This window comes from Bidens hawaiensis, unplaced genomic scaffold (assembly GCF_021521415.1).
Source record: "Bidens hawaiensis isolate Kalapana, Puna unplaced genomic scaffold, B.hawaiensis_p1.1 tig00018766_1, whole genome shotgun sequence".
NCBI lineage: Eukaryota > Viridiplantae > Streptophyta > Magnoliopsida > Asterales > Asteraceae > Bidens > Bidens hawaiensis.
In genome coordinates this window covers 395,419-466,670 of record NW_027492850.1, presented here as the reverse complement: position 1 = coordinate 466,670, position 71,252 = coordinate 395,419, and the positions used below count along the sequence as shown (strand labels likewise).

General features: G+C 39.3%; 5 protein-coding genes, 1 long non-coding RNA gene and 1 pseudogene across 9 annotated transcripts; 2 read left to right on the top strand and 5 right to left on the bottom strand.

The window, feature by feature from the left end:
• Positions 1-11,450: 11,450 nt before the first annotated feature.
• LOC143557006 (FHA domain-containing protein FHA2-like) lies at positions 11,451-18,735 on the top strand. The gene is made up of 3 exons (XM_077046183.1): positions 11,451-12,058; positions 17,963-18,120; positions 18,376-18,735. Exons 1-3 carry the CDS (start codon positions 11,497-11,499, stop codon positions 18,583-18,585), a joined length of 930 nt encoding a protein of 309 aa, XP_076902298.1. The 5' UTR covers positions 11,451-11,496; the 3' UTR covers positions 18,586-18,735.
• A 621-nt stretch (positions 18,736-19,356) lies between these two features.
• On the bottom strand, positions 19,357-21,692 carry LOC143556990 (uncharacterized). Its single transcript, XM_077046168.1, has 3 exons — positions 21,618-21,692; positions 19,839-19,943; positions 19,357-19,739 (listed from the first exon to the last, which is right to left on the bottom strand). The coding sequence occupies exons 1-3, from the start codon at positions 21,664-21,666 to the stop codon at positions 19,480-19,482; spliced, it is 414 nt and encodes a 137-aa protein (XP_076902283.1). The 5' UTR covers positions 21,667-21,692; the 3' UTR covers positions 19,357-19,479.
• Positions 21,693-23,097: 1,405 nt separating this feature from the next.
• Positions 23,098-36,685, bottom strand: LOC143556989 (ethylene-responsive transcription factor-like protein At4g13040 pseudogene; annotated as a pseudogene). The gene is made up of 3 exons (XR_013139490.1): positions 36,627-36,685; positions 36,325-36,446; positions 23,098-23,575 (listed from the first exon to the last, which is right to left on the bottom strand). The product of XR_013139490.1 is annotated as an ethylene-responsive transcription factor-like protein At4g13040 pseudogene (transcript).
• Positions 36,686-36,711: 26 nt separating this feature from the next.
• On the bottom strand, positions 36,712-38,435 carry LOC143556988 (uncharacterized). Of its 2 annotated transcripts, none has more exons than XR_013139489.1 (4): positions 38,381-38,435; positions 37,535-37,598; positions 37,220-37,350; positions 36,712-36,905 (listed from the first exon to the last, which is right to left on the bottom strand). It is a non-coding gene; the product is annotated as an uncharacterized LOC143556988 (long non-coding RNA). The 2 variants fall into 2 exon arrangements; XR_013139488.1 differs by having other exon boundaries at positions 36,713-36,902.
• Positions 38,436-38,931: 496 nt separating this feature from the next.
• On the bottom strand, positions 38,932-50,941 carry LOC143556996 (THO complex subunit 6-like). Its single transcript, XM_077046173.1, has 12 exons — positions 50,788-50,941; positions 50,664-50,695; positions 40,878-40,976; positions 40,453-40,517; positions 40,277-40,322; positions 40,134-40,194; positions 39,986-40,039; positions 39,803-39,883; positions 39,666-39,705; positions 39,433-39,545; positions 39,220-39,330; positions 38,932-39,120 (listed from the first exon to the last, which is right to left on the bottom strand). The coding sequence occupies exons 4-12, from the start codon at positions 40,478-40,480 to the stop codon at positions 38,932-38,934; spliced, it is 723 nt and encodes a 240-aa protein (XP_076902288.1). The 5' UTR covers positions 40,481-40,517; positions 40,878-40,976; positions 50,664-50,695; positions 50,788-50,941.
• Positions 50,942-58,701: 7,760 nt separating this feature from the next.
• Positions 58,702-61,175, top strand: LOC143557005 (galacturonosyltransferase 8-like). The gene is made up of 3 exons (XM_077046182.1): positions 58,702-58,867; positions 59,040-60,296; positions 60,663-61,175. The coding sequence occupies exons 1-3, from the start codon at positions 58,721-58,723 to the stop codon at positions 60,936-60,938; spliced, it is 1,680 nt and encodes a 559-aa protein (XP_076902297.1). The 5' UTR covers positions 58,702-58,720; the 3' UTR covers positions 60,939-61,175.
• Positions 61,176-65,792: 4,617 nt separating this feature from the next.
• LOC143557004 (nuclear transport factor 2-like) lies at positions 65,793-70,278 on the bottom strand. Of its 2 annotated transcripts, XM_077046181.1 has the most exons (11): positions 70,208-70,278; positions 69,759-69,896; positions 68,820-69,111; positions 68,509-68,735; positions 67,700-67,880; positions 67,472-67,593; positions 67,335-67,394; positions 67,164-67,230; positions 66,753-67,072; positions 66,135-66,169; positions 65,793-66,100 (listed from the first exon to the last, which is right to left on the bottom strand). In XM_077046181.1, exons 1-9 carry the CDS (start codon positions 70,247-70,249, stop codon positions 66,807-66,809), a joined length of 1,395 nt encoding a protein of 464 aa, XP_076902296.1. In that variant the 5' UTR covers positions 70,250-70,278; the 3' UTR covers positions 65,793-66,100; positions 66,135-66,169; positions 66,753-66,806. The 2 variants fall into 2 exon arrangements, with proteins under 2 accessions (XP_076902296.1, XP_076902295.1); XM_077046180.1 differs by having other exon boundaries at positions 65,793-66,169.
• Positions 70,279-71,252: the final 974 nt, after the last annotated feature.

Sequence of the window (71,252 nt, the reverse complement as noted above, 5' to 3'; positions counted from 1 at the left end):
GACCAAAGCTTACGTTGTTAATTTTTGACCGAAGTAAGATTATCATAATCAAGGGTTTTTTCCCTCGTAATCACATCGTTGTGTTCAATATATTTATCATCAAGCACTTCACCTCATGCACTAATTTGATCAAAAGTTGCTTTGCTAATTTTTTACCGAAACAATTTGGCGCCCACCGTGGGGAAAACGGTGCTTTGATCATTATTCACTCTCAAACTAAACCCTACTCTCAATATCCACAACATGTCTTCCTAACCCAAGATTGTTTCCTCTTCTGCCGCAGCCTCGGATTCCTCAGCGAGGCCGCTTATGCCTCTCCCTCCTGCTGGTGGTATCCCGAAGAAACCTGACAATGTTCAGAAGAAACCTGCTACTCTTGTGTTCTCAGGTTCAAGGTCATCTCCCCAGGATCCTGTCGTGGTGTCCAACAACGACCTTCTATCTCTATACAGGCGGCTGCAGGAACAGATGGATCGCCTGAACAAGACCAACCAGATGCTTGTGAGGGAACTAGAAGATTTCAAGAAAGCCAAGAAGCCGGCGGAAGAATTCACACCACTAGTCCCGAGATCTCTGGATTTCATTTCTCCAGAATCTTGAGGATTGGTGCATCCAGAGCTGACCATGGCGTACAACTCTGGATCCTCATCTCTCTAGCATTTGGGGTCTGTGGGATTGCACTTAATAGGATCCCAAGGGTACCCGTATGCGTCCTCTGTTGGGCCTTTTCAACATGCAGGATTCTCAGGTTTGTCACATCCGGGAGGACCCTCCGGATTGTTCCAACAGTCTGGATCGTCATGATTGTTTCAACAGTCAGGATCCTCATGATTGTTTCATCAAGCGGGGTCCTCAGTTTCTTATCAACAAGCGGTATCCTCAGGATTACCGCAAGGGTCTGGATCCTCATGATTGTTCCATCAGGCTGGTCCTTATCAGCATGTGGCATCTTCGGGATTAGCTCAAGCTCAGCAGCCTTCAGGATCTCTGATGTGCACCAAGGAGACTTTATCCCGATGCAGGCTAACACTCCAACTGCTCCGTTTACTACCCCTGGAAATACTATGTTTGGGAATGCGAACTACAACACCCAGACTGTTCCTCAGAATGTTAATCAGGGTAACTCTTTCAATACAATTCCATTTAATGCTAACCAAGGATTTTTGCAGGATGCAGGTGTAAGTTCAAGTTTAGCCCGGGAATTACAGAAGCTTAAGGACATGATATCGAATGTCCCCGGCGTGATCCGTCCCATAGCTGAAGTTCCCACTGATAGTCACAGAATATCCCGATTTGTGCCATCAATTAGCGACGTACAGATCTCAAAACAGTTTCAAACCCCAAATATGAAACTATATGATGGCTCAACGGATCCTGAAGAACATGTCGCACAATATAGAGAACGTATGGAGATCAATCCAATCCCTATAGAAATCAAGGAAGCATGTCTTTGTAAAGGGTTTGGGTCTACCTTGACCGGAGCAGCCATGAAATGGCTACTGAGTATTTCTCCTAACACTATCACTTTTTTTTTCTCATTTAGTTAACATGTTTAATAACCAGTTTTCTTGCAGTAGAACTTTTGGGAAAATGACAGGTGATCTTTATAGGGTTACCCAGAATCCTGGGGAATCCTTGAGAGATTTTATTACCAGGTTTAGTAAGGAGTCGCTGGAAATTCCGAATCTAAACCCTGCTTCAGAAGTGGAAGCTCTCAAGTTGGGATTAGAAAATGGCTCCTCTTTCTATGATGATCTCGTTATGACTCCATGCAGGTTAGACGAAGCAAGAAGCAGAGCTCTGAGGTTTATCAGGCTAGAAGACGACAAAAAAAACTTTAAGGTCGATATCCCGAAGTATGATCAGACGAACAAGAAATCCGAATCCCCGGGAAAATCATATCGAGCAAAGCCTTACTACAAGGCTGATAACCCCAGGATTAATGCAGTAGATGATGAAAATGATGAAGAATGTCCTAAGATCTCTGAATATTGTTATTCTGTTGATATTGATGGATTAATGTGTGCCATGCAGGATTTAGGTGAAAAAGTCAGGTGGCCAAGGAAAATGGAAAGACAAGGAGCCTGGAAAGACAAATCAAAATGGTGTGCCTTCCACGAAGACTTTGGACACTTGACTGATGATTGCATAGCACTCAGAAGAGAGATCAGCTATCTTCTCAGCAAGGGACACTTGAAAGAATTACTTGGCAAGAAGAAGGGAATAGAGCGGGATCCCGAGAAAGTTCCTGAAAAGCCGACTCCTCCACAAACGGTGCAAAAACAATCATGTTCATATCCGGAAGATCCGACATCTGTGGAACCTCTTATTCTGCTGCGAAGAGAAATGATGACCAAAGAAAGTTAGAAGTGGCTGACAGGCCAACAAATACATCTGTTCTCACTCAAGAGAGGATTATATCCTTCGATGAAAGCGATAGAGTCGATGTTCAGGATCCTCATCATGATAGTTTGGTAATAACTTTATATGTGGCTAACCATTATGTACGCAAGTTCCTCATAGATGGCGGAAGCTCTGTCAACATTATTCAATTAGACGTGATAAAAAAGATGAATATTCCTGAGGATGAGATCGTCCCCAGTTCCTTAGTATTGGTTGGATTCATTGGAGAAACTAAGAAAAATATTGGAGAGATTAAGCTCCCAACATATGTCGAAGGGGTAAATAAAATGCAAAAATTTTGTGTTATTGACTGTTTATCTTGTTGCAATATTATATTAGGCAGGCCCTGTATACATGACATGAAAGCGGTACCCTCCACTTATCACCAATGTGTAAAATTCCCAAGTCCGTGGGGAGTTATCAAAATCATCAGTGACCAGCAAGACGCAAAGAATTGTTACACCTCTTCCATGAAGTGTACTGCCAAACCCCAGCAGGCGTAGCAATTACAGAAGCCAACACGAGACGTAATGAAGGCTAGGGAAAAAGAAATTAAAGAAGTACCTCTTTATCCCGAGGATCCTGAAGTCAAAGTGCTAATAGGAACGAGTATTCCTTAGGATATTGAGTCAAATCTGCTCAATTTCCTCAAGACAAGGTTGTCAACATTTGCATGGAAACATGAAGATATGTCAGGTATTTCCAAAGATATTATAACACATAAACTTGGAATTGATAATTCTTTCAGGCCAATCCATCAAAAGAGAAGAAAGTTTGCACCTGAGAGAAACATAATCATTCAAGAAGAGGTAGAAAGACTATTAAAGGCAAATATGATTAGGAAAGTTCAATATCCCCGATGGTTAGCAAATGTGGTGGTTGTACAGAAAAAAAATGGCAAATGGAGAGTTTGTGTGGATTTCACATACTTGAATAAGGCTTGTCCTAAAGATCCATTCCCTCTACCACACATTGATTCGATAGTGAATGCTACAGCCGGCCACGAGATGCTGACATTTATGGACGCATCCTCAGGATTTCAGCAAATCCAGATGGAGCCCTCAGATTAAGAAGATACGGCCTTCATGACCCCCACAGGTATTTATTGTTATATTGCTATGCCTTTGGACTTAGAAATGCAGATGCAACCTATCAGAGGTTAGTTAACATGATGTTCAAAGAGCAACTGAGGGACACGATGGAGGTCTATATTGATGATATGGTGGTGAAGTCCAAGAAAGCTGAAGATCACCTTCAAGATCTCAAGACAACATTTAATATCCTCGACAAATACAACATGAAGCTGAACCCTTCAAAATGTCATTTCGGAGTAAAAGCTGGCAAATTCTTGGGATACATGGTCACCAAAAGGGGTATAGAGGCGAGTTCGGAGCAGATACAAGCTATCCTGAATCTAAAATCCTCAGCATCAGTCAAGGATGTTCAAAGGCTAACCAGCAGGATAGCGGCACTCAATAGATTCATATCCAAATCCTCATAAAAGTGTAAACAATTTTATGATATCCTGAGGAAAAACAAAAGGTTCGAGTGGACCAGTAAGCATGAGGAAGCTTTAGCATCCTTAAAAGCTTATCTTTCTTCTGCTCCTCTACTGGTAAAACCCGAGGAAGGTGAATCTCTATCTCTATATCTAGCTGTATCAAATAATGTTGTAAGTGCAGTTTTGGCTAAGGATCTCGAAGGTCAACAACATCCCATCTACTATGTAAGTAAAAGTCTTTTGGATGTTGAAACCAGGTATTCTTATCTTGAGAAATTAATTTTAGCACTTATTATGGCATCTACTAAACTTAGACACTATTTTGAAACTCACCTATATGTGTTAAAACTAATTATCCTATTAAGTCTGTTTTGAGAAAATCAGAAATGTCAGGTAGAATGGAAAAATGGGCGATGAAGCTAAGTGCATATGATATAACATATGAACCTAGGACTGCCATCAAATCCCAGGCATTAGCAGACTTTGTGGCTGATTTCACCAGTGAACTTAAAGAAAAGGCAGACTTGGAAGTCCAACAACTTGAAGAAACCAAAGATAAATGGACTCTATACACTGATGGTGCTTCAAATGTTAGAGGAACATGTCTTGGGATTCTGCTGAAATCGCCACAGGGGGGACATTATACCTCAATCCATATCCTGCGGATTTCAAGCCACAAATAATGAGGCAGAATATGAAGCTTTGATAGCAGGATTACAACTAGCAATCGACATGAAAATCAGGTTTATTCAAGTACATGTTGATTCGTTATTATTAACTAATCATTTTAATGGTTCATATATTGTTAGAGGAGAAAAACTAATGAAATATCTAGAGCTAGTCAAAAAACTAGCAAAGTGTTTCGAAATGTTTGATATTTCACAGGTACCTAGAGAAGAGAATGTTGAAGCAGATGCCCTAGCATATTTAGCTTCATCCTTCAGGATACCGAAAGGTGTCAAGATTCCTATCATACATATCCTGAGCCCAGCAATAGGAGAACAAGGTGCCAATGAAATATCAGAAGATGATGAAGATTTGGGAGTCAAGAATCATGAGGATAATGAAAATTATTGGATTACCCCGATGAGGAGATATATTCAAGATGGAGTTATCCCCAAGGAAGAAACCCCAAGAGCTTTTCGCACAAAGGTAATCCCATATACTATAATGAATGATATATTATACAGAAAATCTCTTGCAGGACCATATCTTAGGTGCTTGGAGAAGGCAGAAGCTCAAGAAGTTCTTCAGGATATCCATGAAGGAGATTGTGGGAATCACACTGGGGGCAGAGCACTGTTCTCCAAAATCCTGAGGACGGAATACTTCTGGCCAACGATGAAGAGAGATGCTATGAATTATTCTCATAAATGTGATGCATGCCAGAGACATAGCAACATTTTGCACCAGCCAGCAGAACCATTATATCCTGTTATATCCCCTTGGCCTTTCATGAATTGGAGGATGGATATCGTGGGGAAACTACCAAGAGCTCCAGGAGGAAAAGTCTTTATGTTGGCTATGACAGATTATTTCTCGAAGTGGATCGAAGCGGAAGCCATTGTTCAAGTCAGAGAGAAAGAAGTTATCTCATTCATCAAGCGCAACATCCTGACAATATTTGGGATCCCGGCAGAGATAGTGTGTGGCAATGGCTCGCAATTCATCGGCAAGAGAACAAATAACTTATGTGCCAGTTGGGGAATCAAGATGATCACATCAACACCTGTCCACCCTCAGGCTAATGGACAGGCCGAATCAAGCAACAAATCATTATCAATAACCGGAAGATAAAGTTGGGGTCTAAGAAAGGAAAGTGGGTCGAGGAACTACCTTTTGTTCTTTGGGCAGATAGAACCACTTCGAAGAATGCTACTGGTGAGACTCCTTTCTCATTAGTATTTGGAGCTGAAGCAGTTATCCCCACAGAGATGGTTATCCCGACAGCCAGAGTCAGTCATCAAAATCCCGAAGATAATACTCGAAGTCTACTTGAAGATCTAGATGCGGTAGAAGAACTCCGGGATTTGGCAAAGATCAGAATGGCGTCCTATCAACAGAAGATAGCAAAGTCCTACAACAAGAATATCAGGGTGAAGATTTCAATAAGGGGATTTGGTTCTTCGAAAGGCTTTTCAGAATACTACCAATCCTACGGATGGAAAACTCGCACCAAAGTGGGAAGGCCCTTACTTGATCGATTCAGAAGCAGGAAAGGGGGCATGCTTGTCTACTTTGCATGGTGACTTGCTACCAAGGGCTTGGAATGCTATACATCTCAAAAAATATTTCATGTAAGATTTCTATCCTAAGGATAACTGTTATACTAAACAGTTAAGGTATGTATTCGAATTTATATTTTTGTTCATTTTCAATATTATTATTCTTCAATCAAGGTACTGACTTAAGCATCGGAGGGGTGTTAGCAAGGCTAACACCCACCCCTCACTTAGAGTTGATTGTTTTGTAGCCTGAAGATATGAGGAATTCTCATATGGACTACAGATAATTTGGGCCTTTGTCGCCAGTTAAGGTATTATACAATACCTTCTAAGGTTTAAGGGGTTTTCACCTCTTCTCAAGATCGCCTGTAGCGCACGGTTATTCGGCCTTAGTTCGAGAGGCGGGGCCAGCACATGAAATATAGTGACTTGTTACCTCGTTATCCTCGGCTATTGGTTTGAATCCCAAGGTTTAAGGGGTTTTCACCTCTTCTTATGGTCGCCTGTAGCGCATGTTTATTCAGCCTTAGTTCGAGAGGCGGGGCCAACACATGAAATATAGTGACTTGTTACCTCGTTATCCTCAGCTACTGGTTTGAATCTCAAGATTATGGTAGACGTACCATTTCTAAGGTTTAATGGATTTTCATCTCTTCTAAAGGGCCTTGTCGCCAGTTCATTTCTAAGGTTTAAGGGATTTTCATCTCTTCTAAAGGGCCTTGTCGCCAGTTCATTTCTAAGGTTTAAGGGATTTTCATCTCTTCTAAAGGGCCTTGCCACCAATTCATTCCTAAGGTTTAAGGGTTTTCACCTCTTCTAAGGGCCTTGTCGCCAGTTTATTTGGGCCTTGTCGCCAGATTGTTGAGGCCTTGTCGCCAGAATTTCTAAAATTATTTTCAAGATAATGCTGATATTACAATTTCATCGTTATATCCCCAGGATTAGAGGAGCATCCTAAACAATGGTCTTATTGCAAAAATAAGAGGATCTAGACATTATCCAGGTTAATTAATATACGGTTCTGGTATGATTTACTATTTGTAAATATTCTATCTTTCGTATTATTTACAAGATAAAGTTTATGACTTGGTATTGGTTTATTGAATAAAACTTAAGTTATTACTAATTTTTTTTTTCATTTCTAACAAACTTAAATTTTTCTCTGAGAACGGAAAAAGTGAAAGAATACCAATATAAGTCATAAAAAGTTGTACTAATGTTATAATGCAGGAAAAGATAATTCAGGTTTCACTCAAAACGGAGCCCATCCACCCGAACTACCATATTGTTCTAAAGCAGGAAATAAAAGGCGGTTTGGGCTTCGTCCTGAACCAGGATCCCTCCACCCAAATCATTATCCTAAGCATACTACATTATCCTTACATAACCAAAATAAAAATTGTCCAAACAACCATCAAAAGCCATAAAAACAACCTGGAAACCAGGTTCAAACCTTGTCACCTTCAACATTATCGCCCTCCTTCTTATCCGACTCTATCACCTCACCAGCCTTGGTCTCCTTCATCCCTTCACTAACATCAGCCTCCTTGATCACCTCAGAAGTACCTGCCGCCTCATCTTCTTCAACCTTCTCCCCCCTCAGCATCTTCAGTTTCTTCCTCCAAGCCACAGAGTTCCAGGAATCAATCACGTGACCTTTCGCTTGCGCTTCCTCTGCCATCTTGATCATCGACTCTAGGATACTAGCGGCTGCACACTTCTTGGTCTCCTCAAAGAACTCAGTCTTCTCCAACTCAAATGAGGCTTTGAGATCCAAAATCTCTTTGTCCTTCTTTTTGAGCAGCTTATCCTTTGTATCAACAGCATGCAGGAGATCGGCAACCTTGGCCCCAACCTCTCTCTTAGACAATTCAGCATCTTGGGATATCTGACGATAACCTTCAGTTTTCTGTTATCCCCAAATTAACATTAGTTTTCTGCAGATTACTATTTTCAGGATAAACAAAGGTACTTACTGTTCTGAGAAAGTTGGCAAGAGCTTGCAGCTTCTCTACAGCATCGGTAATGCTCATATCGGCGAAGGGCTCGGTCTCAGCCGAAGTAGTGGCTTTCCTCTTCTTCTGTACAACGCTTTTATGGCGAGTCGTTGGAACTCTTATTGACGGAGAAAGCGTCTTGGAATGTTCTTGTTTTACCACCGTCCTATCCTCAATGAGATCGTCCAGGTCGACTAAGCTAAAGGACTTTGGCTTCGGCATCCCTATATACTGATTTATCAAGTTATTTTCAAGAAGGCAAAATCCCGAGAAAATCATAAAATACCCAAAATACTTACCAGAAGTCATACTCTCAGCGGGTTTCGCAGCGGTCACACTTGTTTCTCCTGTTTTTTCTTCTAACCAAAACTCCCTATCCTCTGCTGGAACCTTTAACAACGCCTTAAGCCTTCTATTCGTATCCTTCCTAAACTTTATCAAATCCTCAAACACAACTGCCAAAAAAGAAACCGTATAAATCGTTTGCAAAAAGAAATTCTATCCTAAAGATTTCATACCCTTATGAACCCATTTAATAGGCAAGTTCATTCCATTGGGAATAGAGTCTCGACGGACGAAAAAGAATTGTTTCTTTCAATCGGGGTCGCTACTGGACGCCTTGGGAACCATATAAAGACGGTTGGATTTAGATTGAAGACAGTAGCGAAAAGATCCGTGAGTACGGAGGTTATAAGTTGCGGCTATCTCGGGCACGCCTATGGACAACCCATGGGTTTTGTTCAATCAATCTACTATGGCCAAGACCCTCCACACCATTAGCATGACTTGCGAGTACGAGAACCCGGTGACGTCAGAAAACTCCTTGATAAGCGGGGAAAATGGGTATGAAAGGCCGATTGAAAAAGGGTAATAGAAAAAGCACACCCAGGTTTTGGAAGAGAAGTCAGCCTTGGCTTTAGAATTGTAGGGTCTGATAATGGCTTCGGCAGGTAACAGGCCTGAATCTTTCAGAAATCTAATGTCAAGATCTCTAAAGAGACACTGATCTTCATCGGTGGCCGGAATGAGAGCCTGGTCAACAAAATCGTCCGAGGTTGCGAAGGAGAAAGGATTAGGCGCTCGAGGGGTTCTCTTCCTCATTATTGTTTGAATCGGAAGAAAAATTTCAAGAAATTAAGAAGACAAGAGATAAGAACTAACCTGATTATGAACCGGTGGAAGAGTATTATGATTTAGAAAGCGGGAATGGTTTAATTATAACCTAAAGAAACGGTTATAGAGTCTCCTTGATCCACGTGCACGTCCTTTCAAATCGCAGAGATATTATTGATTTTAAAATTCAAAATTTTTACAGCTGTCACGCGGTAAAAATTGAGGGCAATTGTTAGGTGCGAATTTTTATCCTCGAAATTGAGCCTAATTTAAGGATATCGACTTAAGCTGCTTGTCTGAGGAAGGTACGTTGACTAATTCAATTATCCTATATTATTCTTGTTTGTTTTGCAGATAAGAACACGTGGTAAATGTGATTATAAGAACGTGGATTGCAACGGATATTATCTGGACTTCGTCAATTCGAACGTGGGCAACTAACGGATTATGGAAGAATTAGTCTAGGGTTTCCGGTTATTTCGGGATAACAGTTGTAACCTTTTCTTATATAAACGAGCTGATAATATCGTTAGAACACACACCTTCACTTGCTTAGCTACTAGCATACATTGTAACACATAGTTTACGTTCACTTATCAGCTCCACCACTTGTAACCACCTTTTTTGTCGTTAATAAAGTTGATGGTGATAGTTTTCACCGTCCGGGGGTTTTTTATGCCGGAGATTATCATAATCACGTACTAATCCGACCAAAGATTACATCCTTAATCTTTGACCGAAGTAATTCGACCAAAGCTTACGTTGTTAATTTTTGACCGAAGTAAGATTATCATAATCAAGGGTTTTTTCCCTCGTAATCACATCGTGTTCAATCTATTTATCATCAAGCACTCCACCTCACGCACTAATTTGATCAAAAGTTGCTTTGCTAATTTTTTACCGAAACAATTTGACGCCCACCGTAAGGCAAACGGTGCTTTGATCATTATTCACTCTCAAACTAAACCCTACTCTCAATATCCTCAGATTCCTCAGCGAGCCTAAGCGTGGGGTGGCAACCAACCGTCCGACAACGGGGCTTAGAATACTTGTTTATATAAAATCTTAGCATTTCCCTTCCTTCTTTGTAACAAAGAGTTGTTATCCGATTCTTTAACGAATTACGGTTTTAAATATATACCGAGTTATGTTCTTTAGTTGATTTTAGGCCAAAGATACGAACCAAATAAAGGTGTGTGCAATGAGCATCAATCACGCAGAATGTTTTCACAATGCTCCCATCTTCCGTTCTAGATCCATCGACATCTTCCCTCAACCTCTCTAATCCCTCTCACATTCAACTTCATGAACATCCATTCTCATAGACAAAACTGGCTCTTTAATGAAACAAACGCCCCATGAACCATCCATTAATGGATGTTATAAAGGACCAAAAGTGTAAGAAGTTTTTTTTATTAGGACTTGGTTTTGGTACCCCACTTTGGATTCATACATCGACTGAGTTACGTTGTAGACCCTTGTTTACTTTTGTATAACCGATAATTCAAGGGTGTCTAGTGGTGTATAAAAACATAATTCTTTTTTTAACGGGCAACAAATTCTCTAAATAAGCTACTGACTAAATTTACCACATCACGAGACATTCGTCATTCGATATGGAGAAAACCCCCACCTAAGGCCAACACCCGTAAACACTTGCTCAAAGGCTCGACAATGCAGTAAGATAAAACCCGTCAGTTCATGATCCAACCAGTGAACGCCACCTACTTGTCTAGTATTTCATTATCACCTGGTGCCGCCAAAACTAAATATTGTGGACAAGAATCGAACTTCCACTCCATCACAATATATTTAAAATCACTTTTTTTTAATGACCAACCAACAGAGAATTGTTTAAATACTCCGTATGAGATGACTTAATGGCAAAATGTTACCGTCAGCTGTGGATCGCAAAGATGATGAAAAAACCATCCGTCCGAATGCCTACCAGTGATAAAACCCGAACACTATAAAAATCACAAATATCTAAATCTTCCTTTATTTATGCGCTAGCGCCCTTGACTGGCACTCAGAACCCGCCAACGCTCGTGAAAACCCGGGTCGGTCGGTCCTCCATTCATCCGACCGGAGGGCCAACCAAGTCTTCTCGAAATATTGTAAATGAAGATTAAAAGTGGGTATCAATTCCTGTACCACATTTTTTAGAAAATATATAAAATCAAATACATTTTTTCCTATTTTATAAACATCCCCATTTCACCATCATCAACCAAAGCAAACCCTAGAATTGACTTCGATGGGAAGCAGTAGCAGCGACGTAGAAGCCGGGTTCGCAAAGCTCCAAGGCGAAGACTTCGAATACTACATGCAGACCTACTCCATCATCCTCGGCCGCAACTCCAAGAAATCCACCGTCGACGTCGACTTATCCTCCCTCGGCGGCGGCATGAACATCTCCCGCCACCACGCCCGCATCTTCTACGACTTCCAACGCCGCCGCTTCAACCTCGACATCCTCGGCAAAAACGGCTGCTTCGTCGAAGGCGTCCACCACCTACCCGGCACCCCACCTGTCAAACTCGACTCACAGGATCTCTTACAAATCGGTGATAAAGAGTTTTATTTTCTCTTGCCGGTCAGGAGTATATTATCCGGTGGTCCGATTGCCCCGCCACGTCAGCAGGTTTATAACGCTAATGCGGTGGTTAGGGTTTCCGGGATGAAGAAGAGTGGGAGGAGTAGGGGTGAATTTGAGGATGAGTATGAAGAGGAGGGTATTGGTGGTGGTGGTAAGAAGATGAGAATTGGCGGTGGAGATTACGCGGCTGCGGCTGGTTCGGGTGGGAAATCACTTTCGGGTTAGTGATTATATGGTTTTATGTTTTCGATATGTACACAATTAAACAATACTTGATATGTGGATGGGGTATAGTGATGAGGGTTACACGAAATAAATGTTATTTGAGAAGTTTATCTTATATATAGTTTTGATTGTTGCTTATACAAGATTAAAAAAGAAGCAAATTTGAGCTTGATAATAATATTAATAATAATAGCGATAGAAGTTATTGCTTGGTAAAATTACTGATAGACTTTTGTTTTTGTGGAATGGCGATGGACGACAGGCTTTTAGATACTGTTATGCGTATATCAGGATGTTATCATGGTAGTTAGAATGTTAGATTGAATCATGAGTTGTGGTCTAGAGACATTGATTATGCGATTAATATGTTAGGCAGAAATAGTCGTTTCATGAAGATTTGCCGAGCGTGTAAAATTGCAATAATGTGATCTGTGTTTGTTAATTCTAGTAAACAGATGCTAGGCAACTGAAAGCATGTAGGTAGTTACAAAATTCTCCTGGCAATATGCACAGTAAAATTATACAGTGTCTGGTTCGGGTGGGAAATCGCTGTCTGGGTAGTGATCATATTGGTTTATGCTTTTTATATGTACACAATTAAACAATACTTGATGTGGCGAATGGGGTATAGTGATGAGGGTTTACACGAAATAAATGTTATATGAGAAGTTAATGTCATATAGTTTTTATTTGTCGGTGTTGCAACTTGCAAGTTTGTTTATACCAGATGAAAATGAAGATAATTTGAGCTTGATATTATCACTATAGGTTAACATTAAATTGGGTAATATGTTGTAGTCTAGTGACGAATGTGCGAGCAATATGTTTGGTAGAAGCTTAAGTATTGGCTGCACAAAGATTTGCGCAAACATGTAAAGTTGCTTTAATATGAACTGTGTTATCTAATTCTAGTAAACAGAAGCCAGTAACTGAAAACAAGTTGGTAAGAGCCACAAAAATCTTCCTGAAAAGTGTACGGAGTGGTTTGAGTTGTTAATGCTGTAAAGAGGAGGAAAACGAAAATATGAAATATGGCTCATAAGATAATGACATAATGTCAATTCTGTCTTTAATTTCTTTGATTTGTTCCATCGACTGTCTGTCAAATTGGTTAGTGATGTTTATTCTATGTACACAATTTGACATGTGGTGAATGGGGTATAGTGACAAGGGTTACACAGAATAAATGTCATCTGAGAAGCTGATATTATACAGCTTTATTTGTGGATGTTGCAAGTTTGTTTATACCAGATAAAAATGAATCAAATTTGAGCTATATATACTCGATGCCAGTTAGTAACATTACCAATAGTGTTATGTTTTTGTGGGGGAATCAAGCTTTTAGATAGTGTCATGCATATATCAGGATGTTATTATGGTAATTACTAGTTAGATTGAATCGTGTGTTGTAGTGTAGAGATGTCGATTGTGTGATTAATGTTTGCAGAAGCTTATATAACTGTTGCAAAAAAGCCTCGGAAGATTTGCACGAACACATAAAATTGGTTTAGTTTGAAGCATATTTTATGAGAAGTTTATGTCATATAGTTTTCATTTGTGGCTGTTGCAAGTTTGTTTATATCAGATAAAAATGAAGATAATTTGAGCTTGATATCATCAGTATAAGTTATTACTTGGTAAAATTAGATTGAATAATGTGGTGTAGTCTAGAGACGATTATGCAATTAATATGTTTGACAGAAGCTTAAGTAATGGTTGCACAAAGATATGCACAAGCATGTAAAGTTGCAGTAGTTTGAAGCATGTTATAATGTTGTATTGCAATAACGTGAACTGTGTTATCTAATTCTAGTAAACAGAAGCCAGTAACTGAAAGCAAGTTGGTAAGAGTCACAAAAATCTTCCTAAAAAGTGTACGGAGTGGTTTGAGACTTTGAGTTGTTAATACTGTAAAGAGGAGGAAAACGAAAAGATGAGATATGAGTATATGACTCTTAAGATAATGACATAATCTCAATTCTGTTTAAATTCTTTGATTTGTTCCATCGACTGTGTCCATAACATACATAGTTAAATGTACTATAATTTATTACTGCAAAATAACCTTGGAGAGTTGTTGGTTACACCTTTTGGCAGTCATAAATGTCAGTCAAATTGGTTAGTGATATTTATTATATGTGCACAATTTGACATGTGGTGAATGGGGTGGGGTATAGTGATGAGGGTTACACGGAATAAATGTCATCTGAGAAGCTGATATTATACAGTTTTTAATTTTTTATTTGTGGATGTTGCAAGTTTGTTTATACCAGATAACATTACCAATAGCGTTTTGTTTTGTGGTGGAATCAAGCTTTTAGATACTGTCATGCATATATCAGGATGTTATCTTGGTAATTGCTAGTTAGATTGAATCATGTGTTGTAGTTTAAAGATGTTGATTGTGCGATTAAAATGTTTGCTGAAGCTTAATTAACTGTTGCACAAAGCCTCAAAGATTTGCACGAACACGTAAAATTGCTATAGTTTGAAGTGTGTAAAATTGCATTAATGTGAGTGAACCGTGTTTTCTAATTCTAGTAAACAGAAGCCAGTCACGGATAGCAAGTTAGTAGACTCAGAAAGTTACCCTGAAAAATATACAGTATTAATGCTTAATGCTCTAAAGTGGAGGAAAATGAAAATATGAAATATAGCTCTAGGAGATGTTAATTTTGTCTGTAAAGATCTTTGGTTTGTTTTAACCACTGTTCTATAACAATATAACATACATAGTGATAGGGTTTGATAGATTATAGATTGAATATAGGGAAGACAATAGGAACAACATAGATGGAACGATTGTATTAGTGAAACGTAAAGAGAAAGTTACAATGGCAGGTCGGACCAATGATAGGGTTTGATAGATTATAGATTGAATATAGGGAAGACAATAGGAACAACATAGATGGAACGATTGTATTAGTGAAACGTAAAGAGAAAGTTACAATGGCAGGTCGGACCAATGATAGGGTTTGATAGATTATAGATTGAATATAGGGATGGAACGATTGTATTAGTGAAACGTAAAGAGAAAGTTACAAGGATATTCCAGGGCGATGCCCTCTCTCCATCATCGGAGCCCTAACAAACTTAACAAAATTAATCCCTATCTCCCTAAAGAGTTATTAACCTATTTATAGAAACGAAATTACACTTAATACCCTTCTAGAATAGACAAATGGCACTTAGAGGCTAACTATAGCATGATTCCTATCATTACTCCCCCCTTCAAAACAGTCTTGCCCTCAAGACTGGGAACGAACAACTGACTCGACAACCAAGCAGAGGCATCCCCGAGAGCGTTTTCAGGTGGTCGTCCCTGCCCATGCACCAACCAGGAATGACTTGGATCAATCAAAAGCTGAAAAGCCCACCTGAAGACACAATAACTAAGGTGGTATACGGTTTGGGAAGCGGGACTGTTGAACACAAGATCAAGGGAAACGTTCCTCCTTTCCAACCAAGGCGTTGATCTCCAAGTTTGAACGAGTGCCCCTTTATCACAGCAATGGTGTTCCCAGCTGCATGCACTATTGCAATGGAGTGCAATTGAGCAAAATCCATATAGCCAACCAACAAATGTGTTGCAAGTTCTGAATAATTGTGAAGCTGTTGACATGCTATGGCATGGGCTAGAAAAGCTACAGCAAGTCCAAGCCCACCAGCCGTTTGATTACAATCAGCAAACAAATCGGAACTACCATGGAAGTTAGTTAGTTTGGACAAATCAAACAAAAAATTGGAAATCCGAGTGTCACCAAGAACTGGAATAGCTTTTGCAATCGGAGAATTAGAAGCAACTTTCGGCAAACAACCTGAATAATCCCAATCCTCAGTTGTGATTGCATCTTCTTCAGCAATATACCCTGGATTACCGTCTTGAACCGACGCAATTGGAGACAAATAATGACTCGCTTGAGCAGTAGCAACATTTGACTCAACGCCTTCAACAGTTTTGACCAAAACACCAGGAAAGATTTTCGGATCTGACAGTACCGCGGATAGAAACGGATCGCCTGGAGGTAGTTTTTCACTAAACGAACCCAGATTTGGAGCGCCCACTGCTGTTTTCTGCTCCATATCGTGCCCCATGACAGTCCCGAATCCCAATATCCTCTGAAAACGACCCGATATTACTCCAATTTCATGAGATTTGGATCCGACATCAATAATTTGTGAACATGGAGACTGAAATTGCGCAATTGGTGCCACCGGAGTAGAAATAGAGCCTGAAAAGCTTGAATCAGAATGACTATTCCTCATCAAATAGCCATGGTCGGTTGAATTGTCTTTAAATTGGTATAGGAGCGCCTTCAATTGATCTGTATCTGACATCGATTTGGTTGGTGAGTGGCCATGGACAAATGTATTTTCATCAAGTGATAAGTGCTCTTCAGATCTGGAAACGAGCGCCTCTGGGTGAGCTATTAGAGGCGGAAGACCACCAGACAAATACCCCTCGGAAGCTGATTTGGGGCCAGAATCCGTACCGGAAACAGAGTTGGAACAAGAATAGGGAAAGATCTCACCGAAATTGCCTCCCGAACCAGGTGTGGCGCCGGTTGAAAATTCCAGATCGGAGATCCTGGAGCCAAACGAACCATCGAGCTTCTCATGCGATTTCATCCAGGCTAAAACAACTTGACGGAATTCAGCAGATTCAGTGCGTTCTGCATTCAATACAGTAAGAGACGCCTTAATCTCTTTAATATCCGAATGTAATTGTTGAAGCTGTTGTTCATGAGCATCCAATCGAAATTTTTGAGCTAGGGTTTCCATGATTGAAACAGAAAAAAACGGCAGGTAAGTTACAATGGCAGGTCGGACCAATGATAGGGTTTGATAGATTATAGATTGAATATAGGAAGACAATAGGAACAACATAGATGGAACGATTGTATTAGTGAAACGTAAAGAGAAAGTTACAATGGCTGGTCGGACCAATGATAGGGTTTGATAGATTATAGATTGAATATAGGGATGGAACGATTGTATTAGTGAAACGTAAAGAGAAAGTTACAAGGATATTCTAGGGCGATGCCCTCTCTCCATCATCGGAGCCCTAACAAACTTAACAAAATTAATCCCTATCTCCCTAAAGAGTTATTAACCTATTTATAGAAACGAAATTACACTTAATACCCTTCTAGAATAGACAAATGGCACTTAGAGGCTAACTATAGCATGATTCCTATCACATAGTTAAATTCTCTACGATTTATCACTGCATAATAGCCTTGGAGAGTTGTTGGTATACACCTTTTGACAGTCACAAACGTTTGGTTTATCTTGTTTTTGCATCCTTTTGAAAAGTTTAATTTCTTGCAACATATTGTGTGTTATAGGATTTTAGCTCTCGAATCAAATAGGGGAGGTGGTTTGAGAATTTTCAGTTCAGAGCACATGATTCCTGTCTGAACAAGCATAAAGTGCATTCTGGTCAAATTTCAGTCTGAACAGCTGAAAGTGGTCTGAAAGACTGCACCATTCAAAAATGGCCTGGAACTAACCTAAACCAGCCTAAAAACATGTCTAAAACCACTAAAAATGGTTTGTTTATACGCTGTGCCGCTGTGTGCCTTGCTTAAAAAAGTCATTATTGACCAAAATATCATTTTTTGATCCATATTTGTAAGCATTATTTTTATTGGGTTTTTTCTGGTAGAGCCTAGACTATTGGGTCATACTAATACTATAATGTAGAGGTGGCAAAATGGGCGGGCCGGAACTCGGGTTACGGCATTGTCATGGTCAGGCTGGTTGGGCAGTTCTTTTGATCCATTTAGATTGATTCTTATAGATAAATAAAGTGCTTAAGATGACTACTAAAGCTATATTATTACAGTAGTTGCATAGCATTTGATTAATATTTTAACTGAGATGAACTTTTTTGTAGATAAAAAGTCTGAGGGAAGATCAAGAGTTGACCGAGAGGCTGACAACCTTCAGCTGTTGCAGTTAGAAGAGAAAGATGTTGTATCATCTGTGGCTACTGTGTTATCGGATCTTTGTGGGCCCAGTGAGTGGATGCCTATGGAGAAACTTCATGCTGAGGTAAGATCCATTTTATCTGTTGATCTGTGGGTCCACATTGAGGTGACAAAGTTGCTGGTTGAATAACGGGCTCATGTTAAAACAAATTGGTCGGGTACTCGGGTTGGGTCGACTCACTATTATGTTCATTTTTGATAATTTGTTAGATAAGTATTCTAGTGACAAATGAACCTGAATATGAATATACTTGTAGATCAATCACTACAATGTGGTCATTGTGATTTTTTGACTAATGAGAACGCTTTTGTGATGCAGTTGGTGGAACAATATGGCAGCATATGGCATCACGGTCGTGTTAGGAGATATTTAACATCTGAGGATCACTTGACTCCTGAAGCCAAGGGTAAACCATGGTACGGGCTGCTTATGTTGTTGAGGAAATATCCTGAACACTTTGTTATAAACACTAGGTCTAAAGGCAGGGTCACATTGGAGTTTGTATCACTTGTCTCTCTTATTTCATGAGAGGTCAACACTGCAAAGGATCAAAGTATTGAGTTTTAGCATTTTTATTGCCTTTTCATTGCTTGTAAATTATTAGTGTTTATCTAGCTGTATTATTAATATATCTTTCGCTTTTCCTATGTAATGAAACATATCATTTGATGTATTGGTGACCGTAAGTGAACGGAACATGTTCATTTATATTATTAAGTAATTAACTTGAGTTTGGCTGATTTCTGAACATTTAACACCTGTTTGGTTTGCGGGATTTAATGAAATGCTGATCGAAATTTATTTCTTAACATGTTTGGTTGCGTAAGTTGTTGAAATTAGAGTCTAAATTATGTTTTTAATACGTTTGGTTTGTAAAGTAGAGTAAGTACATTGTGGGTTTGTATATTTCATTTAAAAGACCCGAAGTTGTAAATTCGTCCGAGAGTGGCTACACCAACCAGAACACTTAGCAGAGATCTTGTATCAATTACGTCCATTCCTCTTGTTAGATCGTCATGGCTACAGCTCTAACTCGATTGCTTCTTAATAGCTAAATGAACGTTAAAGTCCATGTCTTTTTAAGTGTTTTCCAAGAATTAAATCAATACAATTTTTTTTTATGTTTTTACAAACATAGAGCCTACAACCAAATTGGGCATGAAATAAACAAATGCTGCATGTTCAGGCTTTTATGATCTGAAAATTACAATCCTTTTTTCTAACATGATACATAAAAACAAGTTCTCTAAAGAAGAATTTATATGTTTACACATTTGCTTATTTTATTAAAAAAATAAAAAAATCACAATTAAGCACATGCTTTCCTTCAAATCTTCAATATGGTAACAGATGCTTAGCAAAGTGTATACAACTATTACTAAAATTCATAACCACCACTCATCAGAAAATCAATAGAAAAAACTATGACTCTTCTTTTGTCAGATCACGGATCCGGGCCCGCAATGCTTCCTCTCGTGCACGCCTTGCAGCAAGAGCTTCCTCATCAAGAACTTGAAAGGGCAACCATTCGGGCCACTTGAACCAGCCCGTTTTTTTGTCATCACCAGCTACCGACTCGTACATGTTCTTGAAAACGGGCCTTAATCTGATAGCAGCAAAATCGACCCCGGTTCCCACAACAGCTATCACAATGGAGTAACGAACCGTGCCAGCCCGACCACCTGATATCAAAATTTGAGTAATTGGCATTAAACATACAGAAGAAACAAATAAATAGTATTAATCTATAACCCTAAAACACATGAGCATCAGTAACTAACCTTGCAGTCCGCCTAGAATAGCACCCGCAGCAGATCCAGCAATTGCTGAGTCAAGTAGATCATCAGGCTCAGAATGCCTGCAAAGTCTTACAACCTCTCGAGTACCTGTCATCAAAATAGGCAAACTCAAGGTTCCGATTCTTTACAACATTTTCATCATTCTCCTTGCACAATTTAAAAAACCCCAAATTGGCATTTAACTTTCCTCGCATTGTATAAACAGAACTCACAAAACAGAATGTTAATTCTATTGATCAACAGTTGTTATGTCCGATCAACAGTAGTTATACACTTGGTTTTAAAAGCGTGTGGCACTTCGATGAGTTTAGATCCCAAAAGTCAATGCACGCTGAGTGTGCATTATGTATGCAAAATGTTTGTTATACGAAATACTACAAAACTATTTACAAAAATTCAATTTGTTAACGTTTAAACAGTAAATTATAAGATATTCTCATCATTTCTAGTCAGATTTGTTCAAATACTCAAACCCATTGCTCAATCGATGATGAGATTTGTTCAACCAAATTAGAAAAACTCAAGACTCATTGCAACCGACAGTCTTCTATGTTCAAATACTAGTTAACTACATATAGTGCCACATCTGCCATATCAAATACGCATCATGTGATGTGCGCGTTTTAAAACCATGTATATACCAAATAGACGAATACATCTATAACACATGTACAGAAATTAGGGTATGGAGAGTACTGTGTTGCATCAATATTTTCTATTTATTCATCAATGAAGTGATTCACATCCTGTATATATCTGTGATACAAGTTTGGCCCACAAGATAACTATTGATAACCGCTAAAATAACATGAAGAATTTAAATAAAAACCCACTGGTTCTGCATGCCACCATATCTACCATAACCAAATCTCCCACCACCAGTTCTGCCATCACAACTATCGGCGGTGTTCAGTCTAGTAAATCTGAAATAGCATACAGAAGCACCATGACCAGTTTGGTTGCGGATTTGGCGAGTTACAATGTTCAGTTGAATGAGTCTCTTTTCATACACCAACAATCTAGCGCGTAACTGGACGAAGGTCAAAGGTTTATTAAAACTCTCAGCATTGAGAACAAAAACATCAAACGCTGAGGTCAAGCTAGATTGGGCCAACAAGAGGTCCATCACGAACATGTTCACCAATGAACCAAAGCTGACCAACCAGTTTCTTTTAATTTATCACAGTAAGTAATAACTGAATAATCCCCTAGTTTCTTTAGGATAAAACCGAGTTCTAATTTGAGTTTACTTTGGAAAAACTTGTTCAAAGTAAAATTTATTCAAGAACCTTCTACAGTTGTGCTACTGACTGATCCAAGGCTCCATTAATGCAGGCGGAAACATAACCATCTTTCCGTTCCCATAGCACAAAATCTGCTGATCCAGGAGCCGGTGAAGACACGTGCGAGTTGATAAACTGCAGCAATCCCATGGCTTTAAAGAATGTAACCATTTGATGCTTCCAAAAACAAGATTCACGACATCTGGTAGTGAAATGCATCTATTTTCGTCTCCCATTGTACCCGTTGGTCTTAAACTGTGTTTTCTGATACCATGTAAAGAAATTAAAGTATATAGAGTAATGCTTGTACAATGAAGCATTATATATCCGGTGCGAGTTTAGTATACTAGAAAGCATAACTGTTGTAATAATATTTATGGCAAAGTATCAATCTGCAAGCTATTGATAGTTTTTATAACAGTTTGATACAATAACAATAACAATAATAATAGAAAAGAGTAGATGATAGTTTAATTACCGCAAAAGCAACCGGTGATTAAGGCAAGATTGGTGGCAAAAGTAGACATTACTCCCACAATTCCTAATGAATGATATTTATCCAAAACATGATTAATAATAATATTATAGTGAAAGCAACTGGTGTAACTACAATTGGTTGCATATAATAATAAATGAGCTTTGTGTTGTTGGTAATCTATTCTATTGCATTCAATTAAAATTAAATGAAACCTGGAACTCAATCGACTTCTCCTAGCCTGGGTTTTGATTTCACCCGGTCATTGATCGAGGTGCTTCTGTTTTCATATTCCAACCGGCCGGTTTAGTAATGTAAAGGCAAACTGAACCGGTTCTGTAATTGATCAAATCTTGTGAAATGAAATTTTTGAATGGATATTTGGGTTGACTTTGACTAAAACAATCACTAAATAATAACTAAGTTTCATATATCTTTTATTTAGGTCCCTTTTATTTTAAAAAATGTGTATTAGTTTTCAAACAAGTAAGAGTAAATTTAGTAAAATACTAAAGGTCTAAAGATATCTATAATTAGAACATGTGTAGTGTATTGAGCCTTTATGAAGACGTTTTGTTTCATGTGACGTCACATTACCATAGAGTTTTTTTTTGTTAAAAAGGACGTAGTGGATAGAGTGCATTCAAATCATTATATTATTATTATTATTATATTAAAAAAACAAATAAAACCAACCAACCAATCAACAAACACCTTCTTCTCCCATCCGGCGCCTTGTGGGAAGCGCCCCCACCCCAAAACAACCCATAACGCCCCGAGGGGCGGTGTTCCCGTCGCTATTGGGGCTTTTTAGGAGAGGAAAGCGTCACACTACGCATGGTGTGAAGATATTGGATAAGAATTGCACTTTAATCGATTTGAGATCTAGCTCATTGTAGGGAGGCTCGAGTTTTTGATATGGGTCATGCTATAACATTCCGCTCTCACAAGGTGAAGACGTAGGATGCACACCACCTAGCCATTCATCAATCTGTCAACCTGTTATATGCCGGTTTAAATTGCGATACATAGCCCCCTGATGCGAGAGCATCTTATTTAAAATTTATAATTTAGTTATCTTTTATTATTTGTTCAAATTTCAAATTCCATAGTTTTTTTCTTGTGTAGTATAAAACTATAAATATGGCTATTAGGATTATCACTTAGTCAGTTGAGAATAATTTGGTTCGGGTTATTTGATAATGATCAATTCTTTTGAGCCATTTGAGTAAAGCCGTGAATTCGGCATCAAGCCCACTCTTTTGACACGTAATATCTTTTAGTGTTTTTTTCTTATGTAGAACTGTGGTATTTATTTATTAATTTAAAAAGATGCTCTCTACTTTTATACAACCATTTATCTATTTACATATTAAAATGCCCCAACAATTTCATAAACAGTTCTTTTTTTCTACTTAAAATGTAAATTCAGATTCTTACCTTAGAAACCAAAATCAAACTGGATTTAAATTCAGGTTACAATCTGTTAGGTTTGCCAGGAAAAGAAACTTAACCCGAGAAGCACAAAGTACCCAAAATCCGACCCGATAAACACCCTTGTTGTATATAAAATTATGATAAAAATAACAGATACATCACACAGGCTAACTCTTTTATCCATTTAACAATTTGCTGTCAAATGCCAGACCCTGACCAAAAACAAATGGCACAGTTATTGTGGATGCCTGTTTAACTGTTTTGTGGTAAGGGTCTACAAACATCACCAGATTGTATCAAAACTAAATATTAACAACTTTCATGTTTCGTCGACAAATAATCAAGGGTTCAAAAATCATTCATAATTTTTTTTCTAGAATAGATAAAGCATCAAGCTGGTGATGTATCTGCATCATCAGAACCCGAGGAGCCATTTCTCTCTTGATCCGCTTCTGCTTGTGCTTGTGCTTGAGCTTCTAAATAATGTTCAAACTTCATCCTCGAAGTGATCCTTCTCTGGATTTCTGAATATTAATATTCAACATAATTAATCAAAATATGGTTCAATTATTGAACAGAATCAATTACAGGTCGAACATGATTTTCACAGTTACTATAAGTTAAGCTAAGGGTGTAAACGAGCCAAGTTGTACTCGTGAGCTACTCGAGATCGGCTTGTAAAAAGTTTTTTCGAGCTTGAGCTGGCTCGCAAGCCTAAACGAGCCTATTATTTTTATAACTTTTATTTTATATATCAAATATATATTTATATAATAATATTTAGTCTATATAAAATTATGATAAAAAATAACTAAATAATATACAAAAATAATTAGAATAAAGTACATAAATTTATTTTAATAAATGATAAATAAGCCAAGCCCGATCTTGAAAAACTGACTCACGAGCCGAGCTCAAGCTCTTGTAAATCAAAACGAACTGAGCTTTGGCTCGGCTCATTTGCACCCCGAAGTTAAGCTAATATGTCATATATTTGTTTCGGTTCTTCAACTAGTAATTCTAGTAAAATTATTGGTTGGAAATTTAATGTCATAAGCAAATTTTGGTACATGCAGGACAATCTTTGAAAACAATTTTTTGTCAATTTTGTTTAATCATTATATTTTGTCAAATTGATGAAAAACTTGAAATTAAATTGATCCTTTGTTCAACTTTCATGCCCATGTGTATTATTTGACACTATAGATTTCTAAATAAAAATTTACTTGAGTGAACAGTAAAAAATGGGATGAGTATTGAAGAGGTAGGTCCCCGCAAAGCCCAGTTGGACCCGCAAGACACACCTTAAAGAGGTACGTCTGCGCAAAGACCAACTGGTTCCGCAGGACCCTCCACGCTCAGAGAGAGAAAGACCTTACACGCAGTAAGCCAGCTGTTCCCGCAGGAAAGCCTCCCTTGGTACAGTACCCTGCCTGTTCCCGTAGCTATGGGTACAAGCCAAGAAGGAAGGCTACCCGCACAAACAGTAAGGCTACACGCATAAGGCACTAACTCTTATACTTCAGCAATGTCACATGAAGAAGGAATGAGCAGGGCGGGAATATTCCCGCCCAAAAGAGCTAGTCCGTACGCTTCTAGAAGATCTTTTGTACGATACCTGCCAAGGTATGGACAAATAGACAAGATCTGACAAAAGCAGCCCGTGAACCAATCACAGGGTGACAGCTCACCGACAATAGTATGAGGAGGAGCACGCTCCAGTACAAAATGTCACTATCAGCCGCTGCCTACCCACCAACTCCCATCGTGGCACGAACGTAGCCCGTGGTTGGTGGAAAAGGAATATTATATACAGCTGGCCGTACCTGCTTGGAAACCTACCTTCGGCTATAAATACTCCAACACCTTGGAACGGTATCATGATCTTATCTTCTCTAGCTATTTCTCTCAATATACACTTATATTCAGAGCAATCTAGTCTGATTCTCACGCCGGAGGGTGGTCACAAGGAGGAACCCCCCCCCCCCTTCTCAGTGACGAGCTTACGGTGTCTGTTTTGCAGGTCGAGAAGAATAACCATCTTTGCCGGACCTAACCCTCGTGGGAAACATCTACTTAACCCTAAGATTATCCGTAATCTGCCGGGGCCATTTAGTGTTTCTTCATTGGCGCCATCCGTGCATTAAGCTAGAACTAATTTTTTCTCAGTTTTTTCTAAACTTCTGGAAAGATGGTTAAGGTTACTCCGATGCCAAGGCCACCGAGTGACCAAGAAACTCCGGTAACCACAACCCCAGCTACTGGGGGGAACACCGGTGAATACACGATTTTTACGAACACTACCCCGGTTACCCAAGCCGGGGCAAGGGCAGTAAACAATCCTCCCCTGGGATTCATTGATACCCAGGTAGAGAAGCAGCAGACGAGGCTTCCCCGCCAAACACTAGATCAAGTTAAAGCTTGGGCGGAAGCACGTCAGAAAGAATTCCAAGCTGAGTTGGATGAACGTTTACGTTCAATCCAACAGGCCAATGACGAATTCGGAAGCACTCGACAACAGCTCAACATGAGCAATGATTGCGAGTATTCGGATGACGATTGGGAAGAATCTGACAGTGACGCAAACCCTCGTCATAAGGCGAAAGGGAAGCGTAAAGAAGCAGACTTCCGCTCGAAAAGAAGTTTTGGAGAAACTTTCAAACCAAAGAGCACGGGGGGAAACCCACGTGACTTCTCCAAAACTTTCAGACCGACTGTTGCAAATGCGGGAACGTCCAAGTTTGCAAGACATTGGGAAGCAATCGCTCCAAAGAGTGCCAAACAGATGTCCAACATAGGCACTTACGATGGCGTATCTGACCCGGACGATCACTTGAACAGGTTTATAGCGGGGGCAACCGTCAGCAATTGGACGGAACCCACATGGTGCTACATGTTCCAGATGACGCTCGTCGGGGCAGCCAGAGCGTGGTTTGATCGTCTACCGGTCCACCACATCTATGATTGGGCAGACTTCCAGCACAAGTTCAGCCAGCACTTCAGTCAACAAAGAAAATATACTGAAGAGCAGTGGACGATCCTCAATTGCGTCAGAGAGGAAGACGAACCTTTGCTAGACTTCATCACTCGCTTCAACTCAAAGAAGCTAAATCTGGGCACCATTAGTGAAGATCTTGTTCGCACCGCTTTCATCCAGGGCGCCGAGTACCCAGAGCTCATCCGCACGTTGACGGGTAAAGATGGCATGCCATCCACGTAGGATGCCATCATGACAGCAGCTAAACGCTTCGCCGAGACGGAGAAGCAACTGGGTAGAAATCTTCCCCATAGCACAAACCTCTACACGCAGACAAGAGAAAATAACGTCCGTACCGCCCGACAAAATAAGAAGAGGAAACTTGGTATTTGGCAGTCAAGGATAAACTTTGACACCTCATCCAACTCTCGCCCTCTCTTAGGCGGAAGGGACAACACGCACTCGTCAAACCGGAATCCCAGATGGACGCCACTCACCAAAAGCGTCACCGAGATATTTGCCACCGAGAAACTCCCATGGCCAAAGGCTCCAATAATCCGGCAGCGTCATAACGCCGATCAGAGCAAATCCTGTGACTTCCACGGGACCAAAGGCCACACCACAGAGGAATGCACATCTTTGAAGGATATCGTCGAAACATTCGTCAAAGATGGGAAGCTCACACACCTCGTGGCGTCAATCAAGAACGGAGGGAGGAATGACAATCGGTACAAGGGCAACAGACGAAAGCCCGTCGACATCAGCATTCACATGGTTCATGGCAACGTCAGAGGAAGAAAACGACGAACAACAGAGCCAAGTGCGTGGAAGGAAGCTGAAGTGCGCTTCCCGCGTGTGCCAGGGGGCCCAACAAAGAAGGCCCCATAGTCATCAAAAGCCAGATGGGGCACTACATCACCTCCCGCACTCTTGCTGATAACGACGCTTCGTCAACGGTCATGTATAGGCAGTTCTTCGACAAGCTAGACGACGAAGACAAAGAACGCCTAGAAACGGTTTACGCCTCAATGGAAGGGTTCGATGGCAGCACAAACACCCCCTTGGGTATCCTATCTTTCCCCGTCACTCTCACGGACGGGAAGTACTCCCGCACAGAAGAAGTGGACTTCGTCGTAATGAGGAAGCCACACCACACATACGACATTCTCTTCGGGAGAGATGGGATGGCAAGGTTTAATGCCGTGGTGTCTTCGGTCCATGGCATGATGGGATGGCCAACAGCTGAGGGTGTCGCGATGATCACGGGTATTCCCCAGGTATGCATCGCATCTGTCTCATCTAAACCCAAACCAAAGATGGCTAAACCGACCATTACCGAGCCAGAAGAATGGGCCTTCAATGGCAAATACCCTGATCAGGCCGTTACCATTGGCCCAACAATCACTAATCCCACACGCACCTTACTCAAACGCTTATTACAAAAAAATGCTGACATCTTCGCGTGGACACCAGCTGACATGACTTGACTGGTGTACCCCGAAGTAAGGCGGAGCATAAGCTCAAGTGTGACCCGGCTTTTACGCCAGTCATACAAAAGCGTCGCGTAATGGGTACGGAACAGGCTAACGCGTGTAGAACCCAAGTCAAGGAACTCCTTGACGCAGGCATCGTACGCGATAGTAAAAATCAAACATGGGTTGCAAATCCCGTCATGGTACCGAAATCCAACAAACAATGGCGCATGTGCATAGATTTTAAAGACCTGAACAAAGCATGCCCCAAGGATTGTTACCCGTTACCCGAAATTGACCTTAAGGTAGATTCGTTAGCACCGTTTCGCCTTAAATGCTTCCTTGATGCGTATAAAGGGTACCATCAAATCCACATGCCCGTTGACGATCAGGACAAAACCGCAATTCGGACGCCCGATGGCACATTTTGTTACCAAATGATGCCATTCGGACTTAAGAATGTCGGGTCCACATACCAACGCCTGATGGACAAAGAGTTTCATGCCCAAATCGGGAGGAACTTGGAAGTTTACATGGATGACTTGGTCATCAAAAGCCTTGAGCCAGAAGCGATGTTGAAAGACATCGAAGAAACTTTCAACACGCTCAGAAAGATACACATGAAGCTCAACCCGAGCAAGTGTTCTTTTGGGATGGAAGAAGGGAAGTTCTTAGGAGTCATCGTTACCAAAGATGGCTTCAGAGCAAACCCTGAAAAGGTCGAAGCCATTATGAAAATGAAATCACCTACTACCATCAAACAGGCTCAGACACTGAATGGACGACTAGTCGCACTTAACCGCTTTTTGGCAAACCATGCGGATAGGTCGTTCCCATTCGTGTCAACATTGAGAAATTGCTTAAATAAAACGCACTTCCGCTGGACACCAGAAGCGGAAGCAGCTTTTCAAGAGATTCGGTCACGCTTAATCGAACTCCCAACACTCACAGCACCAGAAGTGGGGGAGGAATTAATCCTCTACCTCTCCGTCACAGACAGAGCAACCGGGGCAGTCCTACTAGTAGAACGAAAAGGCATCCAGATACCTATCTACTATGTTAGCCGCGTCTTGACAAACGTAGAAACCCGGTACTCTACCCTGGAAAAATTAGTCTTGGCGCTTGTACAGGCTTCACGCAGGCTAAGACGATATTTCCAAGGTCACCCAATCACCATTCTCACCAACTTCAAACTTGTAAACGTTCTAGGCAAACCCGAGTTGTCGGGACGCCTAGCCAAATGGGCAATTGAGTTGGGGGAATACGCGATAAAGTACAAGCCAAGACCAGCCATAAAAGGCCAGGTCTTGGCCGACTTTATTGCGGAAGTCCCCGCATCGCGGGAAAAAGAGTGCCAGGAAGAGGCTCAACCCTCTCCAGCACAAGACATTAACGATGTCTGGCGACTCTATACTGATGGAGCAGCCAACAACGAGGGTTCAGGCGCAGGGTTAAAACTAACTAACCCAGCAGGCCAAGAGTACACTTACGCTATTCGGCTGGATTTCCCAAGTACGAATAACGAAGCGGAGTACGAAGCATTCTTGGCCGGGTTAAGAATTGCGCGTAAGATGGGGGTGAAAAACTTGGAAGCCCACGTGGATTCCATGTTAGTAGCCAATCAGATAAACGGGACGTACACGGCCGTGAACGACACAATGGCCCTGTACCTCGCACAAGCAAAAACCCTTATGTGCGATTTCAACGATTGCAAAGTTATGCACATCAAACGAAGCGAAAACAAATCTGCTGATGCGTTAAGCAAGCTTGCATCGTTAGCATTCACCCACTTGGGAAAGGACATCCGCGTTGAACTCCTCGAAGCACCATCAGTCCCGCACAAGGAAATTTGTGTCATCCAAACCGGCACGGAAACGTGGATGACACCAATCATAAATTACCTTGCGGCGGGTATACTACCAGAGTCAGGCAAGAAAGATACGCTGTAAATCACTGAACTATCAACTTGTTGATGACATACTTTACAGGCGTAATTTTCTGGGCCCACTCCTCAGATGCGTTGACGACCAAGATGCCGATTACCTCCTAAGGGAAGTACACGAAGGCATCTGTGGAGTACACGCAGGTCCACGCGCAGTTGTAGCTAAGCTAAACAACGCGGGATACTTTTGGCCGGGATGCATACGGATGCGCTGGCCTACATCAAAAAATGTAGATCCTGCCAGCTCTACGCACCCAACACGCATCGCCCGAAGAACGAACTTGTTCCAGTCACTTCTTCATGGCCATTCCAGAAGTGGGCTATCGATGTGACACCCATTTCCCACAGCAGCAGGGAACGTTCAGTTCCTAGTGGTAGCCATCGACTACTTCACCAAGTGGATAGAAGCAAAACCCTTAGCCCAAACAACCGCAAAACATATCAAAAAATTTATTTGGGAATTTATTATTTGTCGTTTTGGACTTCCACAGAATTTGGTGAGCGATAACGGCACCAAATTTGCTGACCAGAAGCTACAAAAGTGGCTGAAAGAGTTTCAAATCACCCACACCTTTACCTCAGTGGCACACCCGCAGGGTAATGGTGAGGTGGAAAGAGCAAACAAGAGCATCGTCGACGGCATAAAGAAAAGACTCTTGGAGCATAGATCCGGCTGGGTGGACGAAGTGCCACATGTCCTTTGGGCGAACAAAACGCTAAAAAAGGCAAGCACGGGCGAAACCCCGTTCAGCCTCACCTATGGCACTGAAGCCATGGTCCCGGTCGAAATTGGTCTACCCTCACCAAGAGTCATAACTCAACCAGAAGACAATGATGCGGAAAGACGGTTAGACCTTATGCTAACCGAAGAGCGCAGAGACTTAGCCGCAGCGCGTGAAGAGAACTACAAGCGACAAATGCAAAAGTACTACAACACGCGGGTGAAACTCTGCAACTTCAATGTCGGAGACTACATACTGCGTAACAACGAGGCTTCGAACCAAGAGCGCCCAGGAAAGCTGGCCCCGGTATGGGAAGGGCATACATTATTAAAGAAGTTTTGGGAAAGGGCGCATACCGGCTCGAAAGGCTCGATGGTACCCCATCCCAAGAACATGGAATGGAGCTCAATTACGCAAATGTTACATGTAGATCAATTCCAAACTTGTAAAGAAAAGGCCTAGAGCCACTTCTAATGGAAATGATTCTCCTTTATCACATTATGTTGATAGCCTTACCTTTATACTTATGAACTGACCACACTGATATGCCGGTGTTCACCGCATAAATAAGTGTGGGAAGAAGTAAGTCGTTGCGTGTGGAAAGCGGCACAACCCGCATAAACACAAAAACAGTAAATATTTCTAAGGGGAAGATGAGGAAAACCTTCACGCAGGTCAGATATAGGTAAAGTTTGGTCATCCTACTAAGTGAAAGTGACGGTTCTACCCGCACAATCATGATAGAGGAAACAGAACATTAACCTATTATCCGACACGCGCCGAAAGGTTAACTTATTCAAAACACTTAGAAAATTGCTAAGTTAAGCTAAAATATGCATGAGCAAATCATATAATGTTTACAAGGCAAGGCGTTAACAAAATATTTATATTCACAATAAGAGTTCAAACATTACAAAAATGGCTAGGTATCTACCCGCCTACAAAAATACAAATCTATCATAACGGTTGGAAGGAATCTCAAGATTCAAGCTTCGGGACCACTCCCTCCAAACCCACTTGAACCCGCACCATCAGTTGGCTGCTGCGGTTCGAGGAAAGCTTTGAGAATAACTAGCCCGTCATCAGCAGCAGCAATTTCGTTCACCTTCTCCACAACCGGATGCGGGAAGGCAGCATACTGGTTCACAGCTTGGTCATAGGCAGCTTCAGTGTCCATATCGTGTAGAGGAAAGTTGGAAGGTGGGATGCCCTTCTCAGCAAATCCTAAACCAAGCAAGAAACCAGCTTTCTCCCCATCCTCATGAGAAGCGTTGAGGACTGCACTCATGGCATCGTCATAAGATGTGTTCGCGAAAATCCGATGCACAACCTACAAAAATATATATATATATATATATATATATATATATAAAACTTTTCTAAGTATAAAGAAAAGCGTAAAGCAAAGGAATTATGGAGCTATGCGTACCTGCGGCAACGCTTCTCGTAAAAGCCATTCCTTGTTGGTCAGAGCTTCTTGAAGGGTAGCTTGAGCTTGATCGCGGGCGCGTTCGGCCTCATTCTTGTTGAGGTTGGCAAGCAACACATCCTTGGCAGCAGCCTCTTCAACGCCCTTGAGCTTGCGCTCAGTGCGATTAAGCATACCCTTCTGATCCAAGAGCTCTTGTAGCTTCTTGGCATCTTCTAAAGCCAAAGCATCATGAGCCTGCTGAAGCTTCTCTAGTTTGGCTTTAAACTCTTCATTCTCAGCGCGCAGAGGCTCAGCAATGGCTTCAGCTTTGGTGGCCCTCTCGGTCGCATTACACGCAGTTTCCTTGGCCAACCTAAGCTGTTCGTTAACAACTTGGGTAGCCTTGGAACGGGCCTCATGCCTGGCCTGGATCTCGACCTCAAGGTCCTTGAAGGCCTTTTCATTCTCCGCAGCGGTGGCAGCAAGCCTCTTATTCTCCTCCCGCAATGCTCGCGCCTGAGCCGCTTCCAGGCTACGCGCAGTCTTTAACTTATCGTTTTCACGACAAAGTAACTCGACACGCGGCTGCATCCGGGCGAGGAGGATTCGGAGCTCATTGGACAACCTGCCCTCTTGGTAGCTAGCCGTTGCCTCCCCCAACGCACCGCTTGGGGCGGCATGGCGCGCCCAGTCGACGCAGTCCGCAACCGTCCGGAGGGTCGTTCCCCGGCGGATATTCCACCGTGGAGCATACACCTCATTGGAATCCGAAACTGCAAAAACAAAAAACAGTTAGGAAAAAAATGATAAGAATAGATAATAGGCCAAAGTAACCCCACGCACCTGTAGGGTCGATAACAGGCCGGTAGCCGCCAAACCCATCACCCGAACCTAAGGGATATCCATCCAAGAGGTCAAGGAGATGGGAGGGAGGCAAAGATTGGCTAGAGGTCCCAACCCCAAACATACCTGAAGAACCGGCCATGGACGAGGTAGTCGCTGACACCGGAGGGGGCATAGTAGAAGCCACCGTGGTAGAGACCATCGGAGGTGAACTCATTGGAGATGAACTCACAACCGTGGTCGTCGCTGCGGATGAGCTCGCAGAAAAAGTCACCGCCGGTCCAGTGAAGGATGTAGTAAAGATGGCACTGACGGCCGGCGGAGATGACGTCATAACTGGAACAGTTGCCTCAATAGTATGAGCAACTGAACCAGCACCGGAAACAGGCGCAGCCGCCTGGGTCATCGCCTCGGATAGGTTGACCAAACCTATCGTCGTGGGTCCTGAACTGCTTCCTCCCGCACCGCTCTGGAAAGCGGATACGTCCACTCCTGCATAAGGAACAAAATATTAAAAACAATGGCGGAAAGAAATGCGGAAAAGGTACACAAAAATACTTACAGGTTTTCTTAATCTTGAAAGACCTGACAGGCGGAGACGAACCCGATGGAACTGGCCTCTTCACGCCAGTCACCGTCGCAACACTTGGTTGCTCGGAGGTGACAGCCGTCTCAACCTCCGAGACAATGGTCTCGCCACCACCAAGGCTCCCCGCCGCCTCCTCGCTCTCAGTCTCGGAATCAGACTGATTCCCCAGGTCGACGACGGAAGCAACCTTCGCCTTGCCCTTACCGCCAGCAGCCTTCTTCTTCCTCACAAATAATGGCCCATCTGTGGATTCCTCATCAGAAGATGACAAAATCAGAGGAATTCCAGCAGAAGTTTGAGCATGAAGAGGACGAGGATTGAAGAACTTATTACCTGGCCGAGTGGCGCTTAGGATCTCATGACCTGCCGGATAGACTTCTACGAACCTATCCGCAGTTTTCTCCAAGATGGGCAACTCGTTCTCGTCAAGATCACGAGTACCCAACCGTGCGGGACCACCAGTCTCCCGCGGATGCAAGAGCGATTGTAGGTCGTTCCCCTCTGAAATAATAAAGATAACGTTAGAAGAAAAACCCTAAACCAACACAAAAGACGGAGCATACTGTAAGGAATAGAGCTCAAACCGTATTAAAGGACGATGGGTATTTGCGGCGTCCCGGACCCGGCATCTTTCCACACACGGCTCATCCCAAGCATCACCATCCCAGACTCCGCGAAGCGATAAACCGGAGTCTGGATCTGGGAGATCTTGGCGAACCATTCCGCCTCCTGATAATTGGATGCGTGAAGGTTAGGGAGTGCTCTCCTATTCTTGAACGTCATCGCGATGGGGACGACGCGAGCGGAGATGAAGAAAAACTCCCGCTTCCAAGAACGAAGACTACGCTCGGTAGCGCAGATCTTCAACCCCTTGATCCGAGTAACCAGGGTATACCAACCCTGGATGCACCTCCAGGAGTAGAAGGTCATCAGGCGGTCGACGCGGGGCTCGATGTCCAGAATACGGCACACCCATTCGAAATGGCGAACTTTAGCAATCGCCATTGGGTGCACCTCCGTCAAGTGCACACCGTGTTTCTCTAAAACACGGTATACAAACTTCGTTAATGGGAATTTTAGATTCCCATATATGAAGAACGAGGCGTAAACCCCTATCTTGTCCTTAGGGGCATCGTACACCGTCTGGTGGGGCTCCGGAAACTCAGGCTCATACGGCTCCAGCATGAACTTCTTGACGATATAGTGGTAAAAATCGACAGAAAGAGTACACTGGCACTCGCCAGCAGTACTCTTATCGTCCTTATCGGACGTAGACGTCGGGTTCTCGAGGTAAACGTCAGATTCCTCGACGTTAACCTCCGGATCATGAGTAGAAGAAGACATTGTGTAAGTGTTAAAGAAAGCGGTTTCAGAAGAATGCTCGCCGGAAAAGATGAGTATTCGCCGGAAATCGCTTAAAAGGGAAAGAAGAGTGAAGTGAAGGTATGGGATGAGATGCACCCTCTACCCCCTTATATACTCATCGCAATGAATGCGATGAATTTAATGCGGAGGAGAGAGAGAGCGCAGGTGCAATGAAACGGCGACACGTGGATAAAGCAAGCTGGCAACAGGTGTCAGAATGGCGCGTGACATGAAACTCGCGCCCACGCGCCTGAAAAAGCGTCCTGATTGACCACATGCTGTCACGTCGTCATAACTTCCTGCACGTCCTGAAACCGTCAGAAGATGCCAACGTCCCTTTAGCCGTTTGGACTGTCCTTATCCTTTCACCAACTCTTCGAATTTCGGAAAGATTCTAAAAGATTCAAAAATAAGAGGGAATATACCCCCTTACCTTGGAAAACAAGAAACCATAAGACAAGTGCGGGTACAGTGTCAAGGCGAAACCCTTCACATACTTAGCACTTGTAGGGAATTGAAGCCAAGATACCTTGGCAAACAAGGAACCGTAAGACAAGTGCGGGTACAGTGTCAAGGCGAAACCCTTCACATACTCAACACTTGCAGGGAATTGAACCCAAGAAGGATCTTATGGGCCATGCTTGCGGAAAGAGAAATAACACCTCCGCATGGCGGGAACGTTGAGAACTAGATTGTTTGAAGCTTCAAGGTGGAATTGGTGGTTTAACATAACTGATCACTATGTCCAAAACTACCAAAACCTCGTGAAGAATCTATACAAGTGAAACTCAACGCTCCCGACTTGCGAAGAGGTTAAACGCCTACCCGCATCATAACCAAAGATCAGGCAGAAAAGTCGGGAATTTCTGCAAGTGACATTAGGAAAACTGCGGGAAGAATCCCCACGGAAAACCTTAAAAAACAAAAACCCCTCTTTAAAACCCCTTGCTTAAAGTCCAAAAGTTCACCTCATTAACAATTCATGAGAAGAACAATGGACTGGGGGGGCTTGAAGAGGTAGGTCCCCGCAAAGCCCAGTTGGACCCGCAAGACACACCTTAAAGAGGTACGTCTGCGCAAAGACCAACTGGTTCCGCAGGACCCTCCACGCTCAGAGAGATAAAGACCTTACACGCAGTAAGCCAGCTGTTCCCGCAGGAAAGCCTCCCTTGGTACAGTACCCTGCCTGTTCCCGCAGCTATGGGTACAAGCCAAAAAGGAAGGCTACCCGCACTAACAGTAAGGCTACACGCATAAGGCACTAACTCTTATACTTCAGCAATGTCACCTGAAGAAGGAATGAGCAGGGTGGGAATATTCCCGCCCAAAAGAGCTAGTCCGTACGCTTCTAGAAGATCTTTTGTACGATACCTGCCAAGGTATGGACAAATAGACAAGATCTGACAAAAGCAGCCCGTGAACCAATCACAGGGTGACAGCTCACCGACAATAGTACGAGGAGGAGCACGCTCCAGTACAAAATGTCACTATCAGCCGCTTCCTACCAACCAACTCCCATCATGGCACGAACGTAGCCCGTGGTTGGTGGAAAAGGAATATTATATACAGCTGGCCGTACCTGCTTGGAAACCTACCTTCGGCTATAAATACTCCAACACCTTGGAACGGTATCATGATCTTATCTTCTCTAGCTATTTCTCTCAATATACACTTATATTCAGAGCAATCTAGTCTGATTCTCACGCCGGAGGGTGGTCACAAGGAGGAACCCCCCCCCCCCCCTTCTCAGTGACGAGCTTACGGTATCTGTTTTGCAGGTCGAGAAGAATAACCATCTTTGCCGGACCTAACCCTCGTGGGAAACATCTACTTAACCCTAAGATTATCCGTAATCTGCCGGGGCCATTTAGTGTTTCTTCAAGTATGTTTATCAAATAGGCTAAAATAATATAGATGTTTTTTGGTAATTAACCAGAAGAAAACATAATTACTTTTGCTGTTAATTGCAGTGCGAGTCATGGCTAAGAAATCATCCCAACTTAGTTTACTGAGTTCATCCTTTTCTTCAACAGTGAGCTCAAAGTTTGGCTCCCTTCCACACAAAAAAGCAGCCCTGAAAAAAACAATATTAAAAGTGCAAATGACCAAATTGTCCTTAATGCATAACTCATCAAAATGGTTGTTTCTGGCAACAAACACTGGATTACATATTTCAACTCAACCATTCTGACCCAAACTCATTTTTGACCCGCGCGCGTGTGTGATTCAAGATGCTAAAATCAACTTTAGTTACCTGTCATATAAGCGAGCAGCTTCTTCTTGAGAGCCGACTGTCACCCAAAACACAAGTTTTTAGTCTTGAGGACTATATATAATACTGCCCCCAACATACCACAGAAAGTCGGTGATTGCAGCATATTAGATTGGATTTAATGAATTTAAACAAAAGAAAAGATGACAGTAATCGATATTAATAAGATGACAGACCTGGATACTGAGCAGGCGGCTTACTAGATGAGCTAGACTCGTTGACATTCGAGGGTTCAGGTTCTTCAGATTTTGTATTCTCCTGCTAAACACGTGATTACTATAAAGCTTGTACAATAAGAAAAATACAATACCACACCACTTATAAAAAAATAACTCATATTTGATTCTTAAATAACAAATGTGAGTTATTCTGAGTTTTGAGTATGAATTTTGAAAATAGTAAATTTTCTTCTTTTTAGTTTTTTGGTTTGCCAGAAAACAAACATAGACCACTTACTAGCAAGTAGCAACCCTGAATGAAAAAAGTTTATTTTTTTACAGGGGACGGTAATGGTAACATATGAATATAATGCTAATGATGGAAGACAAGCATTAAAACATAATTTCCATGCTTACCGGCTCATCAGGCTGTTGAGCATCAACCAAAGGCGAAAAAGAATGCATGCCAAATCTTGTGCTTCGCACCCAACTTCCAGTATATTGCCTATTGTTTTGTGATAAAATATCATCAAGACAAGGGGGTCTCCCTAAATTAAAGCATTTAAATATCAGTATCAATAAATTAACAAAATAACAAAGAAAAATCAATAACTTTAGTTCTTTTGACAAAAAATCAAGAAAAATACGAGCAATAGAATAGCAATACCGTAACATGATAATATATAGATTAATAGGAGTAATAAAAAATATACAACTTAGACAGTTACTTACCGTAAAGCTTGATGAGTCTTTGTCTACGGATGCTCACCATAGTGTCTTACAAGTTAAAACAATCCTACCATCATTAAAAAACAATAGGTTATTATTTAGCAACATAAATACATAATTATAAATATCAAGTTTCTGATAAAAAATATCACAAAGTTCAAGTACGAATGTACGATAAACGGAAAAGACGAACGGATATTAAAAATTAGAACTTTGTTAATCTTACTTAGGGAGAACGGAGTTCCCTGAGGGGTCAGCTTGGGGAGGTCTCAGGAACCACCAGAAACACCCCCGTGTCCCACGGGCCCGACAAAAAACACCCCGGCTCTTGGTCACCACACCAATTCGGGAAGGTGACAGAGAAAAGAAAAGGCATAGACTCATTGAGGCATTTGATCAAACACATAACACTCACATTCAGTATACTTCCAAAAGCCAACTCACGAATCATTCAAAATTAAAATAAAACAAAACCCCCAAAACCCATCAAGATCATAACACACAATGCTCATAATCAATCAGGTAAACCATACAAAACCCACCAGCAAAAAACCCTAATTATTATTAAAAATATTAAGTCAACCCACCAACCTACCACCTTTCATGAAGTGCAATCAACCGATCTTGAACACACAACTTACCAATCAATTAAACAACCAACACAGATTAAACACAAACAACTTCAAAACCAAAACACCCATCAACAAAAACACCAATGCGTTAATTATAAACGAACGATTACAGAAAACAAGAAGTGGGTACAAGAGAACAAGTGGGTTAACAACCAAAGAAGCCATTGCAGATTAATAATAATAATAATAATAAGAGTAGACGCTTGGTGTTTGTTACCTGAGAAGGTGGCGGTGAGCGTAAGAACCAAAACTGCGAAATTAAAGAATTGAATTGGATGAATATAAGGTGGTGAGGTTGGGGAGATATAGATAGATAGGTTTATATAATAATAAAAGACTCTAAGGGGGTGTTTGGTACAGAGGATGGAATTGTGGAGAAATGAAATAGAGAAATGGAATTGTAGAGAAAGGGAATTGGTCTGGATAATGAGAATTGACTGTTCTGTTTGGTAGTACAGAGATTTCAGTAGAGAAATATAGCTGAGAATCATTTATCTTGTTTGGTACATAGAAAATAAACAGAGAATTATATCAACTTTATCATTAGCACAAGTATTTTTTTCATAACAAATATTTATTAAAAAATAAAAAACATATAAAAAGATGCATAAATTCCAACCAAAATATGCATTGATCAAACCAATTCACATACAAAACATAGTTTTTAAGCAAAAAACATCAACCATAGTTAAAACCAATTCACATACAAAACATACTTCAACCATACACAACTATCCCATTGAACCATCGGTATACAACTCGACCATCTCAATGGTTAAAAATAGTTAAAAATCTTTTCGGAGTTGAATACAAAAAAGGAACTGGAAACGAGGAACATACACCCGATAAATGCAAGGAAACAGAAAATGTTGACCGAGGTACGCATTGTATCTGAGACAGCATAACACCGTTTATGTCATAACGACTCAAAACTGGTTCTGCACCCACAGCTAAAATCTGGAAATGATCGAAACAACATAAGTAAAATAAACAAAGGGAAGATAACTTTCACATAGAGTATATGGCCCACAAACTAAAATAAATAAAAGTAGTTACTTGATTATCATCAAAGCATATATCTTGGATGCAAGCACGTGTCGTGATCCCTGAAATTCTTTCAGAAGCTGAAAGATTCCACACTGATAAATTTCGCCCAGACCCACATGCCTACAAATATATGTTCAGTATTACTTAAAAACTAAAACAGAAACACATGTGAAGGCATGTGGTCACAAAAAACTAGAATATATATAAAGATTGTTGCCTTACCAGCCACTTTTCATTAGCATCAAGAGCAATGCAACTGACATATGAAAAGAACTCTTTAGATTTCTTATCTTTTCCTGGCTCAATAACATTAGTACACTTTCCACTTCTGCAATCTGCAATAAACTAACCAAATTAAGAGTTGGCCGGTCGATAACTAATACCTATAATTTGATTGCAGAAACTATAAAAAATAGCAATCTAATTATTTAACCAAAGTGTTTTGGGATACGTACCCCAAATTCTGGCTGTTCCATCCTCTGAGCCAGTTATAATCTACAAACAGAGCAGTGGAAAACAATATTAACTAACAGAATACATTAACTGAAAACAAAATTAAGTGAGAAGAGAAAAAAAACGTATCAGCATATACCTGATTACAAGAATTTCGGGCAACAACAGAATGTAGATAACCAGAATGCCCTTTGAAAGTCAGTTTGATTTTAGATTTCTCCTGAAAACGTATTGCACAACATAGAACTCCATTTATCCAAAAAGGGAAAAAGAAAACTAATCTCTGTATTTGATTATTTAATCACATTCAGGAAATACGTACCACATCCCAACAATAGGCACATGAATCACCAGCAGCTGCATATATGGAACCTCCCTATGGTACATGAAAAATCAACTCAAATCTTTCATACATGTTTATCTAGTTATAAATGCCAACAAATGTTTTTTTTAAAGAAAAGCTTACAGACCTGAGTATCAACAGCAATAGCATTAGTTTCAGGGATAGGAGAAAGTGCACCCCAAGGACCTCTGAGGAGAAGAAAAAAAACATTACTTAGAACTAAACTAACACACTCATAATTTATCATCGTTTTAAGTTTATGTGACTAACTTATGTTGAGGATTTGCTAAGTCAAGTTGCGGCTTCAAAAGGCCACCTGCAAGAATAATGTGTAGAGTGAATAAAAAGTGTATCAAGATTTTGTCAAAGAACGAATATATCACATTTATTGGACTGTAACTCAAAACTTAATAAAATGATAATGAATAGAATTTCGCGTGACAAACCATTCTGCTTTGCTTCAAACATATCCATCCACTTCCATCCTCGAATCCGACCATCATCACCACAACTAAATAAAAACATAAGTTAACAGATATAAGACGATGTTAATCCAACATAAATTGTTTACAGAACGAGCATGAGAAAGACATTATCTTAATAACAACTAGTTCTAAGTAATTCTACAGCGTTCATCAATTTATCTTTTCCGACCAAGGGAACATATCATCAATCCGGGAATATGGTCCACTTTAGGAAATAATAGTTTGTATTGTTCTCAAAGTAAAATAGTTATACTTTTTCTTACAAACTAGACTCGATTGTTGAATGGATACTATGAAAACTAAACAAGTCTAAACAAACAAGCAAACAAAAAGGAATTGCCGACACATAATAAGTATATAACTAGCAAGCATCATTAGATGTTTACCTCAACAGCAAGGAATCTTCAGCATCGCCATAGAACTTGACATCATAAGTAGGCCCATCGTGTCCATTAATTAAACAATCTGGTTCAGCTACAAATAAACTAAAGAAAACTACCATAAGCAAGCCGCAAATACACACCCTCATTAAGGGGGTGTTTGGAATCACAATTTTAAATTTGAAAGTGATCATGTGTAAGGACTAATCAAAATCATATACTCAATCATGATCATAGAACATGAAGCTGTAACAATAATAATAATCACATATTCAACAAACACAATCTAAATGCATCCTCAAAAGGCTTTGTATAATCACTTTCAATTCATAAACTATGCAGTCGATATAGGTGATATATGTGACATCTGCCCCGATCCGACCCGACCCAGGTACCCGTTTCTCTGACCCGATCTCTCTTTTATTATTTAATATTTATACTTATATTTTACTTTTAATAATAATATATATTTTCCTTCCCGCCTCTTTCTCTCTCTTTCTTTCCGCCGTCCCGTCCCTCTTCCTTCTCTCTTTCCGCCTTCTTTTCCCTCTTGTCGCCGTCCCGCCCTTACGCTTTGTTTCCCTCTTTGCTTGTCCTTTGGTTCTTCCCGCCTAAGGATGTCTGCAGCTCCACGCGCCAGACTCCTTACATGGAAGCCTGCGTGAAGACATCTTGTTCCTGCGATGCGTGAAGAGAACTCTTCTCGCAGCGCGCTAAGAATGCATGTTCTTCCCGCAATGCGCTAAGAATGTATGTTCTTCCCGCGATGCGCTTAGAATTCTTGTTCTTCCCGCAGTGCGCTAAGGATGTGATTCTTCCCGCAGTGCGCTAAGGATTGTTGTGCCAGCCTTCGCGCTCGCGCACTCAGCCTTCCCGCGCTTAACCCTTGTATCTTCTGTTTAAATCTAGCCGTTTGCTTTTGTGTTGTCTTATCTTCTGTGCTGTTGACCTAACCTATTTAATGTCTGAAAAGTTACTTTCGGCGCAGCATGCGCACCAACCCCATTGGTTGGCAGATAAAGTGACTGACATTATCTTTTGAGATCTGCTTTTGCCAAGCTTTATCCAGTACCTTTATCTGAACCGCCCATGCCTGTTACTGTTTCCCTGACAGCTTTATCTTGCCCCTGCAGCTGCCATATCTTTTGATATCTTTTGCTTTTGGATTCTTATGCTTTTTGATATCTTTTGCTTTTTAAGATCTTTTTCCCTTTTCTAGGGATTTTGTCTCCTAGGGTTTTTCTATAAATAATAATAATATTTCATAACACATCACACACAAAACACTTAATCTCTCCTGTTCTCTTGCTCCTTGTTCTCTCTGCCGTCTTCCTCTCTGCCTCCGTCTTCCTCCTTGTTCTTCCTGCTTTTCCGGTAATATATATATTATATATAATAGTTTACTTATTAATTATGCTAACTTATAATCAAGACTTAAAACCAATCGTTAAAACAATAATCTTTAATTATAGGTTAACTTTGCTTGTTTAAGAGTTGATTCTTGCATATCTATCACCGCATCGTTTATCAAGTGAGTTATCTCGTATCTAATCCCTTTTTATTTTAAATGCTTTGGGATGTTCATGTGTTCATACAAAACTTGAGTCTTAAACTTGTTTTTGAACTTTAGTCGCGCAGTATCCCATGTGTTGAGGACGTTTACTTGGCTGTTTATTTGTATGTGTGTATCATTAACCGCTTTGTTCGGCCTATTCCGCAGTTCCGTTGGTACCATTAGTTGAACACGGGAGACCTATCGTTTACGGTTTTCTTTGTTTACACTTGCACAGATGTTTTCTCGTTTTTATGCTCAATTGGGAGCATGGATTGAACTATGATCTATGAACTATCTTAGGCTTGATCACAATCTGATTACACCCTTGTTAAACTCTAGACATACACGTGTTGCGCGCAGATTTACTGTGATTATCTATGATTATCTATTAAACTTGATTTCTCACCAACACGCAAGTGTTTGACGTTTATTTTAACACATGTTCAGGTTTGCAGTAGCTGTTTTGGAGCTTGTGGACACGTAGGACGTTTTTACTTTTGGACCTAGAATTAAAATGTATCAAGACAAGTTAATGTTGTTTGAATGTTATAATTTATAATATATTGATTTATGTTGGATTTATGTTCTTTATTTTCCCCGCTGCGCGTGCGCGATAAAATGTGTATTAATAAATATTGACACCAATAGTGTCGCGAGTAATGAAGCAATATGTGGCGCCCCGATGTATAATCCGCCTTTGGTCGGGGTGTTACAGATTGGTATCAGAGCTCGTTGACTTTAGGATAGGTGGTTAGACGTAACGGCCTAGAATACCTAAGAGTCCCTTCTCGCGCATGAGAGAAATCTCATGTTTGCGCGCTTATTGTTAATTACTCGTTATTATTGAATATGCTCGCGCCTGCGCAGTATATGATTTTATGTTTTATTTCGCGATATTTCGATTTTTGTTGAATTTCGATTTTATTGATTTTACTTACATATTCGTTTGTTGGGATTTGAAGATCCGAAAAGTCATGGTGATACATGAATTGTCAACCTCCAATACTCATTTTCTTGTATATTTTATATTGAAGATTGGAAAGTCATGGTGATACATGAATCGTCAATCTCCAATACTCGTTTGCCCGTATATTTTAAATTGGGAATTCGGAAAGTCATGGTGATACATGAATCGTCGATTCTTGATTCGAATTTGTTACCCTTATTAAGTCTGCATTTAAAGTCATTTATTTTACTTTAACTTTTGATAGCATCTAACTCCGTGAAACCAAGCTTTATAAGATTAAAACTTTGCGCTAAAACCAAGATATTAACTAAAATTAAAATTTTTATAGAATGCCTCCGCTATCTCGCCGATTTCAGAGAAGAGAAGCCTCGCGCATGCGTAGACAGCAACGTTCCCAGGAAATGGCCGCCGCAATAGCCCAAGCTTTGAGCCAAAACAATGCTAATACCTCCAGTTATAACATTAAGTCCTTTAATGCGGGTAACCCTCCGAAGTTCACAGGTCTTGAAGGAGCCACCGTGATGCTCCAATGGCTTGAGAAGATTGAAAACGCTTTCCTCCATACCCAATGCCCCTCAGAAAGACGAACCCTATATGCTTCCAGTGTCCTGGAATCCAGAGCGCTTACATGGTGGAATGGAGTAGCTCATGCGCGTGGCGCAGAGGCTGCTTCTAGCATGACATGGGAGGAATTCAAGGAAATTCTTACGCGAGAATTCTGCCCTCCCAACGAAGTTAAGCGCCTGGAGGAAGAATTCTGGAACTTGAAGCAATACAGCGGTGAAGCGCGCGAGTACGCGACGCGCTTCCACGAGCTAAGCTTACTGGTCCCTCACCTTGTTACCCCTTCACGCCGAGCCATCGAGAAATTCCTTGGGGGTCTCCCCATGGAAATTCAAGATTCTGTATGGGCCAGAAACCCAGTTACCCTCTCTGACGCCATCGAATTGGCCGCTGTGCTCAGCGACAACCATGTCAGAGCAGGAACCCTGTTCCTGCGGGGAACTGAGAAGACCAAACCCAAGACTGTCCCTGAACCAACAGAAACCAAACCAGAACCCTCAAACCATAACCAGAAACGTAGGCGCAGACAAGCCTATGCGCTTACCAACCCGCCCATTGTCCAGCAACCAATTTATCAACCAGTTTACGCGCCTAACCCACTGTCAACCTACCCAGCACCTCCTGTAGTCCACAACTATGCCTTAACCAATCCAGCACTTACTGCCCCGCCAACTAAGAAACCTTACACAGGAAACCAACCCTTTTGCCCAACCTGTAGACTTCATCACCCACCTCAAGTCCCGTGTCGACAATGTAACCGATGTGGCCGCGTAGGTCACTCCGTTGAGTACTGTAGAACCCCTCCCTCCAATCCGATTGCGCCAACACCACCAGCCTACCCGCAGAACCCACAGCCAACTTACCAAAACCCACGACCCAGATCGTGCTTTAACTGCGGTGATCCAAGTCATTTCCGGAACGCGTGCCCAAGGCTACAAGTTCAGATTACTCAAGCGAATCCGGTGAACCAAATTTCGAACCAAGTGACGCGTGGCCGAGCTTTTAACATAACCGCGCACCAAGCGCAAGCGAATAACGACGTAGTTAATGGTACATTTTTGCTTAACGGATTTTATGCATCTATGCTTTTTGATACTGGCGCCGATAGAAGTTTTATTTCTCGCGCGTTTGAGCAGAAGCTTGCGCGACCGCGCAGCGATTTAAAAGAAGATTTTTCAGTTGAATTGGCTAACGGTGAAACTGTTTTAATAAACTCGGTAATTAAAGATTGCACGCTTAACCTTAACGAAAACGATTTTCTGATCGACCTCATCCCTATGCCTCTTGGAAGCTTTGATGTTATCATTGGTATGGACTGGCTCTCGAAGAATCGCGCCGAAGTTATTTGCGCCAAGAAATTGATTCGCATACCTCGAGAAAATGGTGATCTTCATATCTACGGCGAAAAACCCTCCAGTGGTCTTAAACTTATGTCTTGCGCCGAAGCCCAAAGACTCATGCGGAAGAAGTGTATTGCATTTCTAGCCCATGTGGTTAAACCCGATGAAGGAAAGAAGCTTCGCGATATCCCTGTTGTGCGTGATTTTCCTGAAGTTTTTCCTGATGATCTTCCTGGTATCCCTCCCGCTCGTGAAGTCGAGTTTCGTGTTGATCTTGTCCCTGGTGCTTCCCCCGTTGCTAAATCTCCTTATCGTCTTGCACCCGCTGAGATGCAAGAATTGGCCAGCCAACTTCAAGAGTTGACTGCTAAAGGATTCATTCGCCCTAGCTCTTCGCCCTGGGGTGCTCCGGTGTTGTTCGTTAAAAAGAAAGATGGATCGTTCCGCATGTGTATTGATTACCGCGAGTTAAACAAACTCACCATTAAAAACCGGTATCCCTTACCGCGTATTGACGACCTCTTTGATCAACTCCAAGGTGCCTCTTGTTTCTCGAAGATTGATCTCCGCTCTGGCTATCATCAGTTGCGTATCCGCGATGAAGATGTACCGAAGACTGCTTTTCGAACTCGTTATGGCCATTTTGAATTCTTGGTCATGTCCTTCGGTCTAACCAACGCACCCGCCGTTTTCATGGATCTTATGAATCGGGTGTGTAGGCCTTTCTTGGATAAATTCGTGATCGTGTTTATCGATGATGTTCTGGTGTATTCTAAGACCAAGGCCGAGCATGAGCAACATCTCCGATTGGTATTGCAAAAGCTTAGAGCCGAGCAACTCTATGCTAAGCTTTCCAAGTGTGAATTTTGGTCTGATGAAGTACAGTTTCTTGGTCATGTTGTAAACAAGATGGGTATTCATGTCGACCCATCCAAGATTGAAGCAATCAAGAACTGGATTACGCCATCCTCTCCTTCTGAGATCCGTTCCTTTCTGGGCTTAGCTGGTTATTACCGGCGTTTCATTTCGAACTTCTCAAAGATCGCTTTGCCTTTAACAGCTCTTACGCACAAAGGTAAACCATATATTTGGGGCTCGAAGCAAGAAGAAGCCTTTCTGACGCTCAAGCGTTTGTTGTGTGAAGCTCCTGTTCTTGCACTACCTGAGGGTAATGATGATTTTGTCGTGTATTGCGATGCATCCAACCAAGGTCTCGGTTGTGTTCTTATGCAACGAGGCAAGGTTATCGCTTACGCATCAAGGCAACTCAAGGTTCATGAAAAGAATTATACAACTCACGACCTCGAGCTTGGTGCAGTTGTTTTTGCCTTGAAGATCTGGAGACACTACCTTTATGGTACTAAGTGTATCCTCTACACTGACCATAAAAGCCTTCAGCATATCTTTGATCAAAAGGAACTTAACATGAGGCAACGCCGATGGAACGAACTCATCAGCGATTACGATTGTGAGATCCGGTATCATCCTGGTAAGGCTAATGTGGTAGCCGATGCGCTCAGCCGAAAACCCTGCCAACTTAACTGTATTTTGCCGCGCACGCATCTTCACTTCGCGCCGATTCAAAGCAACCTTGAATCGCGTATTCGTGACGCGCAGCGCGCATCCATCAGTAATGGTAACCTTCGCGCCGAGTTAGCGTGTGGCGCGGAAGCACTCTTTGTCCCTAATCTGAGTGGAATTCTCTGCTATCTCAATCGCATCTGGATCCCTTGTGATGAGAATCTTCGCGCTGATATCCTGAGTGAAGCGCACAAATCTCGATATTCTATTCATCCTGGCGCTGATAAGATGTACAAGGATTTGCGCAGTACTTATTGGTGGCCTGGCATGAAAAAGGATATTGCTGTGTTCGTAGCTAAGTGCCTGACTTGTTCTAAAGTGAAAGCTGAACACCAACGCCCATCTGGTTTGCTCGAGCAACCAGAAATTCCTACGTGGAAATGGGAATGTGTAGCGATGGACTTTATTACCAAGTTACCTTTGACAGCAAGCAAACATGATAGCATTTGGGTAATAGTGGATCGTTTGACCAAGTCTGCTCATTTTCTGCCCATTCGTGAAACCTACCATGTTGAGCATCTCGCGCAGCTTTATGTCAAGGAAATTGTCTGCCGCCATGGTACTCCTTTGAGCATCATATCCGATCGCGATGGCCGTTTTATATCTCGCTTTTGGAAATCTCTCCAATCTGCGCTAGGAACTCGCTTGGACATGAGTACGGCATATCATCCTCAGACTGACGGTCAGTCTGAGCGAACTATTCAAACTCTTGAGGATATGCTCCGATCTTGTGTTCTTGATTTTGGAGGTAATTGGGATTCGCACCTACCTTTGATCGAGTTCTCTTATAATAACAGCTATCATTCCAGTATTGGTATGGCCCCATTTGAAGCACTTTACGGTCGTAAATGCCGCTCCCCGATTTGTTGGAGCGAAGTGGGTGAAACTCAAATCACAGGACCCGAACTTGTTCAAGAGACAACCGATAAAATCGCCAAGATCCGTGATCATTTGCTGACTGCCAGAAGCCGACAGAAGAGTTACGCAGATCGTAGGCGAAAGCCTCTCGAATTTCAAGTTGGTGATCTTGTTCTCCTCAAAGTGTCGCCTTGGAAAGGTGTTGTCCGCTTTGGGAAGAAGGGTAAGCTTGCTCCTCGTTATGTTGGTCCATTCAAGATTCTCGCGCGTGTGGGAAAAGTTGCCTACAGACTTGACCTGCCGCTCGCGCTCGGTAATGTGCATCCAACGTTCCATGTTTCCAATCTCAAGAAGTGTTTAGCTGACGAGAACCTTCACATTCCACTTGATGAAGTTCAAGTTGATGAATCCATGCATTTCATTGAGAAGCCTGTTGAGATTATGGATCGCGAGGTTAAGCAAACCAAGCGCAGTCGTATCCCTATCGTGAAAGTTCGTTGGGAGTCCAAGCGCGGAGCCGAGTTTACATGGGAAAGGGAAGATCAAATGAAGATCAAGTACCCGCACCTGTTCTCTGCGCAACCTACTTCGAGATAAATTTCGGGACGAAATTTCTTAAAGTAGGGGAGACTGTGACATCTGCCCCGATCCGACCCGACCCAGGTACCCGTTTCTCTGACCCGATCTCTCTTTTATTATTTAATATTTATACTTATATTTTACTTTTAATAATAATATATATTTTCCTTCCCGCCTCTTTCTCTCTCTTTCTTTCCGCCGTCCCGTCCCTCTTCCTTCTCTCTTTCCGCCTTCTTTTCCCTCTTGTCGCCGTCCCGCCCTTACGCTTTGTTTCCCTCTTTGCTTGTCCTTTGGTTCTTCCCGCCTAAGGATGTCTGCAGCTCCACGCGCCAGACTCCTTACATGGAAGCCTGCGTGAAGACATCTTGTTCCTGCGATGCGTGAAGAGAACTCTTCTCGCAGCGCGCTAAGAATGCATGTTCTTCCCGCAATGCGCTAAGAATGTATGTTCTTCCCGCGATGCGCTTAGAATTCTTGTTCTTCCCGCAGTGCGCTAAGGATGTGATTCTTCCCGCAGTGCGCTAAGGATTGTTGTGCCAGCCTTCGCGCTCGCGCACTCAGCCTTCCCGCGCTTAACCCTTGTATCTTCTGTTTAAATCTAGCCGTTTGCTTTTGTGTTGTCTTATCTTCTGTGCTGTTGACCTAACCTATTTAATGTCTGAAAAGTTACTTTCGGCGCAGCATGCGCACCAACCCCATTGGTTGGCAGATAAAGTGACTGACATTATCTTTTGAGATCTGCTTTTGCCAAGCTTTATCCAGTACCTTTATCTGAACCGCCCATGCCTGTTACTGTTTCCCTGACAGCTTTATCTTGCCCCTGCAGCTGCCATATCTTTTGATATCTTTTGCTTTTGGATTCTTATGCTTTTTGATATCTTTTGCTTTTTAAGATCTTTTTCCCTTTTCTAGGGATTTTGTCTCCTAGGGTTTTTCTATAAATAATAATAATATTTCATAACACATCACACACAAAACACTTAATCTCTCCTGTTCTCTTGCTCCTTGTTCTCTCTGCCGTCTTCCTCTCTGCCTCCGTCTTCCTCCTTGTTCTTCCTGCTTTTCCGGTAATATATATATTATATATAATAGTTTACTTATTAATTATGCTAACTTATAATCAAGACTTAAAACCAATCGTTAAAACAATAATCTTTAATTATAGGTTAACTTTGCTTGTTTAAGAGTTGATTCTTGCATATCTATCACCGCATCGTTTATCAAGTGAGTTATCTCGTATCTAATCCCTTTTTATTTTAAATGCTTTGGGATGTTCATGTGTTCATACAAAACTTGAGTCTTAAACTTGTTTTTGAACTTTAGTCGCGCAGTATCCCATGTGTTGAGGACGTTTACTTGGCTGTTTATTTGTATGTGTGTATCATTAACCGCTTTGTTCGGCCTATTCCGCAGTTCCGTTGGTACCATTAGTTGAACACGGGAGACCTATCGTTTACGGTTTTCTTTGTTTACACTTGCACAGATGTTTTCTCGTTTTTATGCTCAATTGGGAGCATGGATTGAACTATGATCTATGAACTATCTTAGGCTTGATCACAATCTGATTACACCCTTGTTAAACTCTAGACATACACGTGTTGCGCGCAGATTTACTGTGATTATCTATGATTATCTATTAAACTTGATTTCTCACCAACACGCAAGTGTTTGACGTTTATTTTAACACATGTTCAGGTTTGCAGTAGCTGTTTTGGAGCTTGTGGACACGTAGGACGTTTTTACTTTTGGACCTAGAATTAAAATGTATCAAGACAAGTTAATGTTGTTTGAATGTTATAATTTATAATATATTGATTTATGTTGGATTTATGTTCTTTATTTTCCCCGCTGCGCGTGCGCGATAAAATGTGTATTAATAAATATTGACACCAATAGTGTCGCGAGTAATGAAGCAATATGTGGCGCCCCGATGTATAATCCGCCTTTGGTCGGGGTGTTACAATATATCACCTATATCAGTTATCGGTCCCTTGGTAAAATATTGGCCAGAATATCAGTACCGATTATATCGGCGATATTGATTGATATATCACCGATATTCCCTATATCAGTGTTTAAATTCTTCATTATCCATTTTTAGTGCTCAATGTTAGTATTTTAAGTCTTAATTAGTTCCTACTTGCCACAATGGTTAGTGTTTTGGCAGTTGCAAAAGGTTAATCTGTTAATAGTAAGAGAATATATTGAATTTTACATGATATTAGAATTAGCGAAATCCCATCGCGATGATCGATATCTCAAATATCAATCCTTGACCGATATCCGATATTTATCCGCATTCACTACTTAATTCATAAATAAACAATCATAAAATATAAACTACTTACTTTTGAGCCCTAGAACTCCCAACAGCTGGTGACTGTAAGCAAAAGCAAAGAAATGCATATAAAATTGGTTGGCAAGTATAAAAAAATTAGAGAGTAATAGCAGATTGATGTAACTACAACATACGACGGAGGATATTAGAGAGGATAGCGAATACGATGCGATTGAACCGTCGCTAGAGGCGGCGACGATGTAATTAGGGTTTCGGTCATCAGTGGTAGACGGAGGAGAGAAGACCGTACGGAAGATGGTGAGTGAACTGGATTCCAGGTCATCTAGTATGCTGTCTCTGTAGGCATCTTAAAAATGGCCGTGGAGGAGTTGAGACTGAATGAAAGATGGGAGAAATGAAGGAGGAAAATGGGAGAAATGAAAGCAAAGAAATCCAATTCTCCGCTTTTTTTAGAGAAACAAAATCAGAGAAATGGAAATGGTTTATTTCCATTTCTCACCTCTTTCTTTCATAAACAAACAAGAGAATTATTTCCAATTCCATTTCTCACCTCTCAATTCCCTCTACCAAACACCCCCTAAAAGTTAAACTTAACACCCAAGTTGGCAATTACTTTCTTTGGGTGTTTTGTTTACAATTGTGGCAAAAAAGAATTGGTGTCATTATCATCTTTAATAGTAAAAGTAATAATTAGGTACAGTGTGTTTTGATGAGGACGGATAAAAACTGGGTTTGTGTAGGAACGGTTTGTTAGGTTAGTTTATGTTCAATGGCGGATCTAAAGCTGTCGTACGAGGGTCGGTCACTTGATGTGAAAAAAAAAGAAAGAATATAGTACTATGTTTACATTGAGATTTTGATTGAACAACCCTATGAGGTTTCGACACCGACTTTCATAAAAAGTTATTTGGGTTTGTCATTGTATTTGTTGACATTTATTGTTTTTCATTTTAAAGTCAAAGTTAATCATTGTTCTTATTGACTATTTAACTAGATACATACGCCGTCATATTTTATTTCTCAAGTTTAGGAAAAATTTAGCTAAACTATTATACCTAAGGGTCTGAAAGTGTTGAATAAGCAAGTTGTGAAAAAAAAAATGTGTGTGGTGTGTGTGTGGGGGGGGGGGGGGGACGGGTTGGGATTTGAACTAGCACTTGGGGTTTCGAACCCAGGTCTCAACTTTGTCGAACCTTTTTTTTTTGAACGACCAACTAAGTAACGCTGGGTACTTCGTACGCGACCCCCATTGGCTAAAGGTAGCCCGAGCCGACCACTAGTCCGGGCGGACGAAGCCCCTAACGGTCCACCTATTGAGGGATTCACCGGATAAAACCCGACCCCCACGCCCGCCAAATGGCACGACAGCGAGGAGCCGGTAAAACCGGTTGAGATGATCAGGACTCGAACCATGACAAGCTATGGTCATCCCTCATATCTCCCATATAAATTGGTGGTAGTGAGGTTTGAACCTCCTACCTCTCACTAGTAAAGTGAGTGCTCTACCATTAAGCCACAACCAATTTATAACTTTGTCAAACCTTAACTACAACACATTTAACTACTTCAACTTATTTCTTTGTATGTTTAGTTTCTATACGTATATATTTAAAAGCTGGTGGTGGTAATCTGACAAACTTCTAAAATGCAATATTAATCAGTGTTATAATATGATTTTTTTAAGTGTTTTTCAATATTTGGTTTAAATTTTATTAATTAAAAAGTTGAACCGAGCATAAGCAAATTTTATATTCAAGTTTTGATTAAGTTGAAACCAAAATTGAATTATGTTTTCGATTTTTAGTTTTAAAAATCTGAATTTAGGTCAAACTGAATAATAAATAATGATTATTTTAAGTACTGTCATTTGTCTAAACCTTATTTAATAACAAATAATGGTTATCCGGTATTTTCAGTTGAAATCGTATCGAAACTAAATTCGTTTTTTTTTTTTTTATTATTCTAAACATGTAAACTTTGGTGGAAAAACCTTCAAACCAAATAAAGCGAACAAACTATAAATCAAACACCGAAAAACTCTAGTTTTTTATTATAATTAAAATTTGAAAATGTGTCAAAAGATTAATTTTATTACGCTCAAATAGTTTTTCGAATATTTATTGTAGTTTATAAACATCTCAACTTAGTTATTATTTTAGGTTTAATCTATCAAAAGACATAATTTGAAACTTGATGTAACAAATCTCATACTTTTTTTTTCGGATATACATTCATATACTGAAATATATCAACTTATAATGTATTTGGTTTCCATGTATAATATGTAACCGGTAGTCTCTTAATCTTTTTTCTTTCGAACGACCAATTAAGTAATGTTGGGTACTCCGTACACGGCCTCATTGGTTAAAGGTAGCCCAAGCCGGCCACGAGTCCGAACGGATGGAGCCCCTAGCGGTCCACCTATTGAGGGATTCCCCAGATAAAATCCGACCCTCACGCCCGCCAAACGAAACGACAGCGAAGAGCCGGTAAAACGAGGTGATATCAGGACTCGAACCCTGACAAGCCAGGGTCATCCCTCATATCTCCCATATAGATTGGCGATAATAAAGTTTGAACCCCCTACCTTTCACTAGTAAAATGAGTGCTCTACCGTTAAGCCACATCCAATTTATAGTAGTCTATTAATCTAAAATCTTAAATATATATAAACTAGTTTTTATCCCCCGAATTACAGGGGTGTTGTACATTATTCGTTTATAATATTTATATATTTTTTTGATGTAAATTTTATTTATCATAAGGAAGTTAACAATATACTTACGATTTGATAATGAAAAAGTTTCACAATTAAATGAGATGTTATAACCCGGGTTAAAAGCTATTTGGGTTTGTTGAGACCTATGACCCGCTTATTTTTTTTAATATAAAATTCTTTCTTAATTATAAATAATATTATTTTTTTAAAAAAATATTGGATACTAATTTTTAATATATCATATTCTATAGGATTTTCATATAAAATATTTGGTGCGAATAATTTTTAATTTATTGAGATGTTATAACGCGTTTAGGCTATCGGGGTTTGGTGAGACCTATACCCTTGAATTCAAGTCAAATGTATGAGAAGCCTTCATTTACAAATAAAAACAATCTGGCAGCTTGAGAGAATATATGGAGGTTTCGTGTATATATATTGAAGATGAAACCTTTAAAAAGCTCTTTGGTTGCTCCTCATCTCCACTTAAGTCACCAAATTGTTTTATTTGTAAATGTGTATTTTTCATGTATTTGACCAGAATTCACGATATGGGTCTCATCAAACCTAGATTTCCCTTAAACACGTTATAACATCTCATATAAATGATAAAAACGAATTATGTAGAACAAATATCGTAATACAGTTATAAAAGCTAGTGTTTTTATATATGATTTAATTATGAAGAGTTAGGTTATATATATATTTTGAAGAGTTAGGTTATATATATATATATATATATATATATATATATATTAAAGAGGATTTTTAACTTCAACTACATTTTGAGAAGTTGGTTTAGTGGTAAGAGACATATTTTACTTTAATAGAAACGAAAGTTTGATTTTTACTCGGGTCAATTCAATATATGGGTGAAATAACGAATTATGACTTTAATCCTTGGTTTGAACCTGATGGGGGGCAAGGGTTTATGGATTCTATTCGGTTCCCAGGCATTAGGAGGTATGGTCTCACCGCGGTTGAGAAGTCGAACCTAAACATAACTCTGAACATGAGATTCTTTACCCTTTAAAAAATTGTATTGGTGTTATTAGTTTAACATCTTAAACAATTCAGAGCTAAATCTGACACATTAATTAAAGTCAAGGGTGAAGTGTCTACCCACTATGGCACTATGTATTATTTTAACTATCACGTGTGAAAGTGAAAACCGGCTATTTAAGTCAAATGTATACAAAAACTGAAAATACGAGTATATGTAAAAGATTAGATTTGAGACAACTAAATGAAACAATGATATAAATATTCACCACAAAATGCAATATTGAGTAATTTAAAACGGTAGATTGATTTTTTTATAATGAATGTATGAATAAAGTAATAAGTTAGTTCAATCTTTTAAGGAAAATTGATTTTATTGGTCTTAATTATTGTATTTTGGTTATTACCGGTACTAACTAACGAATTGGTCATCGATGGTCCCAACTTTTAATGAATTTGTTCCTAACGGTCCGCGGCTAACAGGATCCTAACGCCGTTAGTTTCAGGTCACCGGAAAAACGTTTTTGGCTGGGAAAGTCAATTTTTTTGCTGAAAAGCACCACCTGAACACCGCCACCACCACCAATTAACTCACTGCCAACCAACCACTATCACTTAAGCACCATCAACTGATTCCTATGATGGTTCTAGGGTTCCGGCGACCTCAATAATTGAGGCTTTTACTAGAAAAAGGTTCCTAAATGTACGATACAAAGTTACCATGATGTTTGGAACAAAATTGTTGAGTTTTCGGGAAAAATGTATGTGTTCCGGCCAAAAACGTTTTTCCGGCGACCTGAAACTAACGACGTTAGAATTCTTTTAGTCGCGGACCGTTGGGAACAACTACGTTAAAAGTTGGGACCGTCAGCAGCCTATTCGTTAGTTGAGACCGGTAGTGACCAAAAGACGATAGTTTGGACCAATAAAAACCAATTTTCCATCTTTTAAATGTTTATGATAGTGTCTCTTGTTTTGATCAGTGGCGGATCCAAAACAATTTCTCATATAGGTCGGGATTCTTTTTAAGTTGGTACCCATTTATGTATAAAGAAATTCCGGTCCGGTTCAGTAATTCGGGTCAGGTCTATATAATTTTTTATTGGTCCGGTTTGACCGTCCCGGCCTAGTCGAATCAGGTCAGGTCATATAAAAAAGATGTTCACAAAAAATATCAGATAATCAATATATATAAAGTTATTCTCTATAAGTTTCATTTTTTGAAATCTAACCACCATATCATCTACTTTAACATTCATAAGCAAGTGTTTCTCGATGTAACAAAAACAAGTATTGCTTAAATTTTCATCACCCGTCCGATTAAGCAAATCGGACTTCACGCACCTCATCGTCGAAAAGCATCTTTCAACGCTTGCGGTTTCGACGGGTAATACAAGAGCTAACTTTAATAAACGATACACTAAGGCAAATGAATGTTGTCTCTTTGTTTGAACCATCAATTGAACAAGACTTGCTAAACCATCCAAGTGTTTAAATCGCTTATCTTCTTTCAAATCATCAATGTATGTCGCGAGTTCAACCGGGAGTCTTCTTTTTCTACCTTCATTAAATTCGTATGGGTGCATCTCCACTAATTGTAATATTTTTGGAATAGACGTGAAGGATTGAAGGACGGAGGTGAGTTGTGAGGTTACCACTACAAAATCAAACAAAATAGAATTGACTTGAGTTTTGGGCTAAAAACTGGGTAAGGTTTTGAGTTGGGGTTTCGGCTTAAAAATTGGGTAAGGTTTTAGGCTTAAAAATTGAGTTGAGTATTGGATTTAAAGATTACTATTAACCTCAAATTTAATTGAAAAATTGTTTATATAACATTTATATAATTATATATGTAAAATTTTCATTTTCTTTTTTACACGGGTCGGTCTCAAACTTTTGTTGGGGGTTGTCTTGAAATTTTACAAGGGTCAATGTCAAAGTTTTACAGGGGCAAGTCAAAATTTTTACAGTGTAGTAACACTAAAAAAATTTCACAGGGACGACAGACCCTTCTTGATTGTGAGTTGATCCGCCAAGGGTTGTGATGGTATGTGGAGGTGGGGCTTCACCAAAGATCTACGTTGAAACCGGTTTTTTTTCTCTTTTTGTAATAGTTTTGGTCCTTTTGGATGAGTTGTCGATGATGATTAGGAGGCTATCCCGTGATACATTACTTTTTAAAAATGATATCTTATTGGTGATAGAGACGAAGCAGGTCCTGAAGGGGAGGTGCAATGGGTGGAGAGCAAAAGGCTTACATGTACGTTAATCTAAAACAATTACATTTATTGTAATTTTAGCGGGCCAATAAGGAGGAGGCACTCAAATAACCATTGAAATACAAGTTTTATTGCGTGCAATCAAATAAAGTATTTAGGGTCATTCATATGGATTTAAGGGGGAATTGACAATGATGTAGCACATCATGTTCAAGTAGGTTGGTGTAACCGAAGAAAAACAACAAGAGTTTTGCATAACAAGAACTTCCCAACAAGATTAAAAAGGGAAATCTATTGGATTACAATTCATTCAATTGTGTTATATGAATTGATTATTGGGCCATAAAGAAGACACAAACATGTAAATTGCAGGTACTAGATACAATGATATTGAGATGGATGTATTGAGCACACAATGTGAGGCCAACCCGTGAATGGAGTTTTGCAAGACAAACTGGGGGTGACATGCATTTTGGATAAGAAAAATGATATGCGATTGAGCTAGTTTCATGTGTATAGAATAAGGATGGATACAATTGTAAGAAGCATGGAAAACCTCACAATCTAGGAGGATGACCAGAGTAAAACTCAAAATGCATGGAATTCATGTATTAAGAAGAATTTATTAAATTTAAGCATATCATAGGACATGATTGTTAATATAAATTCTTGAAATAGCATATAAAACTTCATATCATCATCATCGTACTCAGTATATCCCACCAATAGCAAAGCTATGGTAGGGTCTGAGAAGGATAAGATGTAGACAACCTTACCTCTACCTCATAGGGATAGAGAGGCTGCTTCCGATGAGACCCCCGGCTCGATAGTAGTTTTGAATCAAGCCTTGGACATAAGGCACATAACACTCAACCATCGGGACACCGGCAGATTAGTGCATGTACCCTTGTCTTTCGGCTATCAACGCCACCACATGATGCCTGATTAACCTTCCATCAGTTTTAACGATATTTTCACGCGATTAGTAAAATAACGTCAAAATTAGTGCAATTTCACTTTTGCCCACCCGAGGGTTTACACATATATGCATTATATGCGTGCACCACAAGCAAGACGTAAAATAGCATATAAAACTTAAGGACTTTTAAGAGGACCCATAGATGATTGATTAGTCTTAGTGTCTTGTCGATCCAACCCTTTGTGCTTTGCCTTTCTTCCATATACCCTATATGCCCTAATAACCCGTGAAAATCATTGAATTCCCATAACTCCATACCAATTCAAGTAAATTCATCCTTGAATGTTTTTTCATTGGTTTTTAAACTATCATAAAGTTCTCTTAAATTAACATTCTTTTTATAAAACTACAATTTAAATATAAGTATTTTATTTTATTTTTTATTTACTTTTTATTTTTGAACAGTTAACAAATAGAGAATTGCCTAAGTACTCTGTACAGAGTGACCCAATGGCAAAAGGCCACCACCACCTAGCCAAACCCAGTTGTACGGAGCTCTTAAGCACCTCAAAGTCATCTCCAGTTCTGGGGAAAACACACAGCCCAAAGACCCACTGATGATAAAACTCTGACGCGGTCAAGATAGAACTGGAGATCACAAAGATCCTGAGGTCTTCCATTATTGAGCCACTGATGTTCCCCAAAATACAATAAATATTAAACTTAGATCTCTATTTAAAAATTCATGCTTCCAACCACTCCGCTAAATAAAAAAAAAAGACAAAACATTTTTTTTGGAACGACCAACTAAGTAACGTCGGGTACTCCGTATGCGGCCCCCATTGGTTAAAGATAGCCGGCCCAAGCCGGTCACGACTCTGGACGGACGAAACCCTTAATAGTCCACTTTTAAGAGATTCCCCGAATAAAACCCGACTCTCACCGTCAAACAACACGGCAACAAAGAGCCGGTATGAGATAATAACTCTGTTTTACTTAATTTGCGTATAATTAAGTATAAATTTGCTATATAATTATTTTAATTCAAAAAATAATTAATGTCTGGCTCCACACGGCCACTCTCCTCCACCGTCACACCTCATTTCCCAATAACCTACACAACACCCGGTCACCCTTCTCCCACTCGTATTTCAGTGTTAAAATACCAACATCGCCCTATATTAATATTAATACTACTATTACTATTATTATATTATTATTATATTGTGTGTCGGTCACTCACAGATATGGCTATCTCCGGTAGCCTTCGGAGATCTCGTACTACCGCCGGTAACAACCGCCGTATTACATTCAACCTCTTCGCATCCACACTCTCCGTTACCGTCATCTTCTTCTTCACAGCCTCCTTCCTCTTCACCTCATCCTCTCACTCCGTAAGATCTTATTCCATCATTATTATTATTATTATTATTAATCATTCATTCATATTTATTCAATTACATATTATTATCTACTTATCGATACTTATTTATAACTTATTATTAATAGTGTAATTAATAATAATAATAATAATAATAATGCATTAATCGATTGTGTTTATTGTAGAATCTAGGTTTTAAATTAAGCGCGAACGTTACTGGAACCACCACTCGTAGATCTGTACTTGCTTTGAAATCCGATCCGTTAAAACCTAGATTTGATCAGATCCGTAAGCAAGCAGATGATCACAGATCCTTAGCTCTAGCTTACGCCGCTTACGCGCGTAAGCTGAAGCTCGAGAACTCGAAACTCGTTAGGATTTTTGCCGATTTATCGCGGAACTACACCGATCTGTCGTCGAAACCGGTTTACAAAGCGTTATCCGAGTCGGATGTGAACTCGATTGACGAGCCGACGCTGCGGTTGTTCGAGAAGGAGGTTAAGGAGCGGATTAAGGTGACGAGACAAGTGATTTCCGAAGCGAAGGAGTCGTTTGATAATCAGCTTAAGATTCAGAAGCTTAAGGATTCGATTTTTTCGGTTAATGAGCAGTTGACGAAGGCGAAGAAGCAAGGCGCGTTTTCGAGCTTGATTGCTGCGAAATCGATACCAAAAAGCTTGCATTGTCTTACGATGAGGTTGATGGAAGAGAGGATTGCGCATCCGGATAAGTATTCGGATGAAGGGAAGGCTCGGCCGGTTGAGTTTGATGATCCGAAGCTTTATCATTACGCGATATTTTCGGATAACGTGATAGCGGCTTCGGTTGTGGTTAATTCTGCTGTTAAGAATACAAAAGAGCCGTGGAAGCACGTGTTTCATGTTGTGACGGATAAGATGAATTTGGGAGCGATGCAGGTTATGTTCAAGATGAAAGAGTATAACGGTGTTCATATTGAGATTAAGGCAGTTGAGGATTACAAGTTTCTGAACTCCTCATATGTTCCGGTATTGCGACAGCTTGAATCTGCAAATTTACAAAAATTTTACTTCGAGAATCGGCTTGAGAATGCAACAAAGGATACAACAAATATGAAGTTTAGGAACCCTAAATATCTGTCCATATTGAATCATTTGAGGTTCTACTTGCCAGAGATGTACCCAACCCTGCACAGAGTCCTGTTCTTGGATGATGATATTGTGGTGCAGAAAGATTTGACTGGGCTTTGGAAGATAGACATGGATGGGAAGGTGAATGGAGCTGTGGAGACATGTTTTGGGTCGTTTCATCGGTATTCACAGTATATGAACTTTTCTCACCCGTTAATCAAGGAAAAGTTTAACCCTAAGGCTTGTGCTTGGGCTTATGGGATGAACTTCTTTGATTTGGATGCTTGGAGGAGGGAAAAGTGCACTGAAGAGTACCATTACTGGCAAAATCTGGTATGATACATATAGTCAATGTTACATACTCTGTATTTCTGTTAACATTTAAAACTTTTTTGCTTTTTTGGTTTTTAAATAACTGTAAAGTAATTAAAAACTTCAACTTTGTTACTTTGGGTGAGTGATTTCAGGATTCAAGAAAGTAGAAATCATGTTTGGTACTAATATAAGATCTGGTAATTTTGTATAAGAGAAATAAAGTTTTTGGTTTAAAGGTTTTTAATTACAATCCATGTGCGATAATGCATACTGGTGAACCAATTCTTTGTTTCTCTTTTTCTTATTTTGTTCAAGACAACCGAAAGAATACACATTTGTTTCATATTTGTACCAAAGAATGATGATTTTATTTAATTTTTGCAGAATGAAAACAGGACTTTATGGAAATTGGGAACGCTGCCACCTGGTCTGATCACCTTTTACTCCACGACAAAACCGTTAGAGAAATCTTGGCATGTTCTAGGGCTTGGTTATAATCCAAGCATAAGCATGGAAGAGATTCACAATGCTGCAGTTGTTCATTTTAATGGAAACATGAAGCCGTGGCTAGACATTGCAATGACGCAGTTTCGTCCACTTTGGACCAAGTATGTTGACTATGATATGGAGTTTGTTCAGGCCTGTAATTTTGGTCGTTAAAATTATGATGCAATGACGATTTTATCTCTACCACTCAACAATGTTATACTCTACTTGGAGGTTCTTCTAAGTTCTAATGCCAAGTATGATTTCCTATACTAGTTTTGAAATGTTGATAGTTCCATAGTTAATTTATCTTGTTATTTTTTTAAACTAATGACATCAGTACAATATATTCACTGGTTATTTATCTTGTTTTTGTTTTTTTACAATTAAATAATTTATCATCTATATCAATTGTTGCACTATTTCAGTTACTTATGTACTAGTATTTATTATAATACTAGTAGTACACCCGCGCGATGCCGCGGTGACGACAATATGTTTAAACGGATTTTTGGTAGTTGCAACCTTTTTAAACATATGGTACGATACGGTTTTTACAAAAAATGAATGTTGCTTTTTGTACGTTACAATTACTATACGAATCATAAAAACCAAGTTTTATACTCATGGCATGGTAGTTTAAGAAAAATGATCGAAACCCAATTTGCTGAGCATTTTGACCTGAACCAAATCTATTATGGTAGTCACGGTTAGTTTGGAAGTCTTTTGAAATTTTCATGCACGACCAAAGATTTAACGTTCACCCATAGGTAAAATTGATATTTTCTTTAAATGACCCAAATTTGTTTTTGTATATAATTGTTATGACGCAAACCAAAACCTTTTTCTTTAAGATAACTCGAACTCATTATTCTTATAAAATGCTCTAACCAGAATCAAAGTTGACACTTTTTTTTATTGTCCCAAACTCATTTTACTTATTACCCATCTTAATATGAACAAAATAACTTTTTTTTATAATGACCTAAACTCATTTGGCTTACATCCCGTTATAACTCGAATACATTTTAACATATCAAAGTCCTCGATCGTTAACCCGAAAAAATAAATATTAAAAAAATGATTGAAACTCATTTTGCTGGGTATTTTGACCTGAACCAAATCTACTATATTAGTCACGGTTATTTTAGAGTCTTTTGAAACCTTCATAAACGATCGAAGATTTAATGTTCACCCTGAGCCAAAATTAATATTTTTTAACATCACCTAAACTTTGAATATAATCGTTTTTACGCAAACCAAAACCAGTTTTTAAGATGACTCGAATTCATTATGCTTATAACATGTTTTAATCAGAACCAAAATTGACAACTTTTTTTTAAATGACTCAAACTCATTTTATTATTGCATGTTTTGACCTAAACAAAATTTTAAACTTTTTTTTATAATGACCTAAACTTATTTGACTTACATCCAGTTATAACTCAAAGGCGTTTTGACTTGTCAAAATCCTCAATCGTTGACCCGAAACAATTAAAAGTATTTAAAAAAATGATCAAAACTCATTTTGATGTCAGTTTAACTTGAACCAAAATTGATACTTTTTTTCTAAATGACACGAAATCATTTTGGTTATAACATGCGCATCAATATTCTTACATTGGAACGCCGACAAAAATAAACACGTCGTAATTGTGTGTTTGAAATTTATTTATACGTATTATATTCGAAGACATAAATGAAAAACAAAGAAAAAGAATATAGATGACTATGTGGGTAAACTAAAGGGGATGGAAGAGTAATTATTAATTAAATTTACAAAAGTTGAGTATAGTTGAAGGGTTAAATTTGTAATTATATTTTAGGTTCATAATTGCATTTTGAGTTGTACTCTTGTGCTTAATTGACTTGTACGTTATAATAAACACCTCAAAATAAAACAAAATTTATATTGAAACGTCAATAAAAATAAGCATGTTGCAATGGTAAGTTCGTTTTTGTTTAAAACTCAATATTTTAAAAGATATTGAAGAAATAAAAATTTTAAATGAATTTGTCAATTAAATGGGTAAAGATAGAGGGTTTATGTGTAACTAATTTATAAATTAACAAAGTTGTATTGAAGTTGAATGATTACTTTTGTAACTATTTTCTAAAGTAACCATTTATAACCGTACAAGATGTCACAAATACTATATTGCCCTTATATTTTCAAAATTGAATGCATTGGTGATTGTATTTTATGCAATAGTGAATTGTACCTCTTAAAATTTAAAAGGTCCTTCATTCATGCTTTATATATAGTATAGATACCAACCAGTCTTGGAAGAATGATGAATAAAGTTGGTGGTAGGTATGTAACGAACCGAACGTTCGGTGAACTGTTCGTGAACCGTTCGGTGGGAAGTTCGTTTATTTAATAAACGAACGGGCATGAAAGAAAAATTTGTGTTCGTATAATTAAACGAACGAACATGAACACGTGTTCCATTCGTTCTATTATGTTTGTTTATTTTTGTTCGTTTATGTCGTTTATTTATGTTCGTTTATGTATTAATAGAAAATAATTAAATATTATCTGGATGAGTCATCTACTTAAATGTTTTATATTTGTTAATTTGTGTTCATTTAAGTGTTTTCATTTATGTTCGATTATGTTTTGTTTGTGTTCATTTACATTTGTTCATATATGTTCGTTCATCTTTGTTCAGTTATGTTTGTTTAGATTTTAAACAAACGAACACAAATGTTCATTTTCTTAATTAACAAACACGAACATAAATATTTGTTCGATTAAGTGTTCATTTTTGTTTAAAGTTAAATGAACGAACACGAACAAGGGCAGACATGCTGCTCTTGTTCGTGTTCATTCGATTCATTTACAGGCTTTCATTATTCACATTGATGAATACATTGGTTTCAATCGCTATGTTCTGCCGATTTTATTTGTGTTCGTGAACACATTCATTTCCTTAATGAACGAACACAAAAATAAATTTTCGTTCGGTAAGTGTTCGTGAACCGTTCCTAAACACATTATTTCCTTAACAAACGAACATGGACAAGGCCTTGTTCGTGTTCGTTCGGTTTGTTCATAGCCCTAGTTGGTGGTGATCAAGTTACTAACATGCCTATTTTTACAATGGAACAATGTTATCTCAGCTTAATTATCATGAAAATTATTTTTAATCAATGATATTAACGGGCTGGAAGTCTTCGATGTAATGATTTGAGTTGATTTATAATGATAGTGTTTACTAGAAAATCAACAAAAGTTAAAACAAGGATTGTTATTGAGTTGATTAAACCCTGGTGTCTATGTCTAAATAATACCTGGCAAAATAGGTGGGTCAGGTTGCATGGGGTAACATGTTAAAATGAGTTTGGTCCGAACAAGTTTTTAATAATGGTTATTTTGGTTCGGGTCTTCATAGTTATACCGGAAGAAGCTGATCGAATTTTGTGGGGTCCTGTATGATGATCTAGCATGCAAATTAACGGTTCCCCTTTGTAAAGAAATACCTTGTGCAACGAAAAACCTACTGTTAGAATGATGCCTTCCAAGTGCAACCTGAAAGTTGTCGGATCAGTTAAGTTTTTATTGTATTCATGTTTTGAATCCGGTTTTGTTGTAAATGATGGAAAGCGTCGACTTTTATAACTCGTCTATATTAGCTGAAAAGTTCTATTCCCAGTGTCGAAATGTTTCATCTAATTGTAGACAGTAATAAAAGGTGACGCGTGTTCCAGAGTCTCATTTAACGAGGGGAGAGGAAGGAAATTAGGAGAGAAAAGAAAGGAGATGAAAAGCTTATTTTTGTGTTCCCGAGTTTAATGAGGACAGGAAAATCAATGAATTTACATGTTTAATGTGTTCCCGAGTTGAGAGGAAAAGAAAGGAAAGTTATAGTTTTACTATCATACACTTTAAGTAAAACTAAAATAAAATTAGTTTTAAGGGTAATTTAGTAATTGAAAAGTTTTTCTTTCCTAATCTCTCCAATTTAGAAGATGAATATATGTTTAAATTTCTAGTATTTTCCCTCCTCTCCCCTCCCATTCTTTCTTTAAAAAATCTCTGGAACATAATATTTTAACATTTTCTCCTCTTTTCCTTTCCCTCTCCTCCCCTCATTAAATGAGACTCTGGAACACACCGTTAATGTTGTGAAGCAGTTCATTTGATCTCAAAAGTCAAAACTTAAAAGGTGAATGCAATGAAAATATAAATGATTTGATAATTCGACTATAGCTCTTTGGGCTTCTCTACAAAGATGCAACGTTAATTTGTATATAATATTTGTTTTTTAGGAAGGTTTATCAATCATAAAATAAAAAATAATAATCATTTGATGATTTGTAAAAAATCAAGTCTACTTTGGTCGAATTTAATCGATTCAAGCTCAAATAGACTTTTAGGGAATTAAAATCAAGAAAACGCATGTTAACAAATGCATGTACCCAGAAAAATTCTATTCATAGCACTATTTGTAGAATTGTAGGGTCTAAGAAGAGTAAAGTAATGAGAAATCTTGTCCTCTTCGGAAGCTACTCCCAACAACTCAATTAGATCACCTGGCTAGAAAAAGATATTTGGTGTAGAGTGTAATATATATATAGCAAATCGGATATCATAAAATGTGGCTGAAAGACAATTAAAACAACCATCTCAACTCTCAAGAATACTAGTAACGATATTAACTAATGCTAACATGAAGTGGCGAATATATACACCAATGGCACACGTTAAGAGAGTAAATAGACAAGAGAGTAGGAAAAACTAAAAGAACGCTAGAGCATAAACAAACGGTAAATTTGTGCCACTGGAGAAGATCGGAACAGAATCGCATTGATCAGATCCATCAGCTTTGCATCAAGTAAAATTACCTTGAATCCAAACCCACCAGTAAATCTTAGTTGAACGCTTATTCTTTATAAAAAATTGCTGCAAGATACTAATTGATAATTTTTCTTGGTTATTTTTTTTTATTACTTGATAACTAAATTGACATAATTTTGCGGGTTTTCGCATTTAAGCTTAAGCATAGATGTGAGGCAGCCCTATATTCACTTTCCACTTGTAATAAACTTTGTACTACCAATCAATTATCTAAAATAACTACGTGAAAAGAAAGGAAGAAAGAAAGATTGTGCAAGCATCTCAAATCATACATTTACCCACACATTTTATGACACTTATCATCCAAAAACTCTTTAATTGGTTGGTCATCTACCAAACAATAAAGTGGTACTAAAACATAATTTTCTTCTCAGCATTACCCAACTTCAGTTTATGCCCGAAGCAAATAAACATCATCTAATCCTACCAATCACAATTGCTTCTAAATAATAAAATCTTAATATCCAAGAAAATTTAGAAAAATAAAATTAAAAAAAAAAAAAAAAAAAAAAAAAAAAACTCTTCTCTACCTCCCTGTTATCACCTAAAAGAAACAAATGACAAAACAAGCTGTTAGAATTACTAACTAAATTAAGAGTCTAAATGACTAAACGAAACGGGCCACTCGTGAGCGACTTGAAATCGTCTCGCTTAAAGCTCGAAACAAGCTCGAGCCTAAGATATGAACTCGTTTAATAAACGAGCTCAAGCTCGAGCGAACCTAAACACGCATGTTATTTTTATAAAATAATAACTTTTATTTTATCTATGAATTTTATAGTTACAAAAAAAATAATATAATATATTGAACATTATGATACAAAGTAACTAAATATTACATATATTATATAATTAAAATACTTAAAAATAATTATATGTCAAAAACAATATATATTTACCATTCAAAAAAAAAAATATTTAAATTTTGATAAGAGCTGAGCTCTAGCTTGAAAAAGTATTAACAAGTCAAGCTTTGGCTTTAGACATATAACTCAATCACTCGTAAATCAAACGAGCTGAGCTCCAGCTTAGACAAGCTCGAGCTCTACTCAGTTCCCGTTCCGGCTTGTTTACACCCCTACTGAAAATAAACCAATTAAGCATTATCAATGCTTATGTTTACTTACCCACTGCGAATTTAAAATGTGAAGCCATATGGTCGCCATGTCACAAGCGGGATCTCACTCTGTTGTGAATTTGCCAGTACCATTAGCGTCCACCCCACGATTCACACGACCACCATTATTGTCTCTTTGATACCCATCACCACCACGATTTGAAAATGATCCTCCATGACTGCCACCTCTGTAACCGTAATCATTCCGGCTGCCGCCAAAATCACCGCCTCGATTGTAACCCCTGCCGCCACCAAAGCCTCCACGACCTCTGATGACATCATTCCTAAACCCGGGTCCCCTTCCACCTACATATCTCCCTCGGTTTCCACCTAAATAACATAATAGCATAAGATATTTTACATTTAAATGAATATATGTCTTAATCTTGTTATTGTGACTTTTGCATATTTAGAGTAACACCTTTGGAGTTTGTAGATCGCTTCTCTTCCACAACGGCTTTTTTTCCATTAATGGTGACTGGTGAAGCCTGAACATTAAATGATACATTTCACATTTAACAAAACAAACTCATAATATTAAAAAAACAAAGTTAACGTCTGCTGCATAAACGTATAACTAACTCGCACATACCTCAATTGCTTTTTGAACTGCATCAGGCGTCTCAAACTCAACAAAACCAAAAGAGAATCCCTGTTGTTGCTATATAAGTTTTGGAAGAGTAAAAAAATATAATGAAGTAAAAAAACGTGAAATGAGTTAAAACATACCCTGTTGTTTCTAACTTGAATACCGTTAGGCTTAATTGGTCCAAACTTCTTAAATTCTTCATCTAAAATCGCAGGTGTAGCACTCATTGGAAGACCCTTGATGTACACAGAATAACCTTCAACTGTCCATGCAAAATAAGAAGATAATAAACACACATCAGCATGAATACTGTAAGCACTCCCGAAAAGATGTGACATGAGTAGAACGCTTGAATCAAACTTCAGTACCTTCTTCCTCATGAAGACCATTTTCAACAGCATCCTCATTGGAAGCCACCACTGGTTCAGCAGCAGGTACAATAGTTGGGGGAGCATTAATCAGAGGTGGTTCTTGTTTCCTTGGTTGAGGCTTCCTGGGTGCAGGTGCTGGAGATGAAAAGGGCACACCCTTTTGCTTCATATCCATTACCTTGAACAACACCAAAGCATGTGATAAATGTAACATGCGCAAAATGTAATATAAAAAATGTATCAATCCCTTAACATACTTTACACACTTGTCAAACTAAAGCACTTTAATAAACAATCCACTGGCTTACTTTATAATACTGCACATGCATTGGTTTCATCTCTAATAAAGATGGAAAGTTTGACCTGTTTACTTATCAATAAGCTGTGTTTATAAATGGGTTGAACGGATCAAACAGGTTGGAACTTGGAAGTTGTTCAAAGTTTAAATTTAATGCATATAACCTCTTAAATCGTTTTACTCCAAAAATTTCCATTTTATTCATGATAATACATTAATACTGATTATGTAATCATAACTTACACGTTAAACTTTTTGGAAAATTCATAAAAAGAACAAAAAAGTACTTTTAGCCTTCCAGGCTAACACAGATTAGAGGTGGCAACACAGAGAGAAAAGTGTTTCGATTCTACAAGGTCAACCCATCCAGTTTTGACTCATTAACCCACCTGTCTTGCCCACCTCTAATCTTTCACCAGAATTCCAGGAAACAACACATTTCATGTGTGATTGACTTAAATCAGAAAAAAACAAAAAAGATAAAAACATGTGCTAACAAGCAACTTACAATAAATGCATATGACTTCTTTGGCGCTTCCTCAATTTTAGTGTGAGATTCAACTACCAGCTGTGATGAATCCTGCACTTCATCAACAACCTCAGGAACCGGGTCTTCTTCAATAGTGGGAACTTCTCCATTCTCCACAGGAACAATCTGTTCTGCTTCAGGTTCCTCTGGCAATACAGCAGCTTGTTCAATAATGTTATTCTCTGGCTCTTCAACAACTTCAGGCACTGAAAATCATTGTATTTAAAAAAACATGAGCAAATAAAAACTAATATAATTTCAATTTCATGACAAAACACTAAATTTATAACCTTTCTCTGGAGTTGCAGGAGCCACCACATCCTCAGTAGGAGCATGCTCTTCTTCTTCATGATGATTGGCATTGTTCATGTATCGGAACATGTCATTTAACACAAAGTAACCTTTGTCTTGAGGTGCAAGAAAGAAAGATTGTGTAAACTGCTGCTGAATATCATCCGTTCCAGTCAAATATCCAGTGACTAAAACGCTGACTCCACCATTCAAAGATTCTTGAGCATCAACATATTTGATCTCAGCCTTGTAGTCACCATAGTTAAGTGACAATATCTTAGCATTGATTGCCTGCATGCCAGAACAAACTTTAAGATCAAACAAAAGCCTTTAAGACTAGCTTTTAAAAGCTTCTATTTTGTAAGTACTTTCAAGTTGTATCAAGTTTATTGCAAATAACTGCCACGGGTTGACTAGAATCAACAGCTAAATTTAAGTTGATCATTTATATATAGCTCAAATGCAGTCGACATCGCCGATATCGATCAGAATATCAGTACCAATAATATCGTCGATACTTGACCGATATATCACTGATATTCCCAATATCAGTTTTTAAGTCTTAATTATCAACTTTTAGTGTTCAAGTCTTAAGCAGTTCCTACTCACTCCGATTGTTAGTGTTTTGCAAGTTGCAAAAGGTTAATTTGTTAATGGCAGGAGGGTATACTGAATTATTAGTGTTAAATCGCTATATATAAGAATTTTACATGATATTAAAATTACCAATATCCCACCACGATTACTGATATCTCAAATACCGGTCCTAGACCAATACTTGATATTTTTCTGCACTAACTACTTAGGCTCAAATGAGCAAAAGGTACACGCTTTAGAGACGAAATTTATCTGTATATAACAGATTACACTAACAAGTGAAGAACAAAAAAGACGGCACACATATGCTATAAATAAAAAAAGATAAACAGAGAGCATACATCCATGGTAGTGGTTGTGCTCATGGAACCATCTTCCTCGGGGCGACCAAGTTTACTGATATCCTGATAGAAGCGATGAACCAGTCCGGGTGACTGGTGCAGTATATGATAATACTGCTGAACAAAAGCATTCCCAACCTGTTTAGCACCAAACTTAAATCAAACTTAATCACCTAAAAATAATACAATCAAGTTTAAGTTTAAACATCCCATCCGAACCGCAAAACAACAATTGTTAAGATCAAATGCAGTCTCCATTACTTACAAGCTACAAATATCTAAGCTTAATAAAAGTGTTAAAAAATAAATAATACACTTTAATGTAACAGAATTTCATAAATTCGATAGAGATCAGACATAACGTAAACAAACACAGCTAGCTAAAAGCAAAAAAATCAGAGGTAAATAAAAATAATAATAATAATAATATATAGGAATTGGATACATACAACTTGAGCAGAAACAGGTGGTGCTGCTACCGGACCTGCCATTGTAGATCAAAGCCAAGACCTAATGAAACCTGAGGAAAACAGTATGAGTCAATTCAGCATCTAAAACAACACAGTAATATAACTTGAAACTAAACGAATAATAATAATAATAATATACAGAGAGAGAGAGAGAGAGAGAGAGATTAATTACCGGAATAAGGAGGATCTGTGTGAGATTAATAGGGAGATTAATTCAAGTTCGTTCTTCGTCTTCTTCTTCCTGACTTGGTTTAGGGTTTGGTTTTGGTGGTTGTCCGATCTGGTGGTAACAAACGACAACGAACGCCTAAACACAAGGAACTTGTGTTAGAAGGGTTATCACTTGGGTTCGTGAAGTATGGACTAACGATTAGTTGAGTTTAAAATTTTATTTTTCGTTTTTTTTAAATTTATTCATAGCTAGGTTTTATCCCTCGTATTACGGGGGCTGTTTTACATCATTCGTTTTTAATATTTATATACTTTTTTGGAGTTTAATTTTATTTATTGTAAGAAAATTTATAATATACTTAAAGTTTGATGATAAAAGAGTTTCATAAATAACTAAGATGTGTTATAACCCGGTTTAAAAGTTATCTTGGTTTGTTGAGAGCCAAGACCCGCTTATTTTTTACAATAAAATTGTTTCTTAATTATAAATAATATCTTTTTAAAAAAAATCATATAATAATTTTTAGTATATCCTATTTTATAGGATTTTCACATCAATAATTTGGTGAGAATAATTTTTAATTTAATGAGATGTTATAACTCGTTTAAGGAATATCTGGGTTTGGTAAGACCAATACCCGTGAATTCGGGTCAAATGTATGAGAACCTCCATTTAAAAATCAAGCAAATCTGGTGACTCCAAAAAAAGGGGGAGCGACCACATCGCGACACATAGGATTTTTATGTCTTCATTTATATATATTATAGATATATATAAGCGAAAGCTAAAAACTCTACGTGTCGCGATGTGGTCGCTCCCCCTTTTTAGATATATATAAGTGAAAGCTAAAAA

Coding starts and splice junctions, on each gene's coding strand:
- LOC143557006 (XM_077046183.1), top strand. CDS start 11,497: ATGGGAAGCAGTAGCAGCGACGTAGAAGCCGGGTTCGCAAAGCTCCAA. Junction 12,059..17,962: donor GGGTGGGAAATCACTTTCGG/GTTAGTGATTAT, acceptor ACTTTTTTGTAG/ATAAAAAGTCTGAGGGAAGA. Junction 18,121..18,375: donor TGGAGAAACTTCATGCTGAG/GTAAGATCCATT, acceptor TTTGTGATGCAG/TTGGTGGAACAATATGGCAG.
- LOC143556990 (XM_077046168.1), bottom strand. CDS start 21,666: ATGTCTACTTTTGCCACCAATCTTGCCTTAATCACCGGTTGCTTTTGC. Junction 19,944..21,617: donor AATCACCGGTTGCTTTTGCG/GTAATTAAACTA, acceptor TTTTGATGACAG/GTACTCGAGAGGTTGTAAGA. Junction 19,740..19,838: donor TATTCTAGGCGGACTGCAAG/GTTAGTTACTGA, acceptor TTTTGATATCAG/GTGGTCGGGCTGGCACGGTT.
- LOC143556996 (XM_077046173.1), bottom strand. CDS start 40,480: ATGGATATGTTTGAAGCAAAGCAGAATG. Junction 40,040..40,133: donor CTATTGCTGTTGATACTCAG/GTCTGTAAGCTT, acceptor CATGTACCATAG/GGAGGTTCCATATATGCAGC. Junction 39,331..39,432: donor ATGCTAATGAAAAGTGGCTG/GTAAGGCAACAA, acceptor ATATATTTGTAG/GCATGTGGGTCTGGGCGAAA.
- LOC143557005 (XM_077046182.1), top strand. CDS start 58,721: ATGGCTATCTCCGGTAGCCTTCGGAGATCTCGTACTACCGCCGGTAAC. Junction 58,868..59,039: donor TCACCTCATCCTCTCACTCC/GTAAGATCTTAT, acceptor TGTTTATTGTAG/AATCTAGGTTTTAAATTAAG. Junction 60,297..60,662: donor ACCATTACTGGCAAAATCTG/GTATGATACATA, acceptor TAATTTTTGCAG/AATGAAAACAGGACTTTATG.
- LOC143557004 (XM_077046180.1), bottom strand. CDS start 70,249: ATGGCAGGTCCGGTAGCAGCACCACCTGTTTCTGCTCAAGTT. Junction 68,736..68,819: donor TCCTGCAACTCCAGAGAAAG/GTTATAAATTTA, acceptor AATGATTTTCAG/TGCCTGAAGTTGTTGAAGAG. Junction 67,231..67,334: donor CAGTTCAAAAAGCAATTGAG/GTATGTGCGAGT, acceptor TTTAATGTTCAG/GCTTCACCAGTCACCATTAA.